This window comes from Rhipicephalus microplus, unplaced genomic scaffold (assembly GCF_043290135.1).
Source record: "Rhipicephalus microplus isolate Deutch F79 unplaced genomic scaffold, USDA_Rmic scaffold_120, whole genome shotgun sequence".
In the NCBI taxonomy this organism is placed as follows: domain Eukaryota; kingdom Metazoa; phylum Arthropoda; class Arachnida; order Ixodida; family Ixodidae; genus Rhipicephalus; species Rhipicephalus microplus.
In genome coordinates, this window is record NW_027464692.1 from 406,751 (window position 1) to 478,839 (window position 72,089).

The window sequence follows — 72,089 nt, forward strand, 5'->3', positions numbered from 1 at the left end:
GAAATTTGGTTATTTATTACTAATTTGTGCCTTGTAACACACAACGAAGCGATGATTACACACTATCAATTACATGGCATCAACATGCTCTGCTCTGCTTTAGCAACAAATTCTGCTTTCTCGGTATTTTTTCATCCCAACTTAAAAATGAGCGGTTAATAAATTTTTGATACTTGTAAAAAAATTAAACATTGTTCAAGTACCAATTCAGTTAAGTCTTGGCGTTATTAACCCTCTTTTTTTTTAAAGAAATAAGGTGCTTCCTTATTTTCCTGCCTCATTGGCTGCCGTGAAGACGATAAGACATTTCCCAAATGACCCAACTCATTGTGAAAGAGCTTTAAACGACCATTACGTCAGCAATGTCTTCTTCAAATTTAAAGGAAACGTCGCACGTTTTCGTGCCAGCCTTTTCCCCTTTCTGCCCACGACGTATGCTTCTGTACAGTCGACAGTAAATTAGTTCCTTGAAACGTTCAGATGCCGGTTTCATTTGATGTACAGCCCGTGTACTCGTGCGCCTCTGAAGTCTCATCTCTTGATGTTGCTCTTGTTGGTGTTGTCGTTGCTGTCGTATTTCCTATTGTTATACCATTGTGTATTTCGCTGTTCTTGCTGTTGTTGTCAAGTGGCCCGACGCAGCGCAAATTGCTACCGCTTCTCTCGCGCTGCCAACAGCTAAGAGTGACAGACGCGACGGCTTCCAGAGCGCCGTTTGTCAAAGCTGCCGCTGAGTACATGGCAAATATAGGAAGCGTCGAAAGGGGGATGGCTTGTGACTCGGTATTGTTTTCTCAGGAGCGGAAATGGCTGTCACGGGATCACCCAGCGTGGGCGCCAATTGATCTCGTGTACAGCACACCGAAAGCCGGAAGGAAGGAAGGAAGGAAGGAAGGCTGGGAAAACGGTGGCCGTTACAAAAACACAGCAGAACACCTCGTGTGAGTGAATCTTCGTTTCTTTTTTTTTTTTGTGTGACAAGAAACACTACATGAGAACAGTGCAAGGCAATTGAGAAAAGCTCAGAAGGGCCATATGAAGAAACAGAGTGTAAATTTGACTTTCACACGGTAGCTTATATGAAGTGCTGTGCAATCAACACTAAGTCCTAAAAATAAAAAGCAAAGTCAAAATGTTGTTCAAAAGGTTGTTGCGAGCTAGTAGCACCTGATATCCTAAACAATTATTTTGAATTTGTGGGACGTGTGCCACAAACTTTAATTATGTGCATGCTTTTTCCGCAAAATGTAGTATGCAAAACCTTGTCTTGAACATTTTCGTTTAGTGTGAAATATTTACTGGTTGACCAAACTTGGCTTTTTTTAGTTAATTATGGTCCTGTATTATTCAGTGTCATTTTTCAAGGGGTCGTTAAGCATCTTTCGTCTTTGGTGGTTCCACTTTGTAAAATCACTCATTTGTAATTATATTCGTATTGTAAGATTGGAAGTAAAAAGCTTGATGTAAATTTGTTTACGAAGTAGACATACGTATACACATTACATTCTGATCAGTCAGTAGTATTTGTGTACCCCAATTTTACATATGCATACTTTTGTAACGCGAATAAAAAGTTGGCTTTATATAAACGCAAGTGTGCCTTTGTGACTTTTAGTTGCAGGCTAAGAAAAACTCGTTTTATTTTATTAGTATTTATCAAACAAGTTCTTGCGCTCTCGGAATCTTGATATCAGTGAAGTAAATCGTTTACCATTGTTGCCATCGCTGCCACCGACGACGTTACGAAGGGCGCCTCGAAATCTCACCGCTGCAACCACTGTTTCGAAAGACGGCGACGCCAACACGGTCCCGAAGGCGCCACTGCTTCGAACTCCGCCGGGGAGGTCACCAGCCGTTTGGTAGCGTAGGTTTCTCAGCTCGCGACTGCTTCTGCGCAGAGCTGATAGACGAGCGGACGAGACGACGCTGAGTTAAACAAGGTTTATGTACAGCATATATACAGAGGCGTTACAAATTCGGCACTGGGGCCGACAGAGACGCGAAGAGCCGAGCCCTTCTCTCTAACACATAGCTCTACTCTCAAATGGGTCTCTGTCAAAGGGGTCTCTCTTGACGCGCCGCAGGGCTTCTTTTATAAGCCCCGGGTCCAACCAAAATGTCCAACCCGAAGCGCCGCTGGTCGCGAGGTCAGAATCCTCCATTGAGGTCGCCGCTGGGCCGCGTCCTTCTCTCTCATCGAATTCGGGGAGGCTGCGCTGCAGGTAGCTGCACCCAAGGACGAGTGACGTCGCAGGGCATTGCGTCAGCCACCAGACAGGAAGACGCCGGTTGTTTACTCGACTGGCTCACGGCTGAGATGACTCACTGCACGTGCGCGCCAGAAAGGCGCCGTGGCGTGATGACGCCGTTGAGTTGTTCGTGTCAGGCGGGCTGGCCTTGACACAGATTGCCTTTTTCAGAGAGGCACGGACGTTCGCTGTGGACTCGCAGGCATAACAACATGCAAAATTTTGATCATCTATAGAGTAGAGCCAGAAGTGTTCAGACGCGCTATTTAAAGCTTACTGATGCCATAATTTCTCTAATTGATTTTATTACTACCGTTAGTTTTACTTCTTAAAATTATACTTCATTACAGTAAAATAAAGGATACTTCGTATGGGTGCCATGTTATCTCACAATAAAACATTAGCCAGTTGGTCAATGAAACTCAAAGGATGTCTCTATTTTCGGTCGCCAAACGTGCCTGCTTCTACATTCTCAGTTGGTAGAGAAGCAAATATTTTTTTTCTATCGCGTGGTCAAGTTATGAAGAAGAAAAAATCCTGGATTCCGCACATTTCACGCACGTACGCGCTTATAAGGAATCCTTCTGCAATAACGGCGACTGGTCGATTGTGAAGCAGCATTTATTACGTTGACAGCCATCGCTCGAATAAGAGGATTGCAACAACGATTTGCCCGAATATACGACGTACACACTCGTTGCAGCCGCGCTTCATGACGTGCGGTCGACGTTGTCATGACAACGACTGAGATGAGGACGCTTAGATGCTTGCGTTTGCAATTTCAAGCAGGTTAAGAGAATGTGGCTTTGGAGCGAAGCTAAAATGAATACATTAATATTGCAGTGGGAAGACTTTACCGAGTGGCCGGAAAAACGGCAAGCTGTTATTATTGAGGGGGAAGGGGGGGGGCGTTTCGCCGGGAAGCCATAATGCTCGATATTGAAGGTTTCTTCTTCTAGTCCACTTATTTATGCCTATTTTGCTGTTCTCTTGCCTGTAAGTGTGTCGTGGAACCAAAATAGAATAAAGACTGTTTGGATAATTGAAGTTTCTTTTAAGACGATTCTTTTATTTTGAGATATTTGCGCAAAGCACGTGTTTTGCAACATGATCAAAGGAGTGCACTTAACACACGCAGCTAAACGTAGTGCGGTTTCAATAGCAATAAAATTGAAGATTTTTTGTTCATTATTAAACACGTCCAGTTATCCGCAGCCTTCTCCTTCAATGCGACTTCGCTAAAGGTCTGGTATAGTTTGAGAGCTTGACTAATCTCCCAAAGGTCGCGAGATCAAATCTCAGCTACTCCTGCAGCACTGTTTCGATGAAGTTTAAGTGCTAGAGGTCCGCGTACTTAAATTTACGTGCGCGATAGACAACGCCACGTGGTTGAAGTTTTCAGAGTTCTCTTTACAACGTTTCTCTCAACCGTATTGTGGTTTTGGGGCATCAATCTTGAAAAATTATTACACTATGGTGACTTGATTGAGTGCGTTGTGGCAATAGCAATGATATATATACTCCGATTTCGCCACCGGCGTCGGTGTCGTCGTCAACATTGGCGTCGCAAGCACTCACCTTGTATGAATACAAATCTATATATGTGTAAACGCTAGAAAGAAAAATAATTGAGAAAAAGACTCCGGCATGCGGAATGGATCGTGGAACCTCTGAATCGTGAATGCGAGGCGTTAACCACTGAGTCACCGAGAAGCACGTCATCTAACGTTCGAACGGCAAGCTATTTATATTTACCACTTACCGCTGTTGACGGACATCTCGGAAAGAAATATCATGTTTTTGGCATTACTAGAAAGATGACGCGTATGAGCACCCGCCGCCACATCATCTCGACACGGCGGCGGGCGCCCTCATCTCCCACGCTTACTTTACCCCACGGAGAGGAAAGGGTCGACGCTCACTCGCGCACCTTTATCTCGCGGTGGGGAGGATCTTACGTCTTAGCTGGCGTTCGGCTTTCACTGGAACGATTCTATTGTGGTTACCGCGCACACAAAGGTCACTGCAATCATTGCACCGTCTCCGTCTGTGAAAAGGGCGCACTTTTCAGACACACCGAAGTAACGACTGAGACACTTATTCGCGTTCATCAGTACCTGTGAGTACGTTTCGTGCGTCATTTGTGCGTGAGAAACGCGGGGCACGTTTCGATCTGCTTGCCATTCTGTGCGTGACCTTCCAATTTGTTGCTCTCGCATTCATTGCTTCGCCTTTGCGCCAAAGCTATGACTTTTTTTACCTAACACTCGGGTTACCAAGATGTAAATACAGGGGGTGACGAAATTCGGACAGGGAGCATGTGCCGGATACTTAACTCCCGTTGTACAGACCTATTCCTTGTATTTGTAAATAGAAGTAGGCGCCGTCAACATACTAAGTCGCTTGTAGTGACGTCGCTGCACGTAGGTTCCGCCCAGCCCAAAAGCTTACCGCCACCCTCTATGATCATGAGATAATTAACACAGCAGCTGGACAGCTGCCTCCAAGAACAACGCATCGGGAAGCCTCCCATGCGATGTCAGCTGTCACGTGATCGCATAAGGAGTGGGGGGAGAACTTTGGGCTGGGTGGAGCCTACGTGCCGTGAAGTCGCTACAAGTGCCTCAGTATTTCAATGGCACCTGGCGCTGTTTAGAAATATAGAATAAGTATCTGGAGGGTACATGTTTTAAAAAATGCTACGAAAATGTTCTAAAATAAGAAAAGTATATTGATTCGCTGCCTTAATAATTACATTTTGCTCAAGCGGCGGGCATCGTAAGATTAGTAGAGACACCTCTTATGGCGGTATTTGAAGAAATCAGATGATTAACTCTGCCTATTAGCGTAGTTAGATGGTCTGCTCAAAATGCGGGAATAGCGATTCCCTTGCTGCTTTGAGAATTGCGAAAAGCGGCTGATAGTAATTTTAGCAGAGGAATTGAATCTGCCAAATTTCGCAGGCGAAGTAGCGTTAGACATGGGCACACTGAGTAGCCCCCATAACTACTATAAAATGACGCAAAATTCTTGCATGATATATCTTAAAACACTTTGAGTAAGCTACGGAGGACTGCGCTGTATATTATAAGTGTTATTTATTAGCCACGCAGCTTATATTTGCCACTATAGCTGGCCTCTATAACAGGTACTCACGCCTAAATATACAGTACTATTGTACTGTATTGTAATAATACTGCACTAATTGTACAGTATTATTGGAATACTTTCATGCAGTTTTCATGACGTCCTTGACGAAAGTATGTGAATTTCATGTGTAAACCTGTGCGCATGCTTTAAATGTCTGCGCGCATGCGTTTATTTGGTGTTCAATGTTACGGAAAGCAGATGTACTGTATCACCACGCAGAACTATCCCATATAACTTACCGTAGTATGGACGTCCAAATTTCATTGATTTTATCCGTAATGATCTCAGTGATTCAGAGCTTGAGTTCCACTCCTTGACACATGCAAAGATAAACGACACAGAACCGCTTGCATGTCACGTCAATTATTTACTTCAGTTGAGAGGCTATGGCCTATGTTCTTGAAGCTGCAGTCCTTTTTGATAACCCGTGAGATGCTTCTCGTGTCAGAGAGGAATCACTGAGAGGAGGTGTTCACCCAAATCATAAAGGAGGCAAAAAAGAGTGCACTTTGCCAGCCAAATGTTGTACAAATGTATCACCTACTGAGCTATTGAAGCCACCACCCGAACAGCTGCGCTCTCTTCTCATAGCTGTGACTGTCAGTAGGCAACGCATAGTGCGATACGACTCGCCTTTTTCGGCAGTGAAGGTGACGCATGGCAGAAGAATCCGCCGGCAGAAAAGAGCAGCGTTTTCTGTGGTAGGAACTGCAATGCGCTCATTCACCAACTCACTCGCCTCCAAGCACGTTCCATAATAAAAAACTAGCGCACCTGCGTCAGTCTGCAGAGAAAATTCACAGGCAGGTGGTTTCTCTTTCGCAAGTTGTCTGGAAGTAATGAGGATGACCAACGTACAGAAGTATGCATAAGCTTCCAGGCCACGTCTGAAATGTTCATGGTTACCACGACCAAAGATACCGTGCGGAACATACGTGCAGAGTGTATTTCACAACTTTACCTGAGTACGTAAAGTAGACGAGCACAAGAGGGTTGGGCAACTTAAAAGCTGGCCATCGTATTCGTAAACCAAAGTTGTTTTCTCGATTGAAACAGCTGGTGATTTTGAGTTTAACGCTTGATGAGATAGTGTTGAAGCGCAATTTATTTAAAACAAAGTAGGAACTTATAGTTGCTACACAATACAGTGCAATCATAATGACTATAAGATAGAACAGATGTTTTACCAGATAATAAATTTACCTCTGTATCTTATCGCCCGTTCTTTAACCAAAAAGGTCGTTTATACTTAGCTTTACCAACTAGTAGCAAAAATAACCGACAACCAGACACGGATAATGGAGAAATCTTTGAAGAGCCTCGACAAGGTAATTACTTTCTCCCTATAGACTTGTGAAGCCTTCCATGCATTTTCCCCTTTTTTGTGCAAAACGATCCTAATAAAGCCCCAGGTAAGTGTCATGGGGATTCTTATTATGTATTGATTATAAGGGCATTGTGAGTCTTCTATGACCAGCGGTAACCTTTTGTAGCCAGCAATTGTCATAAAATTATTGTTTTCTTCCGCGCTTACAATATTTCATAGTTGTAGTTCAATACCACTTGCGGCAAACTGACAATTGCTCTCCATTTTGCAGTCTTTCAATTCAACTTCAAGATTTTTGTGACGCTTTTTAACAACAATATTCTGCGAGATAAAAAAATGTAAGCCCCAGGAATAGCGACTCAATATCATCATTTTGAAGTTCACTAGTCCTGTTATAAATTACGCTCCTGAATCAACGATGCCAAAACTGTTAAGTCCACCTATAACGACAAATTACTTTTTGTGTGCAATAATTTGTCTCAGGAACTACGTAACTGTCGTTTATGCCAATAAATAACAGTGAAGAAGTATAGGAGCGATTTTTTTATTGTCGCTCCAAAAGGTTATACATGTCGCTCCAAAAGGTTATAACGTGTCCAAAAATATCAGTTTGAGCTAAGGAGATCGCGATAAAAGCATACTGTGAGCTCCGCAGTGCATTATGCTGGCTAGATTTTATTTATATTTTATATCTGTTTCCGCACGAACTAATATATTCTCCACAGATAGTGTCCACAGACTACACAGACGTGATCCAGTTCATACGGTTCAAAGAGTGTTCAGCCATCGGCCAAGAGGAAGCTCTGCTATCTATGCACGAAAAATTCTAAACCAGTGGGAACAGTGCGCTTTTCGATTATTTTCCTTCAATATTCCTCTACGTATCGCATCTCAGTATTCATGCAACATAAAGTATCGTATTTGGCTATAAGATCAATCTTCATTGCACCTGCTTTGCATATTAGCGGAACGGTAATAAATTATTACTGCTCCTGAGAGCACTATTTATGTCTCTGTAGAGATTCTTGGAAGTAAGTTATCTCATTTTTGGGTCATCGACTTCACTTAAATATGTTATTTATTTTCACAACTGTCCTAGGGAGTCTACCGTATGGAATAAATTATGGGGCTGGGTGGCGAACAGCCGGCCGATAAGCTCCATTAGGCTGTGTTCACTATAGATGTAGCACCAAGCAGGGACTTGTAGGTTTGTATTTATATAGCCTAGCTTTTATGGCTGGCGCGCAGTAGGCTGATGCTCAGTAGAAGGAAGCGGAAGGCCCGCTTGAGATGTGCCTGATGAAGCATTTTCCTTATCAAGCCTGCCACGTACGGTGTTCAAAACAAGCAGCACCAAATATCAAGAGAAAAAGGCTGTTTTGATGATAAGTAGTTGTGTGATGTTCACGAACACAACATCAATGCGTCCAAAAAATTGCTAGTGCCACACCTCTTGTGAATCAGGTTCATGCGAAGCAGTCGGTGAGTAGTTGACTATGTTAGATCATCGTTACGAGGTCAATGCACATTTAACTATAAATGTAGTAGTTGCGTGCTCATCGTGGGCTTACTAGAAGGTCACCTTTACTGGCGTTATGATATTACCTGTTGAACGTTACACTTTGTATCCGAAAATTTTTTTATCAAGATATTGCAACCACATAATATAGAGCCTATATTTCAGAAAATGCATCACACTTGGTTGCTCTTTTTTTGTCTGTTGTTTCTTCAACATGCTGGCCAGAAATGTGGGCGTACGTCGACGCGTTTTCTGCGTTTTTTATCAGCACATTTTTGGGGCTTGTGCACTTTTTAGCGGTAACTAAAATGTCAAAATGAACAAAAATTGTCACATGAGTTAGATGGGGCGTTTACGTAACTGGAACTAGAATTAGTAGTTTAGGGGTTTTTTTTATTTTTAGCAGAAATAGCAAATTTATTACTGCAATATTTATGCATTGACAAACACACAACAAAACGTAGGAAAACGTAACAAATCTTGCTTTTGTTGCACAATCACAATTTTAGTTTCACTTCTGCAAAGCGTTGGTTGCTACATTTTGCATATTCGCAATGCTGCGCGATTTTTACTTCTTAAGGATAAAGTAAATATAAAAAATTGAGAAAGCAAAAGACAGAGACACTCTATACAATTTCAGACAAATTGTAAGCTGGAATGCAAGCTGAGTATTTCTTAAATTTATATGCACATTTATAACCACAGCATTTATTACTACTGCTGTACAGGCCAATCTCAATATCTATTTTTAAGCTCTCACCGCACCTTATATACACCACTTCTTTTTTATTCGCAATTGTTCAGGTAGTAACCTCTAAAGAGATTCATCAAATTGCTAGCAGTACGATCACTGAGGTGATGTTGAATCGGGGATAGAACTTGCACAAGGCAGGGCCGCAGAAGATGAACGATGCTGTCATTCGTGACAAAGTTCTTGTGATAACGCTATCTCGTCAAGTCAAGGCAGAGCCATTCAAGATAGCGGATATATAATTATTGAAACTAACCGGTCATTCACAAAACAGCTCTGAGGAACAAACAAAAACAAAAGGTGGGCCCTAAATGTTTTAGCACATTGAAACACCCTTTGTTTTGCTAGCCATGCATAGGTAATTTTTTTTGTGTGTAAGAAACATTTTGGTGGGTGAGTTGGTTCAAAGATTTTATACGGTATTGAACTGCGCGAAAAGACGAGTACACGAGAAACCATACGTGAAAACATGCAGATCACCGTGACATATGTTCGTGGTGTTCGGCATGGTTTTTTTTTTTTACTTGTACCGTCATCTTTTTGTGCAGTGTAATAACATCTATGGGCACTAAAAAAACTTTTCTCTATCCACTACACGCACATACAACCTAAAATATATTATCGTAAGTTTTACGTACCAATATTTTAAATCGTTATGAGACATGCCGTAGTGGAAGTCTCCGGAAATTCGGACCATTTGCGTTCTTTGACGTGCACTCACATCTCTGACATAACATAGTACACGGGGCCCATCGCCTCCATCAAAATGTGATCGCCGCAGCCGGGGTTGAACCCACGACTTTCAAGTCAGTGACCGAGCACAGTAACCGCCACACCACTGCAGCGGACGTTCACGGTATATGTTCACGGATGGTATATCCTGCCTATATATTTTTCGCTCTTTCTGGCCCGCCGAATAAAGCTTCAAATGTGCGTTCTTCTGATTAACGTGGCTTTCCTTTGTCTTTTTCTCTCTTGTGTATGAAAACAAAACGCACCAGACAAGGTACCAGAAACTAAAAGTATAAAAAAATTGGGGGACCCTAAAGCTTCTCTTTTAAGAGTTGAAACGAAATTCCATTCCTAGTGCACATTTCAAACACTTACTGTATAGAACGTTTTCAATCTTGCTCTGCACTCATTGCGTCGTCTTTAGGGTGCAGTAACGTGTGTGTCTTTTGTAGTGGGCGGTGGTTTTTCAAACTATGAAGTCATCAAGATAATTCTCTGTTCTGACTCTCGATGGCAATGTACGCGTGCACCACGCATTATTGCGGCAATATTTCATGTTGTATTGTGAAGCATGTATACAGGACACGTGTGTTTGTAAAGCGTGAAAGCTACTTTTACTGCATATCCGAACATAAGAAGGTATTTTCACTGTACTCACAGGCAGAGGCGTGGCTGTGTGATATAGCCCCCGCTTGCCATGCAGACGACCCAGTTTACATCCCCTCTCAGACCCAGATTTTTTATTATTAAGTTGATTTGCACCTGTATTATTTTCTGGTCTCGCAAAAATGATGATTTTTTTTTTGCTCACAACCGATGACGCCGACACCCACGCCGAAATTTCTATTAAACGAGCTCGTTAACGCTATTGCATTATTATAGAGGTTAAACTGCGCTCGCTCAACCAGGGCCATGGCTCCACTTTGCTTGCGCACCATTGAAACGGATCTCGCCTCGTTTTTTTTTTTTTTTATTCTCACAAGTGCGCCCATTTTGCGATATTTACTTCTCGACACTCATCTGTCTCAATTACCCTATATATTAGGACCTTGATGTTTATTATTAACCAATGCACCAAGAAAGTGCAAGGCGCTAGTTCGGTGCAGTCTACATTTCTGAAGTGGATCCTTACAATAACAAAACGAAACAAGAGCTATACCAAAAATTCACCCACGTTTGAAGCCAACAACATTACTAAGGAAAGGAGACGTGCTCAGAACAGTCAGCTTTAATGGCTTCGTGTCGCAGGTCATCTGTATAGAAGAGCTAAAGGATTGCTGCGTTGGTGCCTGTGATGATTTGGGAAGGCTCAACCAATGTTTTTACAAGACTGCAAACGAACAAAAAGAAGTTTCCACGCCTAGTCTTTGGAGATTGTTATATTTGTTGCAGGTTTCATATCCCGTCCACCTCCTATGTCCTGGGCAGTTGCGCAAAAGAGCGCGGTGCTTAGGCCTCCCCTTCTGTGTTGATCAAGTTCCCTTCTGCGCCTTGTGCGTTTATCAGGTCGATAGCATCGATCGGGACGTCGTTGAAGAATCATGAAGATACAGCTGAGAGCGTTGTCGTGAGAAATTTGTGAAAAAATCAAGTATCGAGTCAACACAATAACTCATGATATAAGAATGGCATCTACATCTCCACACGGGACAAGTATATGTTGGAAAAATACTGTGGCTGTTTAGCGGTCAGTGCGAAAAAAATGTTTAAGCAATACATTCACGTACCACCAATTATACGTTCATTCATTTCGGCTGCCCCCTCTTGCGTCATTAATACTAGTGAATGAATACAGTCAAACATTTCATTCCGCTGATTACGCTTGACTCTAACGTGTTCAAAACGATGGTTGTCACACATTTGAGAGTGACTGTAGAGTGAACCTGGCCCTCTTTTAATTTGTTTACCACTAGTAAGTATGCGGATAGTCTATAAAACTGATATTCTGCATTTTACTCAAGCAATATAATACAAATAATTGAAACAGTATACGCTAGAGCCGTAAAAACGTTCTATGGAGACGCTGTCACACTCCAGTTACTCGCTTCTCACTCGCACCATATAGGTTGGCAATGAAAATGCCATCGATCATGTTCAATAATTGGCGAGCACTATAGTCACAGTTACTATTTACCTTCGTGTATTCACTGTCTCCTTCTGTAACCGTTTGTTCACTCTTCCGTCACTTCCCCAGCAGAAAGACGAAAAATATTACAACAACCTTGTCAAGTAAATCCAAGGAAAGTGGCCTTTTATGAGCCACATTAACAAAGCGGTTCATTGGCACTGCCAGCGTAGCCCAGTGGTAGATCATCGTATGCACCATTCGAAGGTCGCAGATTCGGATCCTGCAAGTGGCAAGTCCATTTTTATTTGTTCACATTTACATTACAGGTACTTCGAATAACATCACCTATACTTTCCCTGGCATTATTGTCTGTTTGTTCTCATTATTATTCTGTCTAACAAAGAAAAACCAACACCTAAATTTACACTTTACTTCCTTCATAGCGCGGGTCACATTCCAGCAGACTTGATGCCTTGAAAGGGTATACGAAGAGTTATTGGTCAGCTGTCAGCGCGTAATAAGATCACGTAGTACGTGACGCCAAACAGGCAGAAAGGGTGTTCCACATTCGTCGTAATGACAACAGGTGGTGTTGACTGACGCTCCCACGTTTATATGCACATATGTACCCTATGACATACTCGCACAGCGCAAGACTACGAGCAGTTACGGCGTAACTACGGAGGAAGAGACGACAGAAAAACTGCGCACTTTTTTGTCCTTGTCTCTTCTTCCGTAGTTACGCCGCAACTACTCGTAGTCTTGCGCTGTGAAAATATGTTAATTCTCAATCATCAACTAGCCCAAGCATCTCTCTTATCAAGTTATATCCTTTAAATTTGAGCGGGAAATTACCGCCACCATAGCTCAGTGGTAGAGCATCGGGCGTGTTATTCAAAAGACACAGGTTCGGATCCTGCCAGTGACAAGTTATCTTTTCGTCCCCTTTTCATTGTTCACATTTATATTACAATTACTTCTGAGAACACGCGCTACACTTTCCGAGGCAATATTGTCTGCTCTCAATTATATTCTAGCAAAGATCCCTTATATTTACATTTTCCCTCATTAACAACGAAGTTGTAACATTAGGAAAACACGAAGAAGTATAGCTTACATTTTCTGGCCATCAACTAATCACACGCAGTTGAATGGCTAGACACGTGCCAGACGTGAAGCCACTTCCCAACGAATGCTGATTCTCGCGAACAACGTGTACTTGGTTATTATCATTAGTTCCCTGAGGCTGAACAAAAGTCGACGTGCAATGGTTGCTAGTCTAGCTCGCCTATTTCTTATGCGGTGCCCTTATGTGTTTCTTATGTGTTTTTTTTTGTTTCGTTCTTGTTGCACTTCGAGTAATTACTGGCAAAGCTGCAAGCCGGAAAATGATTGGCCAATGTCACCTTTTTTTTATCTTTTTGCATACATGCAATCACTGTGCGCCATCAGTTTACAGTGTTAAGTGAGGATGAGTAAATACAACAGAAGCAAAAGAGCATAAACCCTGAGGCGCGAAATCTCTGCCGCAGTGGCCGGAAATGAAATACGGTGGCACGCTCGATAAAGCGGCGTGTCTAAAATGAAAACGTGGGCCTTTGTATGTGGCTTTGCTGAAGCTTTGCGGGTTGGTTTTTTTTTTTACGACTGTCTTCAAAGAACACTGAAACTTTATTCCTTTCATTTTTGATTATTTTTTGTGCTTTCCCTTTTATTTAATTTTTTTCATCTAGCTCACGAACAGTAATCGCGCCTTTAGCTGTTCTCGCCTCTTCCGTTTAGCCCTATACATTTTTTACATTGTATATTTTCCCGCCATTTCTCGACTATCATTTTCAGCCTATCCCGTAGCTCTGCTTGAAGTAAAGCTTTTTTGTATTTATTTCTACATACCGACGCTCCTGGCACGACTTAAAGTATCACTGGTGTGCAGAAACTCCCTTCATGCTGCGCTTGCGCGTTTCTTTGTATCAAGCAGAATTTTTTTTGTGTGTGTATGTATCGCTAACTCTACGGCTGCTGCTGCCTCAAAAGAGAGCGATGTTTTCATCTATCCGGATAGTTGATGTCATTCGCTTCGCTCAAATCTCAGCGACTCTAGGAAGCTCGAAAGCTGTTTGTCACCAGAGGCACTTCCCGAAGACTCTTTGACTAAGCGTTAGAGGCACGTATATAGGACTGCATGTTCCTGATACAAAATTAACGAAGCTATATCTCTTTGAAAGAAAAAAAAGCAAGTAGTTAGGTTCACTTAAGATTTGGTTATTAGCTGAAACGGATGACTTTCTGTTCGACTTGAAATACAGTCTCCTCAATCTGGAACCATGGAATGAAAGGAGCACGTGTCAGCTCCAGTTCGAGCAAAAAAGTTTGTCGAGCATGCTTTGATTTATACTTGGACATTTTTTTTTAATTTTGAGAAGTGCTTATAATGGAAAGCTTAAGTACAGCCTTTTGATAATAGAATTGCTTTAAGGAAGTGATATGGACCATTTCTAAATAGCAGTTAAGAAAAAAATTAGAACCAGGCTTAGTGCATTACTCAGCATCGGTACATGGATGCCTGTCCCAGCCTTCTCGGGGTTAGTTACTAATTTTAGTGCACATGTAAAACACGATTCGAAAATAAGATCTTTTATTCAGTTACAATGGTTTCGACCCACCATTGTGTGATGAACTGTTTTACTGAACTATTTCGATTTAATTAACAAATATACAACCGCTATAGGGTTTGCTCATTTTGCGCATTCTTTCTTTTTAATAAACCCCTTTATTTTACACTACTGCTTGCACCTTGGAGGCGCAAAATAACTTATTAAGGCCTTGATTTAAGCCACTGTGTTTACTGGCTGGTGTTTCTAACCAAAATTTCAGTATTATTTCACTAGGACTTGTAGGACCTGGTGTCGTTCACCAATCTTACGTGATATATTGAAGTCCTGATAACGACATGCTTAAAGTAAGGTGTTACTTCGCCCTCCGATCATCGCACTCCCTTTAATTCCACTTCAACTTAATTTCCTACGAAAAGATTGGCGCCACAGTTCAAGGCTTTCTTCAACGGTACCTGTAGCAGGAACAGGTAAATGTGTAAAAGACTTTATGCATATCTGCTGTCACGCGTTTCGTAGTGGTATTGAAATTTCGCAAGTGCTATACAAGAAAAACTTTTTTTTAGGTTTTATTCTTACAAATAAACAGCATTTGATCGCGAAACTAAAGCAATAAACAGCTTGTTTTTTGTGTTTCACTAACTACGATTGGTGACTCTACTTCGAAGTTAGTAGCAACGCCTTGCACACCAAGTGAATAACGCCTTCACGTCTGTTAAATTTTTTTTCTGATAGAGTTCTGCATTGTAGCTAACCACAGAAGCGAGTTACCTTACGAAACAAGAATAATGGCCACGCATATAATTCAGTGATCTAACAATCATGAGACTCTTGTAGGTCACATATAACTACGTAACCAATCACGCCATTCACGCCATCGGACAACAACCTCAATCGGCACACAATCTCGCGACAGCTTGAGTCTTGGGCACCAAACGAAATCAGGGAGGTACGACTGAATCCTAGCAAGAATTTTTGATCCATCGACGTAATACACCAGCCATCTATTGTATCTCTGCCCTGCATCAAGGACTTGGATTGCATTCAGGTATAACAAACTCGTATTCCACTGAGCAAGGACATGGTAGTTGGTGTAGGTGTAATATAGTATGTTGTTATCACCGTTCCTTGTGCCGATATTCCGATGGTGATCAAGGACGTAAGTGACTACACCAACGTAGTCAAAGTATCACGCTTGGGCAAGTCGCATTGCGTGAAGATTGCATTCAGAGGCGACACTTTGCCATGCTACGTCAAGGTAAATAAGACACTTTTGACACGTGGTTCCTTCATTTACACCAAAATCACTTGGAGGCCGCTAATGTAAGAACATGGGTGATGTGTGCAGAGTTTGCAAGATCGTCGTACTTTGCCTCGATGTACGGATCCCCAGAGTACCGAATCGTGCCGAACAACTATCCTGAAATGTTCCAACTGCCACGCATCACATGAAGCTTCATTAAGAGAATTTACTGCATTGAATAAAGAATGGAGGGTAATAAAACGGATTGTAAGGTATGACTCAACACACAAAGAAGCCGCAGATATTATCAGAAAGCGAAAACGACGTTTACAGTAACGACGAAGGTCTAAGAATATTGCTGCCCAATCTGTATTATCAGGTAATACAGTGGACAACCTGACTTCTCTTTCCCGACAGCTACCACCACTACCTACACCACCACCACCACATATACGTATACCAACGCACTACATTCTGAGGAGTCCAAAAGACGCAGAGGGTAGAAAGGTGGCGGCTGATGTCGAGTGACCGTCTTTACCACCACGGCCCACCCACAGAGAGACGACACAAGATTCGACGAAAGATTTCTGCGACGAAGACCCGCGTGTCGCCGCTGTGTTCAGGTCATTGGTTAGCACAATGGGCACATTCCACGCCAGATTGACAACCCCATCAGCTCGAAGCGCAGTGCAAGTTCTGGACATTCTGGAGCCAGTCCTTGCAAGCCTTCTTTAACATGTGGTTTGATGTGTACGTCATCTAAGGCAGTAGATGACCCGTCCTTTGTGACAATTCACAGTATTATGACATTCTGGGCATGCGCAGCACACGCTGATATGTGTGCTAGTGTATTACTTTACCTCTCTTTCCTATACTCGATACCCTATGACTTTCCCTATGACTTTCGCATGTATGCGCAAGTCATAGTCAATATCCCCTTTATAGTCAAAGTCAATATACCCCATGACTTTCGTATGTACAATTGATTTAGTTGGCCCAACGAGAAAAACAAACCCCTTGCTCTTCTCCCTTTTTCATCTTCTAAATATTGGCATACGTCATGTACATTCGTAAGGCACCACTTCTATTTTATTGTTGCTTTATCCTTGTTATACTAATGCAGAAGGTTGCTACATGACAGAAACCATCCAATACAATTGTCTGATACGACTAACTTTAAAGAGGGCTACCACTCCCAATGACAGACAACAATCTATGAAAAAACTCAACGAAACGAAAATGAACGCCGCCAGAATTCTGAGGGAGCCGAGGCGGCGCACACACAAAGGCTCCCTACAGCATTCCGATCGGCTACCGCCATCTCGGAAAAACAGCCGGAACTTCAGCAGCTGGGGTCTTGCCTCCGGGAATTGTTGTCGCAAGAGCAGCCTCTCCGAAGCTTTGAGAACAACTTGAATTGCGCATATTTGACAAGAGGGGGCGCTTATGCTCACAACTGATTGGTGGCTACAATTAAGGTAATCAAGGTGCGAGTGAAATTCAATCCTTAAACACATAGTGATAGTACTTAACTTTATGGCTAGGTGGTGTGAGCCACCACCCGAGATAAAAGGCACAGCCGGATACATCCATGCATCCATCCTAGGTTGTACGAAAATAATGCTGATAAATACGAGTAAGGCTAATCATGCGGACTCGAACAACATTCGCATTTAACAGCAATCACGCTGGTCATTTTGTTTGAGCATATTGCGGAATGGTGACAATGTTACCTTTATGTAATGGAGAGCATGTTATTCATTACAGACATGTTGGACTCTGTATTACCACTTTTTCGAATGTCCAAGCAGTGCAATGTCTGTCATATTAGAGGTAAAATCGTTAACAGTGCAATCAATAAAAAATAATCAATTTAGAATACAAACTTGACCTAAAGACACTACCGTAAAGGGTAACTGTAAATGTCTCTTTTAATAGGTACTCATTTAGGCACAATAAAAATAATGTACTCAGAGGGTACGTGAAACTAAACAATGTTACGACTGTGTCTAGAAATAACAAAGTTTCGGGTGCCTAATTTATTTGTGCACAGCTCATTTATTGAGTCACAGCAGATTATGCTGTTAAGTAAAATACCACTTACCTAAATGATGTTGCTCCTCAGTGATGTCAGCGATAACCACGCCAAAGTCAACCTATATGCTTGAAATTATATTTCCACTTTCCATGCGATGGCGTTTTTATGGTCTTTCTATGGTATGTACGCTTTCAAAATAAATCTGTAAAATAGTGATAGATCTATCCCTATATATATGATTTTGTGTGCGCTATACGAATTTCCAGTTTCAGCGGGTCTCAAAGACGTGCTCACACATACGCAAGTTGCTTTCTTTTTGTTGTTGTTTTTTTGGCACAAAACATGTTTGGTGTGAAACTGAGTATGAACCTCTTCATTTTCATCCTTAATGATCATTGAGACCCCAAACAGTGCATGGGCCTTGTAAGTATCCGTAAACTTACATTCGATGAACCTAGCCATCTGTTACATTCTTGATTACCTCCATGCTCACGCTAATCAATAAAAAAGCTGTTCGGAGAAAGGCAGCCACTTTAGAGCAGCGGGAGAAAAATCTCTGAGCCATGTAAGACCGTTCGTGCTATGCTAGCCTTCAGAGCAGTTAACTTTAAACAGGACACGGTACTACAGCATGCTACGTAAATATTGTGGGGTGTGTTGTGGGGTTTAAAAAAAAGAAAACACGTTGTAGCAGGATGTTTCAACGTTGATGAATCTGGGGACCATTACCTGCAACCATTAGCCATATTGATGTGTCTGTTATGTCGTACCATTAGCAACAGGGTTGTATCATCTAGGGATCAGAGGACCCTATAAAAGCTGAGTGTGTTGGCTAAGTAAACATAGCTGCTTCGTCGAGCCTACAGACAAGGCTGTCACTGAAATTGGTCCATAGGTAACGGCTTCTGCAAAATTTAAGAATGAGGCTGATTAAAAGACGTTCTGCTATTTCTTGGCTACTACGTTCACTCACGATCGTGCTTTGCGCGGGAACATTTATGTACCAAGCTGGTTTACAAGTTGACATGTACCTAGACTATAGTCACCAGTCTGTACCTACCGAAGTGAAGAGACAGTCACTCGTCTTCCCATCAGTGACGACCTGCACCAACAGCTGGTGAGTGAAAGTTAATATATGAACCTAAACTGCCACACTAAGGTAATTGAAGCATATTCGTTACAGCTTTGAGTCTATGAATATGCAGATATTCGAAACTTTTTCATTCTTAGATTTGGAATAATTACCTGTGTTTTTTTTAAACACTATTATTGCTGAATAGTGTCTTCACAAGATCTTGACAGTGCAGTCTACTATCACAAGGACAAGGTAGCACTAACCGATAGTTATCTCATACTTAGACCACACTTCTTGAGTTTATTGTGTCAAACGACACTGGCTCAACTTTTAGAGTGACACAAGCTTTAACGCAATATTTTTCATTTGCGGTTTTGTATTGGAAGAACAAAAGCACTGTAGGTTGAGAACATAGATCAGCATAATACAATCACCGAGATAACTCTTGCACAATTTGCTTTTATTTCAGGATTAATAAGAAGTCAGAAGCATGCCTCAAGATTCCTCGATTGTGCACTAAGTTTGGCCAGGTACGTTTTAGAATTTTGTTTGTAAAACTTGTCATGGAATACTAATTGTACGAACAAAAAGAATACTTCATAATACATTAACCTCCCTCCCCGTTTTTGAGGTGATGTAATGTTTGCGTTGGGTGTGTTTCCGATGGCCTCGTATTTAATAAATTACGATGTTAGTAAAATTCCTTTTGATCTTGCGATATGGTGCGTGATCCAAGCGTTAGATAGAAACTATTAGGTGGATTTTTCTGTACTATTGAAGTGTGAAGGAGCTCTCATCATATGCAAGCGCAATGCCTTCTTTCGTTCTTTTATACAGGAGGTTCTTTGGGGCATTTTTAGGGCCCAGTACGAACCAGAGATGCGTACTCTTGTCGGATATGAGCCAAGAGAAATTTTTGATTGCCGTATGGAATCGACAAGCTCCGAGTGCAAGTCATTTAACTGCACCGACCAGTAAGTGTTCACTGAGCCATGTAAGACAGTTAGTGCTGTGCTAGCGTTCCAACATCTTCCGTAACGAAACAGATTGGCACGTCTTGATCAATGAATATACTTCAGGGCCATAAATTAATCTGGGATTGTTCGCTGGCAACATACACCAACAATACGTGCCCTTCTCTACTGAAACAACAGCAACGATGCAAATGTTGCTCGCATAAGTAACCTCCGCTAGATATTCATCTGAATGGCTCTGAACTCACATCAGCTTTAAACGCTATACAGCACTTCAGCGTGACACAACAAACATTTAGATGTTGTCTTAAGAAGCTTCGCCAGGCAAAGGTAACATTAAACAAGGCTGAAAAATAATAAATTGCCATTTCTAATTAAATGCCCTGCTTTTCTACCCCCCCGCGGTGGTCTAGTGGCTGAGGTACTCGGCTGCTGACCCGCAGGTCGCGGGATCAAATCCCAGCTGTGGCGGCTGCATTTCCAATGGAGGCGGAAATGTTGTAGGCCCGTGTGCTCAGATTTGGGTGCACGTTAAAGAACCCCAGGTGGTCAAATTTTCCAGAGCCCTCCACAACGGCGTCTCTCATAATGATATGGTGGTTTTGGGACGTTAAACCTCACATATCTATCTATCTATCTATCTATCTATCTATCTATCTATCTATCTATCTATCTATCTATCTATCTATCTATCTATCTATCTATCTATCTATCTATCTTATTTTCTATTTCAGCATCAGAATCACCTTTCTACGCTTACCCATACTGCTTTGCTACACCTTAGACAGTAAGCTATACGGAGGGCATGATAACACGCTTGATAAGTGCAGCACCCCTTGGTTATACGGTGAGTGTTCTTTTTTTTTTGTTCTCAGCATACGTAAGTTTTAATGAAATTACCTTACCGCACATGTGAAATCAACTGCCAAAATTCAATGGCCGAGGTTGAACGGGCTGCAGGATTTTTACACTCTTCTCATGGTGCATTGTGTCCGCAGTGAGAATGTTCCTGACCTGTTTCTTAGAGTAGAACGCCGTGTATAAATTTGCAATCTTAGTTATACACACAGTTCTTAAAAGTTATGGCAAACGATAACAGTTACTAATGTCACAAAGTTACGCCATACTTACGAGGTGCAGGTGCTTCGACGCGCTGTTCACCATGAGAACAATTTGTTGGAGTTCAAGATGTTGAAAAGTCAAGAAAAACACGAAGCCATAAAGGAGTGAACACAGCAGTACAAGCGCTGACTACCAATTTGATGGCTTCTTCGAAGAAAACTTTGCTATGTATAATCTTAGTTTCTGCGCTAGTTACATAAATGAAGAGAACGAGCAGTGGTTTCTCTACAATGTGTCGAGACTTCTACTAATGCGTCGAGGTGTATAATAACAATAATAACCTCCCATATAACATAGCATCGTGTATAGGTATAATCACCCCTTTTTCTTATAATACACCAGAAAAGGTGTGCTTTTTTATGTGTTTTTTTATTTTTTAAACTTGAGTTAACGGTGCTTATCTCAACTAGTACAGGTAAATGCGTAATTTATGCACTGTTATGCACTGCGCTTGCATTTGATATGTCTAATACACTATTGTGTTTTCTTTTTTTTTTCAAACTTGCTGATCAATACTATATTTTAATTCGACGCCAGATGTCACTTTGTTTGTACTTACATCTATTTTTCTGCACTTGCCGTTGTTCTTTTATACGCTACACTCTTATACTGTGACTGGCCCCCTTATACAATGCCTCTGCGAGAGCTGTAAGGTTTTCTAAATAAATAAAGAAATAAATAAATAAATAAATAAAAAGTTGTGTAGGCCTAGCTCAGCGTCCAATAGGTGCATTCACGAAGCTTCTCGCTTGTTGCTTTCTGCTTTTCAACGCTCCCTTTAACTAAGGATATCTCCGACTTCACAATTTATTGAAATCCGCTTCTGTGAAGAATTCCTAACGGTTTTTTTTTCTTTTTTTCTGTACTTCTCAATCTTTTAGAACTACATATTCGCCTTCACTTTTTCGAGAAGAACACTCTACGGCTGGTGGCCTCGCTTCCACTCCCGGTGTTTGTGCAACAGCCGCAGCTCTGCAGACCCGAGCGCAACGCCGCCATCGCGCTGGTCGAGGGGAAGAGCTACGACATCGCTATCAAGCAGGTTGCGCTCGAAAGCTACACCAAAAATATATAAGCAGTTCCTTTTTGTATTTCTTTTTTTTTTTGCCTTACTCATTATTAGACACATGCAGCAATATTATAAAATAAAGAAGAACGAAAATAACTCACAAGTCAGTTCGTCTACCCTGGTGCTTCTAGGTTTCAGTTATCTACATTTAGTTCAATTGAAATGCAGGCTGACTGCGTACTTCAGTGAATGTATGACAAAGATGCAAGAATCTACATCAGCGCGCGTCATGAACTTGAGCACGCATCATGAAACCCCAAAATATTTTTGGACACGCATTTTGTGATTCCATTGCACTCGGCTGCTACTGGGTAATTTTAGCCAGGTGCAGAACAGTTTAAACGTCCTGGGAAGAAGCTGCTCTTATCTAAACACCACTTTTGACCTGTGTCAGCTCAGTGGTCAATCTGCTAAATTGCAAAATCTAGCAGCTGCCGGCAAGTTGTGTGGATTGAAGAGGGCCCCTGCACGGACAGAGGGTGCTTGTTAACATAGGAACATTGCCTTGCGCTTGTAAAATCGACATATCATGCACGTCCCAACATATGGTGGAACTTCTCAGAGAAGTGTTTGCAGTTCGCAAAATGTGTTTTCTTTTTGTTGCAAAGTCTTTCAGGGTGCTCACAAAATGTTGCCGGTGAGAAGTTGAGGATCCCGAGAACAAGTGAATGAAACCTTCAAGCACGGGACGTGGCCTAGGGCTTATAAGTAATTCACTAAGTCAGCTAGAAATCGTTCCCTCTGCTCTCTAAAAATGATGCCATAAACTTCAGTAACCACGTCATAAAGTCTAACACAACGCTTATGGGCAGATTCAAACATCATGAGCTGCATATTTACGGAGACCGCCGCGGTATGGCGCTACAGATCCACGCACTCACTTGAGAACACACGACAGTAAGCCACGTGCTCTAATAAGAGGGAAAAAGTGCTGAAACTGCTGAATGGACTTATTTATTTTCGCCCCCTTGTTACCCCACCCTCGCGCTGTTTTTAGTGCTCTCGCTGGTACGAAAGTAAATAGAAAGCGCTTAAAGAGTGAAACGAATCCTTGTGATCTCGCTCGTACTTGACGAATGCTGAAAATGTTTGCGGTGGTCGATTCGTGAGGCAGTAAACTACTTCATGTATTCCATTTCATCATTGCTTCGAAGAGTGTTTCAGGGCCTCTATGAAACAAAAATTTGCAATCTAGAAAGAGTGATCTCATACTTATACTTATATTGAGCAAGATAGCTTGGTTTTGCCTTCCATGATTGTATAAATGCCTAATCAGTTCTATTTAACCTTATTAGCAATTTTTCACCAATTGCAGCAAACAAAACGACGCCTTCCATCACCTTTCTCTTCACGCTGTAAGGACTACAGCAGTGACGGAGTGAAACAAGAGTTCTACGGAATTGCATCGAAAGAGGTAATGTGCATGCGTTCCTCTTTCACAATCATTTCAGCGAGGCAGGAGTGACTAGAGTTAAATCACTTTCGCGTCTTGATATATATTTCATAACAACTCGAGCGTTTTCCAAGCACTTTACGATCAATAATTTTGTAACTATGCGCAAATGTTCATCGCTAAGTGAACCTTTCATTGTGCAGCTAGAAAAGCCTAGGATTTCATAAATTTGTTGTCCTTAAATGCTTACATGCCTCGATTACACGGTTAACAACGGCATATTTATGATTCTAAATATACACATTGTCGCTGTTAATAGCAAAAAAAGTGCTAAATAAAAAATATTTCGCTTCTGATATTCACATCAATAAACAAAAAAGGAAAAAAACCGGGAAAAGCTATAGGCTGGTTAACCAGACGCACGTTCGGTTAGCTATCCCACGCCTGATAAACGGCGAAAAGAGACACAGAGAAAAGAGTGAGATTGACAGAATCACGTGGTCATTTGTGGGAGTACATGAAGACTAGTCACACAAATCTTTAAAAATTAAGCAACTAGGTAACACTTTCGTTACCTACTGCGCGTTCGAGCCACATGTACATGGCCGTAGATCCATTATTGTAGATAACGATCTTTAGTCCAGTCAGTTCAGAAGCAGACGGAGTTGGTATTACTTTGTGTACTAGCAACCACAGCCATACTAGACGTCCTGTTTCTCCTGTCCCGCACAAGTCGCATGTAAAGGTGTTCGCCCTTTCAATTCAGAACTATTGCATACACTTTTATGAACGCAACTATCATCTAAATGCGTAATAACAGCATCGCATCCGGTCGGAAAAGAGACACTCGTATAGTTAGTGTTTCACTGCCCCGCCGCGGTGGTCTAGTGGCTAAGGTACTCGGCTGCTGACCCGCATGTCGTGGGATCGAATCCCAGCTGCGGCGGCTGCACTTCCGATGGAGGCAAAAATGTTGTAGGCCCGTGTGTTCAGATTTGGGTGCACGTTAAAGAACCCCAGATGCTCAAAACTTTTGGGACGTTAAACCAAGATATCAATTAGTTGGTGTTTCACCGAAGGATCAAGTTAAAACATATTACGCTTTTGGAAGGCCCAAAAACATGTATGAGATAAAAGAGTCAGCAAATCAAATCCCCCTTGCAGCATCAAACCTTCACAGGAGAATGACGAATTTGCCTCAACATAAAAAAATGTGGTACACCCCTATGATATACGAATTAGTATAACACACGAAAGTGTTTGTGAAACGAACACATGAAAGTGTCTTCACGGAAGTAGTTAGAAGCCTATTACAGATAGATATAGGATGTCTATTGGTGTTTAGTGGCTGCATATACCCTTAAATATTGATGCACCCATGTTACCACCTGGTGGCACATCTTTTCCACTGTGACAACCAATGACTCACGACCGGTATATATACATTTTCCAGAGACACTGCATTGCACGCATTGGAGCATCACGCAAATGACACTTGAACCGCGCTGCAGGTGTTCACGAACCGCAAAAGTAAGACGATTTGGGTTTCAATCGCTTTTCAATTAAAGGTCCGCCGCAGCGAAAGAGCATCATTTGCGGCTCGGTGGCCGTATCGCGGATGTGCTTTGCATGCGGCGTCGTGCTGGTGAGCATCGTCCTGCTGATAAGTCGGTTCGGCGATGATACCAGCATTTCGATACCCCATGCATCGGTGTCTGTATGGCAGCCATGCGATGCGCTTAACTTCACAAGTGCGACAGAGTGAGTTCTTAGCCTGAACCATGAATGTGCGAAGGCCTCCCGCTTCCCCCTGACTGTTGTTACGCCTGGGAGTCCACGCCGAACGTCATGGCCTCTGCAAAGGCAATCTGTGTCAAGGGCAGCGAGCGAGCCCATCTGACGCTATTAACTCAACCGCGCCATCAAGCGGCGGCGCCGGTATGTCTTACCCAAAGCAGGAGGGGCTCCCTCAGCCCACGGGCCCGATGAAGCAAGCGGCGCCATCCAGTCTGGCGAGTCTTACGCAGTGCGTAAGACTCGCCTAAGGTAATCACTCGTCTTTGGGTGCAACCCAGCGCAGCAGCTTCGGATTTGAGGATCATGACGCAGCCCAGCGGTGAGTCCCCATTTGGGGACTGTGACGCGACCAGGCGGCAGTTTTAATTGGACGTTGATGACGTAAAGGATCACCTGGGGCCTATAAAGAACCACGCGGCGCTTCGCCAAGCAGCCGACCTATGCCTCAGTGAGAAGACATCTCGGCTTTTAGAGTCCCTAAGCTGTCAGCCCCAGTGTCGAATATGTAACACCTCTATTTCTATCCTGTAGATAAATCTTGCCTTAATGCACCGTTGTCTTGTCCACTCGTCCAACAGCTCTGCGCAGAAGCAGTCGCGAGCTGAGAAACACACGCTACCAAACATCCAGTGACCTCGGCAGCGGCGCATTTCGGAGCAGTGGTGCCTTCGGGACCGTGTTGGCGTCGCACTTCGTAACACCGTGTCCATCGCTGCACCAAACTCACTTGCTTGAAAATCGCCCTTCGACGTCGTTGTCTTTCAACGGTGCTTAATGCAGCCGTTCCGTAGTTAGTACTATCGCACTGATATTCACTGATAACGGATATAGATCATTCTCGCATATGGAAGCTGCACTTCACTGCACAAGCTAGCACAACGCGGAAGACGAAGCACGTAAACTGCGTCGCCACAGAGCCGAATCAGTTAGTAGAGAGAATCGTAATCACATGATGCGGTGTTTGCGGCCGGTGAAATCAGCTCCAAAATCCTTGTCCGAGCAGATTGCAGAGGCAACGTTAGACTTTTTTTAACGTAGGACCAACGCCACCTAGGTGGCGTTAGTATATAGGATGCTCTGATGCCAGCATCCATTCGAATACTGGCATCGAGGCGCCGCACGGCTGAAAATACCGCAGCGTCCTCGGTCGGTGTTAGTGCCATAGTGTAGTACTTCTCCGATCTTAGGTGGCGGTATCGCCCTCATAAACTAAGAGCGCGGGTATAGAGCGAGAGACTGCGGCATATAGGACACGCCAGAAGTACTTTTTCACCTTGCGTTGATGGTTCACATGGCTAAGCACACGCTTGAAAAGTCGTGGTTTCGATTCCGGGGTGTCTAAAATGCGAATTTCTTTCTTCTGGTTCATTTCCTTGAATTTTCTTCATGCAGATTTCGACAACGTCATATCCGTGTTGGAAATACATCAGAGAAGTCTTGGTGAATCCCGGCATAAAACACTTACATGTTAAAAATTAGGACAGCCACGGACTAGTGGTGCAAATTCTATATACGGAAGCATCGGAGCTTGTAGTTTCCCTTTTCCTTCACATCACTTCTCTTAACAGACACTTCCTTTTTTCAACATATTACTGTACTGTCACTTAAATGACTAATTGATGGTTTACGCTATCATCTCCTACTTTCATCTTCCTCAATCTCACCTGCCCTTCTCAACCTTTAGTAATACTGCGCTATATATCGCTATGTTATGCTTCTTTCTCTCTTTGTATATTTCTCCTTCGTTATATCTTTGTAAGGCTTAAGAAAATTAGAGCTGGCTTGCCTCCTTGTTTCTCAACTTTTATTTCTCTCTTCTCTTTCTCTTCCGCCCTGTTTTCTGTATCTTTTTTGTAAGCGTCCCTTCCCGTTTCTTTATTTGTATTTATTTATCTATCTCTTTTTTTCTAATATTATATATTTGTCTGTATTCACTGCCTCTCTTTGCGATTTCCTCTCCTTAAATCTGTTTATACCTCTTTCTCTCGCGTTCTTTCTTTCTCTGTGTCTCTCTCTCTGTCTATTTACCTATCACTTCCTCTTTTTCTCTTTCTATCTCTTCATAACTACTTCCTTTTTTTTCTTTGTTTCTTTTTTTGTGATGTTCTCTTTTTTTGTCGATTTTTGCATCTATTTCTGTCTGTTTTGTTATCCTTTTATGGCCTGCAGTATCCATCTTCCACCTTTATTGCGTTTATTTCCCTGTAGCTTTCTGTTTTTATGTGAAATGTGTTCTTTCCTTCTCTATACTTTATCCTTCTCTTTCTTTCTCTCTCTCGATTTCTGTTTCGTGGATTTCACATGCTCCAATTGACCGAGCGGAGTTTTCGTTTAATGCATTGACCTGCTCCTGGTAGTACTGGGGCTTTTCCACTTGCTACGGCCCATATCCTTTGGGAACTTTTCACCGTGAAGCAACCGATATCTCAAATAGATTCGCTCAGCATGCTTGGTTTTACCATGGTTGTACAAGGAAAAGGCAGTCTGTGCACGAGCAGGCGGTTACATAGGCCAGCACACGAAGGTTCTTGACACCTCTTGGTGTCATTTTACTATTTGTTATTTCATTTTCTTCAGGCATGTACTCAGACATGCTTTATGAGAAGAGAGGCGGAACTGTGCAGCTGCCACTTGTCCGATCACGAGTACTCGGCCACGTTCAAAGGGCGCATCTGCAACCTTACGGAAGGAAGTAGGTGGCTTGAGTTTTACGAAGTTTTCTTTTCTCTACTGTAACCATAGCCATTCAAGACTCTGGTTTTTAAATGTATTGAAGGACTTTGCTATAATGAATTCCAGTGCTCTCGTACATATAAACTGGAACGAAGGAGTCACAGAGGTTCCTAGTTCTTGCATTTGATTAAGGTAAAAACTTTAGTTGCATCATCGATTCCGAAAAGTGACAGTCGACAATACCATCAATACGAATAGTACAAAAAAATATAACAGGATCACAAAAGAGATTTTAATGATGTCATTCATGACAGCATCATGATGCCACATATGTTCCCAAAATGTTTAGGCAGTCGTGAGGTCACTGTGACGTAATTTATTATGACCTTAAATTCTGACGTCTGGTTAGTTGAGTGGTTTATACTTTTGTATATGGCCACTACTTATGTTGTTTGCTTTGTTTTTATTCCAGTAGATTGCTGGAAGGCCGCATACGCAGCAAACATATTTGAATCCTGCATGAACCAATGTGAAGCATCGTGCGAGTAAGTCTTTTTTTTTTGTTATTGCAACGTTTAGGAAGCTTGTGAGGTTCCCTTGTGAAAAATGATATACCGCAAGGTCAGCTAACGATACTCGTCGCCAACCCTTCCAGTAAGCATCCAAAACTTCAGGTGAATGATAGCAGCCGATAAGTACCTACACGTTTTTTTAAGAAGTAAGGTACTATTTGACAACAAAAGTTGTTATGTGATCACAACAAGGTCGCCGTAATTGTCCACCACCTCCGTTCGTAACAGGTGTCGCACGCAGTAATAAAAAAAGAAAACAAGAACCTTTAGGACAGAATTCAAGATTCCAACCTAGCCCCTCTCCAGGAGTCCAGTGTTCTACTACAAAGCCACGCCGTTTTTTTTCTTTATAGCCTGTGTACATACAGAATTCACAAATATATATCAAACAAAGGACAAACATTAGGAAAAGAGAAAAGGTAAAAAGCGTCAAAGTTCACAGGCTTCTCAGAATTCCTTCTTCTGTAGAAGACTTTCTACTTGATGCGCTTTCTTAGCAGGCCTGATATTTCTTCAAAGAGTAGATACTCAAAAAATACGTCTGCATAAATTCAGTGATTCAGTGTCTTACTGGGCGTTTCGCAAGAGCTTGTGATTCTCATGAGGCCACTAACTGTTGATTAGTATGTAAATTTTATCACGTGACTCCAACTACCTTCTGTATAAAAAAGCAGCCTGCCTAATTTTTTTACTACAATTCTTTTTTTATTATTCAGGGATATAACTTACGACAGCCGCGTCGCAGGCATACGGACCATTCCGGTAATTATTTGCACCTAGGGTAAAGAGATTGTCTACTTTCCTCATTGTAAGATTGCAAATATTTTCTTTTATTGCAGAAGCCTAACGGGTCTGACGAGTAAGTACGAGACCGAGTAAAAGAAATCGGTTGGTATATTTATCTTTATCACGCCACTGTTTTCACATTTTCAGAGTGGTGTATGAGCTTACTGTTAGGTTCGCCACAGACATCTTAGAGCTGGTGACGGAGCAACCTACGTTGAGCGTAAGTTTCCTTTTACTGGTGTTGTAGAATGATGAAAGCAATCCTTTGTTGGGGCACATTGATAGCGTTATCTCGTCTAAATCTTCAAATAGTACTTCCTTGATTTTTGCGAGGAAGATACTACATGTCTGTTCTCGTTCATAATTACAACATTTCTTTAGCTGATTCGAGTCTTCGGCTACGTTGGTGGCTATTTGGGAATATGGCTTGGATTTTCACTGCTTCGAGTTCTCGAGTACTACAACGAACTTATCAGGCGGTAAGATATTCCCCTATATACGTTTGAGCTCACTATTATCCAAAGGATAAGGTGACCTGCGCAATGTTTAACGGAGGGAAACTTTCAGGGTTGTTACTAAAAAAAGCAAACATGTTTTTTTTTCCGTTGTTTTTCGCAGCAAATGTACGAACTGCCGCTGGCTTTCACGAAACGCACGTCGCAAGAATGTGGCGCCACTACGACGTCAAAACAGAGAAGACAGAGTAAAGGACATTTTTTCGATTTCAAGTGCAGAGATAAAGTGACTTGCTCGTGATTGGGATCGTTATTGATAGATATAGAATAGAAGACATTTCGTTCGAAAACACGCGCATTTTTAAAACCTCCAACGTGTATGTGTACGGCCGCGACAGCATCATCAGTTGATTGGGTCATCTTCCTCGTATAAGTGAACTTTTGGTTTTGAATACCTTCGCAACCGATTTCTCTTCATTCCTTTGTCCTAAGAGAGGGAGATGCGTACTTACGTATTGTTCTCCGTTAAATACGCTTAGACTTGTATTCCTCATGCAAACACCCAAGCATTGGATCCCGTAGCATGGCCTCTGTACAGGTTTTTGCGAACCGACCACCCAGTAAAGTAAAGAATACATCGTAGTTGTGAGCGATATAGCGAGAGTCATGCAAAAAAACAGTGACTAAGAAATGTATTATGCCCTCTTTACCACCTTCTGTGATTCAAAATAGTACAAGCTTCGCAATACTGCCTTCGCGAACAGGCTTTTTTTGGAACAGGTTATGTGCCGTACAGCAAGGCTTATGTGCGAAACGTGAACAAAAATTGAGTGTATGTTCTATACCAGCGCCTTGGTCATTCAGAAGCACCACCGTTTTGAAATCATGGTATTCTCGTAATCTTATGCGCCCTCCTTTGCCAGTTGCGGCAAAGCGCGTGCAAGAAAAGCGAGAACGCAGTACACTGTGATGCAACCTCTACGACTAACAATTTATGAACTGAATAAAAAAATGAGTGCTTGTAGCTGTTTATTCAAGAGAGAAGCTGAACGATTGGTGTAACTTTTCTTTCTTTCAATAAAGAAATAAGCTTCATAATTTATCCAGCTACGTGTAGGGAGGGCACTCTGCACACAGTGGATACGGTTCAGCTTCGGGATATCGTGATTATTGCGTGAGCAGCCAAAGTCAAGTCGAGGTCTTCTGAGGGTTACTCCCTAGCCCCGGCAGGTGTCCAGCTGTTTGCTTCAGTTGTAGCGTACATCGTAGCACGTCTTGAACAGCAATGTCGCCGCGTTAAGGTACTTTCCTGACGCGTCGAGCGTCTCGTACACAACGTGGTTGTTTTGACTGGGGATCGCTGCAAAAGAAAAATGTAAGAGTGGGCATCTACTGAAGATTGTAGAGGACATCCAAGGAACGGCATAAAACAAGGAGATCGAACGTTTTAGTTCGAACAATTTTCGGTGTATGTGTACCGTGCCTTCGAAAGTGTTTAGTATCTCTTTTTACTTTAGACCAACTGAAAATGAGCATTATAGCTATAACAAAGGAGGGACAATTACAAGTTGTCGGTTAGGATATCATCGACGGAAAAGGTGGCCCCTTGGCCCCGGCAGCAGCCCCGCTTTTTGCAGCACTCATTGCATAACCCGTGGCACCTTTATATTTTTAGTTTAGGTCATAATTGTTATGTTAAACCTCAAGAATCACAAATAATTTTCACTGTAACGTCCTTGGCTTCATTTCATGTTGGTTTCAATTAGTTTTACATAACAAAAAGAAACACGTTCATGACAGTTTGCGCTTTTTTGCTGCTCTGTATCTCATCAGCTTGTGGAAAACATAAGAAGGGGATCGAGTAATGGCAAAACGTTATCATAATTTTCCAGTTTTCTGTCCTTCACATGTGGTTGTGAGTGAAAACAAAAGAGTGAGAAGAAAGAAGTAGTCTTAAAAAATCACGAGCATGAGGCAATGTATGAGCAAGTCAGCCACTGTCCAATATTGTACGAGGGTCCGTCAAGTGTAAAGACACTAGGATCTGCCTAGTGTCCACCTAGTTTTCGTAGTTGTACATCGAGGTTATAGTTAAATACATTGCAGAAACACGCACTAACACCCAGTTCATCTCATGGCGGAGATCGCTGTCTGAAGAAGTCAGCCATGAATGAACGCGAAATGTCGAAATGATTTTTTAAAGAGGTTTCATGTTTGCGCACTACGTTCATCCTTATAGCTTTGGATGCACACAAACCTCAATAACAGAGTGAGATTTTGCTATTTGGTCTCGATTATTTCTATGAGATCGTAATTTAGCCGTTAAAGCAGGGGTTAATGTGAAAGTAACTAAACGATCCCAATATATGAAGTGACGTCTATTACAGAAGAAAACAGTCAACGTATTTGCCACGTAAAAATAGCTATGCACTGATTTTTCAGCAAGAAAAAAAGGAACATAAACAATGAGCCTAAGTATTTCGGATTTCAAAATTACATCTGTTAACCGAGAAAAGATTCTGTTGAAGTATGAACAGCGTATTCTTCAGCTAAAAGAGAAAGACGTCATCTGCTGTTGTAAATATAATAAGAAAATAAATACTTTAAAAATGCTGGAAATGTTTTACTTGATTCATGTACAGTATAAAGTGCAGCAGGCAGCGAATTATACTTATGATTTTGCTGAATAACTTACAATATACTATATGGCTCTAACTGCTAGTATACGCCAACCAACCTCGTTCGAGCTTCCAAAATGCGTGGTACTTACGCATCACCAACGCGCAGCACGTGTTCGTCCTCTATAACGTAGTACAAGGGCGTTTACCTCCATAAATTGCTCTTTTAATGAAAAATTTTATGTCTACTTTTCCTCTTTTTTTAATGCTTACGCATTAGTTGCACTAATTGAAGCGCCAGTTGTCATTTCGTTTATTAAGCTATTAGTTACGTAATTAAAGTGAGAGGTTTCATCTGAGAAGATTATGATATGATTACAATGCAAGTCGTAGTGGTGAACTGCATGTGTATTATTTTTATTACCTAGCTTTTTTTAAAGTACAACTGAGCACACATACACGGCCGTTGTACTACATTAAAGTTAACCCCACAACACCGGCGAAAAATTCAGCACCACTTGCAATAAGCCGCTCCAAGCTTGAGGCAATGAAATGGGATGATTCTGAAAAAAAAACAGGATTCTTCTAGCTTGTTTCTAGCTCTTAGCTAGGCGATGCAGCTTTTGAGTTACTAGTCGGTTGTTGCAAGGATTTAGATACGTAAAGCTAGATTGTTCCTACGTTAATTCAAAGGTTCTCAACCAATGAAAGTTCGAGCTGAGCCGCAGACAGTCACAGACTCTACATGGTTATCCAAACTCTTGGGGCAGAAACTCGAATCGAAACTAGGCGTTCGTGCCTTTCGTACATCTACGGGCAGGTCGTCATTGGCGTAGGGCCTTCTGTCAATCTTCGAGGTCTTCTCGTGGCATAGCCTTGACAGTGCCCTACTAATGTGTCTTTGTACGTACCCGAAGTCTCCAGCTCGCCACCATCTTCTCAAAGTCATTTGTAGGGCAAACTGTTCCCTTCTTCATTTCCGGTAGCTAGGAGTGGGATTTACCCATTTCTGTCCTCCTCGTATACGTACCCGTCTATGAGGGGGACAGTTTTCTGGTATGTTTTCTGCTGGCCTTCTGCGATCAACTCACAAGAACAATGTGGTGAATAGTTTCGACTTTAATAAATAAGTGTTGTGATCGAGCTCCACATCATGACCATCCAAATTTTAGTCTGCCCAACAAGAATAACGAAAAAAAAAAACGCGTACTTGTGAACCTCACCCGTATAGTACACAGGTTAATATAGGCTATTTATGTTCAACGGGGTGACTAAAGGATCATAAATTCTGGACGCACTTGGCTGGCCTCTGTTTCTCATATACTCTTAATAAACATAAATGCGTCGCAAGTTCTATGACATCTAGTGAATTCCTGCATTTTCGTAATTTCGAGCGTGGCACGTTTGATAATTATCACAGTTCGGCAATTTTATTCTCGTCTTCGTCCGCGCTGCGTCAAATCATGGATCGACTTGTGTACTTCATTTTTGGCTGGCTGTGACATAACGGCACAAAGCAGCCGAACCTGTAAAGTTCGACCGCTTAACAAGGCGCAAAAAGCGCCAACAGCCTGTGTCCCATGGAAGGCTTCGTCAAATGAGTGGGAAACGCGGAAGCAATCAAGTTTAATCAAGTGATAGGTCAGTGAAGCCCTTGGGGCATTCCGGGAGTTCACTTTTCGCCCCGCAAAACACCGCTCTCAAATTGCATTTTGCTGCGGTTACCTTGCGCGTGTTAGAACGCGAGTCTAGAACCCATATATTGGTTGGAAGTGCCGCTAGCCGGCTCACTTTGGTCAGTCTGTGGGCAGCGCGATGGACACTGCTCACTGGTACTGTTGCCTCCTATTGGGACTAGCCACCGCCGATGGTGTGCAGAACGTTTTGCAAGAGGCTGCAAAGCGTGTGGCCGAGTGTGGAAGGAACCCGGCGTACAGCTTTGTTCGAGTAGAAGGCCAAGGTAAGTTTATTTATATTTATATACAAATACTGCAGGCCCTACTTGGGCCCAAGTAGGAGTGGGAATATCATTATTTGTTATTGTTGTTTATGGCGCCTAGTCTTTATTACTCCACAAGAAACGTACCTTTCGCTTTCTTGAAGACTTACCAATATCAACACAATCTCAGTTTTCGGAGGATTTGATTCATAACTGTCATGATAACCATTCTTTACATTGCCTGAAGAGGAAATATTTCCCAGTATCTTCCGCTAATACCGCTTAAGTAGTATGTTCTAGGAGAAGAAAACGTCATATTACCCTGTTATGGAAGCCTTGACTTGCCATTGATATCACCATCTTTAAACTCTCTCTGGCGTAAAACATACTGTCTTCGGAGAATCGTGGAACACGAAAAATAATTCTAGGCCTGCGCGGAACGTGCAACACAGTCACAGCGAAAGCTAGAAAAGCGGCCTTTCGGAGCTTTTTTAAAACTCTTTTCAGGTAACTGCTACAAGCACACTTGATACCCACTTCGCCATAAAACATAATTTTTGTGTACTGTGCCAAGCATTTACTCTGCTATCCTTCGTCGTTCTTCAGAGAAGCATAATATCAGCTTGCTAGGAATTTTTTTTTTTTGCAATTCTTTGTGCAGCGGCTGACGACGACGAAGAATTATGCCTGAAGTGGGTACGCGTTACAGTTAATAGGTGATCAAGAACAAGTTTTCTAAAAACGTTGGAGCGTTGTACGACCCACTCGTTGCGCAATTCGCATTGTGCGACGCCTGGTTGTTCCTTTGTTGGTATAGAACGCTTTATTTCTCATCAACGCGATCCGTTTACCGACATCAAGCCTTCCTATAAGGTCAGAATAAAAGCTATTTCAAAGCACAGGCGTGGCTGAGTGGTAGAATAGTTGGCTAGCACGTAGTGTACACGGGTTCAAATCCTAATGTGTTCTTGGTGTGTTTAATCATTAGTGCTTGTTCATTTCTTGCGATACTGGTTACGGACATCGGCGGTGGCGGAAGGGGTGGCGGCGGGCAACTAAGAGGCCGCGTGCGACCCGTGTTCGGATCTCATAAAAAGCTGTCGCTGTAAAAGCGTTAATGTTTCTCAATGTTCGGAGTCACGCACATGCATGGTCAATCAGAACTCATCAAAAGAGTGGGACATATGAGAACTAGATTGCGTGTAGGTGAGCGAGTTTTTCGTGATGCTGTCAAGACTATCCTCATCGTTGACATAACGTTCTTATGCCATATACAACAGCAGTGAGCAATGTGGTTTGTCGACTATGAACTGGATGAACTATGAACATCTTCATCGTAGGTTGTCGCCTGCTCCACTAGATGAACGTTCTGACTGAGGCACGAACGCACTTTTTTTTGGGGGGGGGGGGGAATCTGTGGGCATCGTTTATGTGGCCTTGACAGATGTTAGGTCATGTTGTCTTAAGACTGAAAACGCAACAATAGCGCTTCTTTCTTTGAAAGCAGTTCAATAACACTGACACAGAATGTGAGAGGGACCTTATGAAGCGCCGACCTGCTTCACTACTGTATCGCAGGCTAGTTCAATGCTACGATAGCAATACTTGCTCAGATCATTTATAGATTTCGAGTACATCATGCTCACTATGGGAGAGCAGTGAGCCGTCCTATCTTCAGAAGGTCATGTTCATCAACCTGACTACTCCCACTGCAGGGCAAAGGCCTCTCCCATCATCCGCCAATGAACCTGGTCTTGTGCTTTCCGTTGCCATGTCATACCTGCCAACATTTTTATACTCATCGGACCACCTAACCTTCTACCTCCCCTTCGTGCATTTGCCTTCTCTGTGAGTTCAGTCAGTTACCCTTAATGACCAGCGGTTATCCTGCCTACGTGCTACGTGTCCGGCCCATGTCCATTTCTTCTTCTTGATTTCAACTACGAGATCCTTAACCCCTGTTTGTTCGAAAACATTGGAATGCACATAACAATCCAAGTTGAGTGTCGGAGTTATTTACGAAATTATGTCTGTGCATGTTCCTCAGAACGGCACAACTATTTTATTCCTTTATAACACTCTTTGGCTATAGTGAATATTAACTGGTCCGACGAGGACGGGGACTCGAAGCGTATAGTTCTTGGACATTATCAGGGTTTTTTTATACATGATAGAATGTTCATGGGGTATCAGCTAGTGTGAGTATTACATGACCAACCATAAGTCGTACATATTTGCATTTATATTTCAGAAAGGCACTCTCTGATGGACCTCCCGAGCCTTCTGAAGGCGTACGACGAGTGCGTTCGCCTTGCGGACGGCATGCGCTACCGAAGAGGCTACGTGGTCATGGAGTCGTCACGCAATGACGCCAAGTACCTCTTGCGAGAGCCATACTAAGCAAGTTGTCTGAAGCAAGCCCGTGGGGTCGTCATACTTGAGTGCAATAAATGGCACGTAGTCTCTGCGAAGTGTCGTTTGTACGTTTCGTCGTCGTCGTCGTCGTCGTTGTCTTTGTCAGTATCATCGTTTACTTTATCTAACTGTCACTGAGGCTGCTTTAATTCATTTGCACGGAAGCCTGTATTGCGAAAGCTAGTTAGATATGACTTCTGTTACATTTCTCGTTTCAATCACACCAAAAAACTGTGTTCTGCAAAGTTCACTTACCCATTTCCGGGCAGCCATTCTGTTAGTTCAGAATATGTTCATTTCTCATACACATCCAGTTATCTTCCAAAAGCATTACATATTCTGCTCTAGTCCATTTGTTCCTTTTATCCTGAACCTGAAAATCGGCAAAATTTTGCCGTCCCACCGAAAACGTTCCTTTGTTTCATAAAGCTACCCAGGAGTACCTTTTATTTTCCTTTGAGAGTCCTTAGCTTTAAGGAAATGTGCGGTACGCTGCGGCGCGATGATCCGCACATTATACGCGGTGATTTCTGCCACATTCTTTATAGCTGAGCAATGATTAACGATATAGTTGTGTGTAATCGGGCTTAATATGTGTTACAAACGCCGATAGGGAACACTGCAACCACTGAAGACGTTACCGCGATATGACAGCACAATTAGAATTGGTCCATTTTCGTGAGCAGTTTTAAGCACTGGCGTAGCTCTCTGGATTAATTACGTCACTGCCATGCAGAATTACAGTCCTTTATTGCGGTTTTAACTGGGCTTTTCAATATTTTTGTCCCTCTTATATTTCTCTGCCGACAACGTTGCGAACACCTGCCCCACATTTTCTGTGGCAAGCTCTATAACGCGATGGCGTGAACATTTCTAAAAGTGTGTTATTGCCGTTCCTAGATTGATACAAACTGTGAATAGCCTGTAGCTCATGCCCGCTTTCATCGGCTGTGGTATATGGCTACATTACACGCGTGACTGAAGAAAAGGGTTTCATGACTTAACTGACAAGTATGTCCCTCTATTGACAAGTTCATTGTTTTCACCATGCGCTAATGCCCTCCAATACAAATTTTGAGGCATCAAGATATGCGCTGTTGCGAAGCCACCTCCGAAATCCCACCGCTGACCTCCACTGTTGCGAAAGACGGCGACGCCAACACGGTCCCGAAGGCGCCACTGCTTTCAACTCCGCCGGGAAGGTCACCAGCCGTTTGGTAGCGTATGTTTCTCAGCTCGCGACTGCTTCTGCGCAGAGCTGATAAGACGAGCGGACGAGACGACGGTGAGTTAAACAAGGTTTATGTACAGCATATATACAGAGGCGTTACAATTTCGGCACTGGGGCCGACAGAGACTCGAAGAGCCGAGCTCTCCTCTCTAACACATAGGTCAGCTTTTCGCCTAAGACCGCCGACTCACACACATGTCGGCTCTCCGACATGGGGACTCCTCTCTCATAGGACCGCCGATCGCGATGCGCCGCAGGGCTTCTTTTATTTGCACCGGGTCCAACCAAAATGTCCAATCAGAAGCGCCGCTGGTCGTCAGGGCAGATTCCTCCAATGGGGTCGCCGCTGGGCCACGTCAGACCCCCCGACACGAAGACGCCGGCTCGCTGTCACGTGCGCTGCTGACTCACTGCACGTGGGCCAGAGAGGCGCCGCGCGTGTTTACGCCGTTGAGTTGTTCGCGTCAGGCGGACTGCGGGCTGGCCTTGACCCAGATTGCCTTTTTCAGAGGCACGGACGTTTGACGAGGACTCGCTGGCATAACAGCACCCCCGCCGCCAGACAATGCACCGGAAAGACGAGCTGCTTCCACGGGGCTCGGATGTCAGGTGCGCTCGTTCGCCAGGTCCCTCCAGGTTCGCCTCCAGGGCCATGGGGAGAATACAGCTCCAGACTGTTCCGGAAACACATCCCATTTTTGACGACGGATCCCAGCTCCAATGGCTTGTCGCCACAACTTGCTGGCCAACTTCGCTCGTCTCTTCTGACTATCTTCGGTTTCAGCACTTGACGATGGTTCTGCAACTTGCTAAGAACGGATCGACAACAGACAACACACGACACAAGCAAGTGCCCTCGGTCACCCGACAGAACACCAGACAAAGTATAGTACAACATATACCTATCTACGTGTCTATCGGAATTTTGTTCCCTCTACATCAAGAGGCACATGTGGGACACAAGACTCTTAAAGTAAGAACTTGAATTTTTCACACTTACAACAATGCAACGAATTAGAATACCACATAAAGTTGGCCCCTTGAGATCACTCTGAACGAGAGCGCTCAGCCCAGGTCGTGATGAGGTCAAAATTTTGCCCCGAATCGCCAGCGAGAAACCGAAAGGTTGAGAAGGTACTAGCCAGAACGCACTGCTCAAGGCACCTGCATTAGCGTTTAGCTTTCCTTTTTTTTTTTGATAGCGAACGTCAAAGTTGCGCTGTGGAGCAACATGCTCCACTTCAGTAACCGGCCACTTTTAGTCGACGATACCTATGCGGCACCAAGAGCGGCTCACACTTTCGACGTTGCACAGGGGACCAACGATACGGCTTGCTACGGATTGACTCCTCACCGCTTAGCTCGATATCGTGTTCGATCACCCTCGTGTTTCCGGGGCGGTCCGAAAACACGTCTTCAAACTCGGAAACAATCTTTCTCAGGTCCTCCTTCCGGACTTCATTTAACCTAGGCTCTAGGTTTAACGACTCCAAGATTACCTCCGATTTCCTTTCGATTACCTCACTAGAACTAAAATTTTCTGCTTCCTCTTCCTCTGAAGCACTTAAAAGTAAATTTACGACTGCTTTCAAGTTACGGTGATAAATTTTGTTCGACCGCCTTCCTAATTTCTCTTCACAATTGGCATCAGAAAGCTTCGATACTACTTTTGCGGGCCCTTCCCAATCAACCTCAAGCTCGTTCCTTTTGGACGGCTGCAGCAGCATTACCTGATTATCAACTTCAAAAGCACGCTTCTTCACCGATTTCTCGCAGTGCTCCTTCGACAGCACTTGTGCCGCGTTTTTGTGGCTTTCCACTAGCGCTTCAATCGAGAGGTCCTCACGCTGCTCTCGAATGAGCGTCTCTCGATCAACTCTCGGCAGCTCGCTCCAACTTTCCGCTACAGGCGAGAGCGTTGCAACCCTCTCGCTCTGACTCAATGGCGCCATGTCGTCTCCCCTTTCTACGGAAACCGCGCCGGTCGGTTCGGCGACGCGCCGCTCGCGTGACTGCTCCCATGACTCCCGCGGAAAATTTTCTTTCTGGGGTTCCGTCGTCCCGCCGACAAGGTCACTTGAGAGTTCACCGCATTGAACCAGATCAAGCTGCCGCGATAGCTTCCGCGCTTGCGATCGCGTGAGGGCCATGCACGCAAAGTTGGGGAAGAACGATTTGCCCTGCTCTTTGAGAAGCTGCTCTGAGTTGTTGGAGAATAGATAAGGAAAACGATCGTTTAGCGCAGCAGACACGGCCGCTTCGGTGCGAAGCTCACCGAACGGGCCTTCAATGACAACCGTGGCGATTGGTAAGCGAACACTCTGCTCCTCGGCGACTTGCCTGATCCCCGCGCATTCTCCTGTGAAGTCATCCGGAGACACCAATGAAGGATGGACAACGTCCATGGTTGCCGCTGAGTCTCTAAGTGCTCGGCACGTTTTCTCATTGACCCTAATTTCTTGGAGATACGGCTCCAACAACCGAATGTTTTTTTCTGATTCTCGGATCGTTGCAAAAGCAAACTTTTGCTTACAGTTTATCGCGATGTGCCCTTCCTTTTTGCAGTTGTAGCAGATTAGTGGCTTCCGTGATTCAAACGCCCGTGTGGTATCAGTGCGTTGTTTAAAAACCTCACTCGATTTTTCCGCTTCTGTTTTCCCTTCCTCTACAGTGTCCTTCGTAAGAGACGGGTCTTTTTTGAAATTACGGTGCGGAGCGGGTTTCCGTTGATCAGGTTTCTTTCAAAAGCCCTCTTTTCTTTCATCCTTTTCAACGCGCACTGCCCTGCTATGCAACTTTCGGCGAGTATAATACTCCTCAGCTAACTCTGCTGCCTTGTTTAGCTGTACTTCACCAAGTTTGTCCTGCAGCCAAAGTTTGACATCCTCCTCGATGCAGCGGTAGAATTGCTCCAATGCAACGCATTCCACCACTTTATCGCGGTCGTCATAAACACCTTCGCCCTTGAGCCATTCAATCAAATCGGCTTTAAGACGAAACGCGAAGTCAACGTGTGACTCATTCCCCTTTTTAGCATACCGGAACCTTTGCCTGAAAGCCTCGGGTGACAACTTATAACGTCTCAAGAGCACTTCCTTAACCTCGTCATAGCTCTCAAACGCTTCCCTCGACAAGCAAGTTATCGCGTCGGACACTTCGCCGGGAAGAAGAGCTAGCAGGTTCCGCGCCCAAAGAGACCGCTCCAAAGCGTTTCGCTCACAGACGTGCTCAAACTTGACGAGATACTTCGCCATGTCCTCGCCTACTACGAACGGTGGCAGTTGGTCCCGAATTCTAAAACCGCTGACCTGAGTCGTCGGAGAAGCTACGCTAGGCGCCTGCGAACACTGTAGGATTGCCAATTCTAGTCGTTTCAACTCTAGGCGCTCTTGTCTCTCGGCCTCCTCGCGCTCGCGACGTTCGCGCCTTTCAACTTCTTCACGTTCGCGAGCTTCTTCTTCTCGCCTTTCAGTCTCCTCACGGCGTGCTTTGATATCCACCCAGGCCTCATCGACTTCCTCCGCCGACACTCCCTCATCCTTCATGATCTCAAGGATCGCTTGCTTTCGTTTCGCACGGCCCAAAGTAATGCCGAGTTCCTCACAAATTTCGATGAGTTCCTTCACTTTAAGGTTCTCCATCGTTCACAGTAGCCTCTTGCTGTTTGCCCCTGTTAAGAATCTACTTGCCGTACCCACTATAAGCCTACTAGCAAGACGCGCAAGCAATTTTTCACACTCCCGTGTTTACCCCCTCTGCATTAACATTGGTTTCAAAGCGCTTCGACTTGGCTTGAAACGATCAAAGCTCACTTCAATGCTTCACACAGCCCTTCTCTAAACTACTACAACCTGAGCTAGAGTAGTCTGGTGAACTGAGGGGAAAACATCAGGCACTCACCGCATCGATGTCGCTGACGCCGGCCGATCCCGCAGCTGCCAACCACTGTTGCGAAGCCACCTCCGAAATCCCACCGCTGACCTCCACTGTTGCGAAAGACGGCGACGCCAACACGGTCCCGAAGGCGCCACTGCTTTCAACTCCGCCGGGAAGGTCACCAGCCGTTTGGTAGCGTATGTTTCTCAGCTCGCGACTGCTTCTGCGCAGAGCTGATAAGACGAGCGGACGAGACGACGGTGAGTTAAACAAGGTTTATGTACAGCATATATACAGAGGCGTTACAATTTCGGCACTGGGGCCGACAGAGACTCGAAGAGCCGAGCTCTCCTCTCTAACACATAGGTCAGCTTTTCGCCTAAGACCGCCGACTCACACACATGTCGGCTCTCCGACATGGGGACTCCTCTCTCATAGGACCGCCGATCGCGACGCGCCGCAGGGCTTCTTTTATTTGCACCGGGTCCAACCAAAATGTCCAATCAGAAGCGCCGCTGGTCGTCAGGGCAGATTCCTCCAATGGGGTCGCCGCTGGGCCACGTCAGACCCCCAGACACGAAGACGCCGGCTCGCTGTCACGTGCGCTGCTGACTCACTGCACGTGGGCCAGAGAGGCGCCGCGCGTGTTTACGCCGTTGAGTAGTTCGCGTCAGGCGGACTGCGGGCTGGCCTTGACCCAGATTGCCTTTTTCAGAGGCACGGACGTTTGACGAGGACTCGCTGGCATAACAGCGCACAACTTTGAGAGCAACAGCACCAAGACAAAACGAGAATAACAAGACATAGATAGATAGATAGATAGATAGATAGATAGATAGATAGATAGATAGATAGATAGATAGATAGATAGATAGATAGATAGATAGATAGATAGATAGATAGATAGATAGATAGATAGATAGATAGATAGATAGATAGATACCGTTAGCTGGTGTCTCAAATTTGCAAGACGACCACAATTGCTTAAAACTGTCAAATGCTTGCATAAACAGCAGCAGTCTCATCACATTTTACATTTAAAGTGCAATGCTTATAAAACACATAATTCGCGAGGAGCAGGACCTTAAAGCCATTTCCATTTGAGAGAACGTCTTCAAGTAGAGCTATTACCTCTGACAGTTGTGAAGTTCACTTATTATTATTATTATTATTATTATTATTATTATTATTATTATTATTATTATTATTATTATTATTATTATTATTATTATTATTAAGAGTGTTGGACAAATGAAGTAGTCTTCAGAATGTCACCATGAAATACATATGGAGCTTAAATAGTGCGTTGTATAAGCGAAGAAAATATGCAAAGTACCCGAATACACGGATTCACCCAACATATGATCAAAAGAGAAAAGTAGAGAGATTGAGAGGCGAGGAAGAGCAATGAGGTTGACAAGGCACACTTTAGGTTTGCTGCCATGCACTATAGGAAAGGAACGTGAGTATGGGAAAAACAAAGTAGTTTCACAAAATAAAACATTACTAGTCAGAAAAACAAGAAAGGAACACATTTAGTGATCACAAAAAAAAAACTTGAGGAAAATACAAACTATTACATCCGGCATAGCACTGCTTTATTTTTTCGCACCATTATACTGCACTGATCCACTAAAACTGAAAGCATACTTAAATCAATCGTGTGCTTAGTTTGTTTCGGTGCATTTAGTTTGAGACAAGGCTTTTATGCGAGAGTATCTTTAAGCAGTCGGGCGAAAAGTTCGCGCACCAGGAGCCCTCAAGCAGTGGCGTACCAACTCTTTCGCAAGTGGGGGGCAAGCATACCGTCAGCTGGGATATATATATATATATATATATATATATATATATATATATATATATATATATATATATATATATATATATATATATATATATATATATATATATATATATATATATATATATATATATATATATATATATGGAAACTCCTCAAAGCTGCAATGTCGGCAAAATTTCACTATGTTGTAACATAGCCTCTTAACAATTTCACAATTTCATTCTGCCATAGGAATATAATTGAGTATTTACTGTTGTAATGGAAAACTACACCTTCCTTGTTCGTTTCCACAGCGTGCAGCCAAGAGTGACCACTGTCAAAAGTGGGGGGCGGCTCAGCCCCCGCCCTATCTTTTCTCAGTGGGGGGGGGGGGGGGTCCTGCGCCCCCCTTGCCCCCCTCCCGGCTGGTACGCCTACGCCCTCACGTGCGCGCCCCCTCCGTTTAGGCGCGAAGGCTCCCGGCCGCGCAATAAGGCCCCTGTATTTTTGAAAAATACAGGGGCCTTACCGCGCAAGCACTTCATGCGCCACGTTCTGTGCAAACTCAGAGTGACTGCAGTTCAAGCTGGTAATATGGTCGACAGATGGCAGGAAGAGTATGCGTGCAACCTTTCTCCGAGGTAGCGCGCAAATTCAAGTCAGTTGAAGGTGTGTACTCAAGCATCACCGCTAGACGAGACTTTTCATTGAGTAGCCGTTTTCATGGTAGAGGCATACCGCGCAGAGGAAGTCCGAAGAAAAAAAATCCAGGAAATCGTGACGTCACGCAATTGGCATTCGCAATCTCGTCATCATCATCGCTACTACTGACTTAAGAAAGAGACGGGATCATACGTGTGCGCTCAGTTGTCCAAGTGAGCGGGGGTCAACATTCCAAAAGCCCCAGCTACATTGCATTGATTTTGTCCGAAAGGAACTAAGCTTCACGATGGCTGAAAATTTACACAAATATACGGCCACTCAACAGGCTCTGAAACGCGCAGGAAAAGCTCGTGCATTTTTCCTGCGCGTGACTAACCTCCTTCAACGCGCAGTGACGTCAACTCGGCGATCGACGACGTGACGCAGCACGCAGCTCGTCGATTGGTCTAAACCAGGTCTCAACAAAGAGTAATGAAGTCAGTGTGACCGATCGCCGAGTTGACATCACTGCGTTGAGGAAGAAGGTTGGTCAGGCGTTCGAAAGATGCGCAAGCTTTCCTTGCGAGTTTCGGAGCCTGTTGACTGGCCCTTTGAGCGATGATGTGCCGCTCAGACACGATGCCCGGCCCGCGGTTTCGGACTTCCCAGGGGTAAAGGTTGGGAAAAGCACAGAGTTCTTGACATACATTATCAGGATTTCTCGTCAGTCACAACTGCCAAAGAACCTGCATGGCAGGAACAACGCACTTTGAACCATGAAGGGGGCACGTCCGACTGAGTACGGGTATGGGGCAGACATGGCGCTAGGGGGTAGGGGGAGGGGCTGGTCTCCCCTCCGCTTCCCTTTTACGTACGCCGCAATGAAATCAGATGAATGTGCTTGTATCCCAGTGCGTCTATCTTACCATAACTTGTCGGTGTGCTCTGCTCACTGCTTTGTGTATTCTTACTCTTCCTGCGAAATGTCTGTGCAATATTTCTCGCCTTCTGTAACATCTACTTATACCGCCTACATACCGAAAAAAATGGTGCATTTGATGTCGGACAGTCGCACATGGCATAGCCACCTAGTGAGCTATTTGGCAAGAGTCCGCTAAATAGATTATATATTCCAGCACACACTGATTAGATGGAGCTTCAGAACGACTGGACCGGCAGCAATAGTGACCGTTCTTATCAAGCCTTATCCAGAAATGGTGAGATGCTAGAACGGGCCGTCCACTTAGAGGAATCGTAATGGAAGTTCACGCACTGTGATGGTCGAGATAACCAGTCACAAAACCTTCCTCGTTACCTTTTCCAGGCTTGAATCAGATCTCGTCACGCTTCATCTTGATGTTCTTTCTTCCATGGCCTAAGAGCCCTCATACTAATTGTTGGACCCTCCGAACAGAAAATAGGGCGTGTGAGAAAGGCATGAATGAGACTGTGCACAACAAATCAGGGCCTTTATTAGGTATGGTACTTCTTAAAACATAGTTCGCACCAGAACGCAAGACACCTTAGCTGCTTTGTGGTTTATTTCAAGAGTGAATAAACCTAACCGATTGAGGGCAGCATTTATTTCCACGAAATGAGCAGGTATTCGGTGGTTCGCCATTACACTGCTAGTATGAGTCATCGCCGCCATACGAAGGAGCGTAGTGGCTTCCATGCGATGAGCTGCCATAGCTTCTGTAGCTGGGTGTCTCGTACGAACTGTGCCCCATACTATACATAGAATTGTGCTCGCAATGATGTCCATAGCCGCTGTCGTGCTCGTGGCCACCACCATGGCTTCCACCATAGCCACTACTGTAGCCACTGCCGTAGCCACTGCCATAGGCACTACCATAGCCACTGCCATAGCCACTGCCGTAACCACTGCCGTAACCACTGCCGTAGCCGCTGCTATGGCCACTGCCACCATAGCTACCGTACCCACCGCCATAATCGCTACCGTAGCTCCCACCATACGGTGAACAGAGGGCTGCGGTAGTCAGGGCGGACGCCACCAAGAGTAGTAGAGTCTGCGATACAAGCCATTTGAAATTTCGACACACTCATTGCTTGATGTATTATCTTTTCAATACTGAACAGAAAAGATGCCGGTGCAAATTTTAGAAACCATTATGACACCATTGCAATATTCGGGACCGACATGTTTAAGATAGCCTAAGGAATTAAATAGGTGTTGCAGTCTGCTACGTAAAATTAAGCCATTACAAAGTAACTATTCTTTTTCTGTATTTCGCGAGAATATCTGAAATAACACATATATTATTAACGTGACCTCATGATCAAATGAAAATCGAATTCAACTCAAACTACCCATATGAAGAGAAAAACGAATGATGAAAAAAAGTTATAGATAATTCATCATCACAGTTACAAGTAATAAGTATGGTGCACACGACGCAGCATACTTATTGCACCTTAGAAAACTATTTGTCCTCCTTACTGTCAGCATAGCCCCAATATATTACTATCGCGTAGTACCTGCACATCGAGAAAGCTGGTAAAGATTTCTTCAAGTAAGGGCACACTTCAAGTGTGGTTTTCACTTCTGGAAATTTTGATAGTTATGCTTTTAGATATGAACTCAAGCCAACTTTTCGGTCAGCCAAAGCGTGCCATAGCTCAGAGTATGATTTAAAACTCACCGTCTCTATCATCTTGAAAATAAAAATTGTTCGCGGCCAAATCGTCTCGCTGTCCCGTATGCTTTGACTAGAAGTCGATATTAAGATAGGGCTTATATAGATATTGCGAATACTTGTTTGGAAGCTAGAACCGATTTCACAACAAGTAGCAATTTCCGCGGTGTTTACGTCGTCTCTGTTAACCGCGTTCCGTCACGAACATTGGACGTTGCATCTCTGGCATGCTTGAAGGGCCGTGTAGCAGTGTTCGTTGATGTAGAAAGGATGTTCAGCACTCCTGTCAGCTAGTATTTACTGTTCGCAGCTGGTGTGCAGTGGCGGCTTTTGTTAAAAGGGGAAAGGGAAGTACACAACATTCCCGCGGCAACGCCGCTCGACTTGCATCTTCAGTCTGTAGTAGTATAACTGGCTTTAATGTATGCTGCCTTCTCATATGCACGGAGCTTTAGTAAATGGTAACAAATCGTCTTTAGTTTGCAGATTGAGAACGTACATATGCCCATTACCGCTATTTGTGTGTAGGGTCACTTGAAAGTGCCTTATCAACCCTTTTTTGCCTATATGGGTACGCAGCATTTCTAACTGGAACTAAGTAGTGGAGATAAAAGAAATTATTTCTGGTACCACTTGAAGACAAGTAATTTTTTAAACAATGTTTTTGTTGTTTTCTGGGGCAAACTAAACACCCGTATTACTAAGAAGATTATGACAATACGGGGCATGCCTTATGTTAAGCATCGAACATAACTAAATTCTGATGACATAGCAAATGAATGAAGGGAAGAAGGAGAGTCTTGTGATGATTAGTGTCTACAGTGAGTTATTTTTGTTTCTTTCTTTTAAGTGCCCTCCGAGCTTTGGGCAATATGGTTTTTGTATTTTGTCTCCGTAAGGATACAGAGGAATTGACGAGCACTATAGCGTACTCAGTAAAACAAAACAGCAAAAAATAAGCCATCATCCCGGCCGGTCAAATTTTAGACTGCCACCATATACGAAGGTGTAGTTGTGACTGAATCGCTGGCTCAGCGTAACACGTGAGCGAAGGTTAGCTTTGATACTAGTGAGTTAACGTAGATATTACGTCCTGTGTACGCTTTCTAACTGCACTTTTTTGATTGATTGATTTTTGGAGTTTAACGTCCCAAAACCACCATATGATTATGAGAGACGCCGTAGTGGAGGGCTCCGGAAATTTAGACCACCTGGGGTTCTTTAACGTGCACCCAAATCTGAGTACACGGGCCTACAACATTTCCGCCTCCTAACTGCACTTCTCCTTTGGTTCGCACTTCTATCCATCCTTAACATCCCGCTGCAGTTATGCTGAGCGAAATATCACGACATAGCTCTAAACACACGTGATGTGACTGCTTGCAAGCTGAATTTTATTTGTCATGCGCGCTTGACTCTCCATTGCACATGTCAAGCGGAGGCGCGCGGACGATGCGCTGCGTGTCTGCTTAGTATGCGTATGGCACGTAGTGCTGTGCTCCATGGTGGCCATGTCCTCCATGGTGGCCATGTCCTCCATGATGGCCGTGTTTCTTGAGAAAGCCACCGTGTTGTGCGCCATGGCCGTAATGATCATAGCAAGGCGCCTGCTGGTAAACGGGACGGCGAACCAGCACCACATGGCTAGCTTTCTTGCCATGATGACCGTGGCCGAGCGCCAAGCCAAGAATAAGAGTGATCACAATCATAGCCACCTGCAAAAATGAAAGCGTGAGTCCAATTTCGACTGCTACATATAAGCACTCGCAGACAAGAAAGCGGTAGAGAAAGCCAACGGGAAGTCCTCTGCAGCAACAAGATCTTGATTTGGGTGAGTACGAACATAAATTACAATATTCTCCAGATACCATTTTCGACATTAGCAAAGCCTTTCGTATGCCAGCAGATACAATTCCTTGTAATAATCTCAGCTGGTAGCATTCTTCCTTTCACTGGTATGTTTCCATTCTCTCGTGCCACACTTCCAATAATTGAATAGATCGTTTGTCTGTTTGTTTACAACAAAATCATCAACTTCTAGCTATAAAACTGTAGTTCTATTTTCCTATTGCTGTTTCAACATGAAACCCATATTAATTTCTCTATTATCAGTGACGGGTTGCTTCCCGCATTAAAGGCTGTGTAGTCACCTGACCTTCTAGGTTTGCTTCTCAGGTCATTTAACTTAGGTCGCTTATATGAGTACACAAAAATATAGCCATTACACTTTTGTGATATTCTCAGCTGGCACTCATAATTTAGAAATGCCGGTCGTTCGCACTTCAGTGTATTTTTCTTTTGGGAACATTGCTTCCTAAGTATATAGATTCCTTTTGGGTTTTTGCTTGCATAAATGTACTCCTTTACTACACTGCGAGATGCGGGCTACCCGTTTGTTTACGGAACCAAAGGTACACATTGACGAGCTTATGCCTGCGTGATGTATAGATATAAAACTGGCTGCACACAACATAGAAAGTAAGCACGCAAATGAAACTATGTAGCCCATTGCGTATTTATTATACTCGCTATCTGCCGCATAATGCATAAATGTGTAGTATTTCACATGTAGCATGTTCTCTTTCCTTAAAGAACTGTTGTTCAGATGCAGCTCCCAGCACTGAACGTTACATAGCAATTAAAGACAACAAATACAGAATAATTGATCTGTCACTGAGAGGAGACGGCTTCGCATCTCTGTTATATCCAGTAGCAACTAAAATATGTGAAAAGAATCCTACACTTGTATGCACTCTTCTGAGTCGTCGGCAGAAATATCCGTAAAATTCTGATCGCTAGAACGTCATTTTGTCTTAAGCTAAATAGGAAAGCTTTGGTTTGGAGCTCAGCGGTACGCTCAATATAACTACAGTTGAAATGAATGCAAACAAAAGCACCAAACCTATTCATTAAGCTCTATCCTCTAAACTTGGAGGTTATATTTTCTATTTAGTACACCGAGAATATGACGGATAACTATACATCTGTCCCCATGGTTCGCAAAAGTGTCGCTTGGGCGAAACAAATTCAGCTTGATCTGTATGAGCTTAAATCTCGCAAAAGACCCCGCATAACATTTTGTTTCAAAAACGTCTATCCCCACATTTACACATGTATTTCACAAAGATGTCTCACTTACCGCACGCTTCATTCTGAGCACGAAAAGTCAGCAGCTCGCAAGACTTGTTCCACAGAGGACTTGTTAACACAGCCGCAGCAGATCGCATATAAGTACGATGTTGCTGCTGCAAAAATGCAAGGGCGTAAACGTTGTGTTCGCAATCGTGCTTTACATGTGCAATGCAACGCAAATTCCAAGTTGATGCTTGGTATCTCGCGGTAAATCACCATGACCGTTGGTCATACCGTACGAAACTTGCTAGCTTCTCTCAACAGAGCTGTCAAGTAGATGCTCATATGTCTTTGTCTCGCTACACACCTCGAACAGTTTTTTTTTTTACATGGCAGCTGACTGCCGCTTTGTGTACGTGGAAAAATGTGCGAATATATAAAAACATGCCATGGAAAGTTATTCATTTTCAAGTAACATTTCTCCTCTAGATCGACAACTTTACTTTTGTATTTCAGTTATATAAGAAAATATGTTTAGCAGATCGGCCATTAGTTCAGTGTTTACGTAAATAATTGCTGCACTTTTTCGTCCATTAAAAACGAATTGAGATTCAGTAATCAAGGACAATCGTTGTTTACTGAGATTCTGGATGCTGCCGAAGAAAATATTGGCGGTTGTTTCTAAACTTTCCGCTCCCGTTGATGAGCTTCAAGTTTTAGGTTGGCGCTGTTTGAGCATTTATGCCTCATTGTTTTCACGTCTGCCGTCAATGTTCACTATATGTAAAAAACTGGAAGGGATATTACGTTGCATCATCGGATAGATCAGAACAACTGTCTTCCAGTCGTGCCATTCAAGCACAATCACTCTTTTACATGAACATGTTAACAAATGTACACGCCAGCATGCTTGCTGTCAGTTGGCCGGGTATTATAATTATCATGAGAGGGGGCACAGACATTTATGAACATTTATTCGCGTATTTTAAATTTTGATACGAAGTTTGTGTTGGCCTGATCTTCTGGCAGTGAATGGCTGAAAACTTTGCTGGATGAAACAGTCTGTCGCACGTCATTTATTGCTGTTTGGAAACAATACATCTTCGATATTGCTTAAGTACGTTTTCGCATTTCTGCTCAATATAGATCAGTGTACTAGGGAACATCTTCACCAAGAAAACCCCGTAACACCTTGAATTGACACACATCTGTTTACAAAAACATCTTTTCATTGCCTGCGGTGATTACGTGAAGTGAATTTCAGATGGTTCAGTGGCATGACGGTATTTACACCGAAAAGAACTACGAATAACTTTTCAGAAGTTAAAGGAGGTGCAGGTTGCTCAATAAGACGACTGTTTCAGTTTCAGTTTCAGTTTCAGTTTTATTGAGCATTTTCTTCACAGAGTTGCGAAAAAGAAAACGCAAGGATAGGAGCAAAAAGCTGCTATATTAGCAGCTTGACGAGGCTCCTACCCCTTTTCACTTGGCATTACAGAATCAGCAGAGCACAAAACATGAAAAAACAATTTGACGTCGATTTTCAAAACTTCAATAAATAAAAAGAAAATGCATCAAAATTACATCAGTTTCAGGTTTACATAAAATAAGCAAACCACATAGAGAGAAAAACAACAAAAAACAAAAGAAAACAGCGTGCGGCCAATCATGAAACAATGCACACGTTGCTAAACGGCTACCAAAGTATTACAACATGATTATACAACGTTTACAACACTGGGTATGCGAAAAGCACGAGTTTTAGTGCACAAGGGAAACACTGACGAGTGAAATGTTGTATGTTTTACTCGTAAAAAAAAAGCAACGAAAAAAATGTCAAAGAAAGCAAACATTATACGATGCCATGTTACACAAGCACTATTATAGGGTGTTTCTTTTACATATAGTACTGTAGCCGGACAACTAGAAGATGCTAAACTACACGGCGCCATTTTGGATGAGAAGGTTCTTAAGTTGTTTTTTATGTATATTAAAGATGTCGATGTTTTTATTTTCAAACAAGTTAAAACAAGCTGGAATACAGTGTTCAAGTCTTCTCAAACCGTGATTAGTTCGCGAATAAGGAACAAACCAGGAAGGCCTTTTCCGAATGTCATAATAGGATTGTGTATTTTTCCTGAGGTTACACAGTTTAAGAAAACAAGCATTGTTTGATAGCAAGCTTTGTTTGTATTTCATAATAAGGTTGAAACTGTGTATGTGATCGATCGGTAAAATCTTATATTCTCTGAATAAATGACTTGTATGTGCGTCGTATGGTACGTTTGCAATATGACGAATCGCTTTTTTCTGCAGTAAAAATATTTTGTTCCGATTTGCTTTAGATGTATCTGCCCACACTAGACTACAATAGTTTATGTGAGATGAAAACAACGTATTATAGAGTAAAAGTTTAATGTTTGCTGGAAGTATCTGTCGAAGTTTAGAGAGAGCACCACACGTCCTAGCTATATTTCTAGTTACTTTATTAACGTGTTCATCCCAATTAAGATTTTCATTAAAAATTACTCCTAAGGATGAAACTTCTTTGACAACCTCAATTTTTTCGGGCCCGAGATATATATCCAAACCACGACAGACAGCCTTCTGAACCGGTGCGAATACCACAGCTTTGGATTTTGTTGTGTTGATCGTTAAATAATTTGCAGTACTCCAAATGAAGATGTCGTTAAGAATGTTGTTGGCTGAGTCTGCAAGCTTACCTAAATCATTACCATGAAAAAATATACTAGTGTCATCTGCATAAATTATAAAGTCCACATATTTGCTGACACTTGTTATGTCATTTATATAAATATTAAACAGTAGGGGCCCTAATATGCTGCCCTGAGGTACACCTGACGTTATGGTTAGTAGGGAGGATTGGCTGTCATTTATAACTACAGATTGCTTTCTTTGTGATAAATAAGATTTCAGAAAGTCAAGTGGGGTTCCCCGAAAACCATAATGACGCAATTTTGCATAGAGTACTTCGTGGTTCATTCTATCGAACGCTTTGGAATAGTCAATAAAAACACCCAATGTTAACAGTTTCTTTTCAAATGAGTTAAGTATGAGTTCTTTTTGTGTGAGGAGAGCCAGTTCCGTGGACATGCCCCGTCGGAAGCCAAATTGATGCGGTGATAATATAGAGTACTTTTCACAAAAAGACATGACACGTTGATATATTATTTTCTCTAGCCCTTTAGATGTAACAGGAAGTATCGAGATCGGACGATAATTAGAAAAAATATTTCGGTCACCAGATTTGTATAAGACACTAACTCTCGCATGCTTCATTTTTTCTGGGAAAACTCCCGTGGATAAGCAGATATTAAACAGATGGGTAAGAACAGGTAACAAAAGATCAAGTGCTGCTTTAATAGGTCTAATTTGTAGGTCATCTATGTCCCGAGCAGTAGTGTTCTTTAGTGACATAAATACAGACAGTACTTCTTCAGGAGTTGTGTTTAAAAAATATGCAGTGCTCATGTTTGGCACACCTAGAAAGTCCCTGTAATCACTATTACAGGCACGAGAAGGGTTTGATAAATCAGAGGACACCAGCGTTGTGAAGTACACGTTAAATTTATTAGCAAGTTCTTGACCCTTTACTATCTTGTTATCTATGTTTAACTCAAGTGCGTTGTCTCGAGAGCAACTTCTATTTAGAAGCTTATTTATTTCTCGCCAAAGCACGTCGCCACGAGTGCTAACCCTCTTGAAGAGAGCTTCATAGTACGCATCCTTAGTTTTTCTCAGTTGCTTCGTTACAAAATTTCTATACCGCTTGAATTCCGAAAGATCGTTGTGGTGTCTTGTTTTCACGAATTTCGCGTACAGAAGATTTTTCTTCTTAATCATTTCCAGACATTCTCGCGTCATCCATTGTTTCCGACCTTTCTTCAGGGTTTCGACAGTTTTATATTTAAAACACTTATGGTAAGTTTTTCTTAACAGGCACATGAATATTTCATACGCCTCGTTAGCGTTAACTGATTTATAGACAGGATCCCAACAAATCTGCGCAATTTCACGCCTAAAAGTGTCTAATGTTTTGTCACTAATTTCCTGTATTTTGTATGATTCTGGAGTTGATACTTTTGCACGATTAAGATACTCGTTGCGATTTTGAAACATGTATATAGGGTAGTGATCACTAATATCGGCAATAACAGTTCCAGATACGGTTGAATCACTTATGTCATTTGTAATAAGTAAGTCGATAAGGCTTTCAGTATCTAAAGTGACACGTGTAGGTTCAGTAATAATATTAGCACACGCAAAGGAATCAAGTAGTAGTTGGAAGTTACGAGTGGTTTCAGTTTGCTGTAAAAGGTTTATATTGCAGTCGCCCCCTATGATAATGTGCAACTTGTTAGTGCACGCATACGTAAGCAGATTTTCAAGAAATTGAAAAAATGCTTCTGTTTTTCCGTCAGGTGGACGATAAACTACCACATATACATACTTGTGACATGCTAGTGATAATGCCTCATAGTCTGGTGTAATCGCTGAAAATTCTGAGAGAAGGCTGCAAACTAAGTGGTCAGCAATTAGTTGCAAAACACCTCCCCCTCGACGAGAGGGCCTGTTTAAAAAGAACGATTTATACGTTGGCAAGCATAGTACCTCATCATTGCACGTGTACCAAGTTTCAGAAATCAAGATGATGTCGAATTTAAACGAGAATTCGTCGAGAAACGTAGTTATATCATCGTGCTTGTTGCGAGCTGAGCGAGCATTTAAGTGCATGATACTGCAATATCCACTAGTGTAAGGTATATTGACATCACGTGGTAATATCGCCATTTTAACAAAAGGAAAAAAAGAAAAAAAAAGGTCACGCCGAAAAAACGAAAAGTGCTAATCAGATAAGCCTACGGCATGCTAGATGCCCCGCGGCTGCTTGAATTGGCCGCTTGCATCTTGTGCAAGTCAGCTTCACATGTGATTTGAACTGCACGAGATGTTTCCGTTTCACGCGCAAATATTTTGCCACCACTTGCCCACGCGAAGCGCCAGTTCATTTCCCGTTTCCGAGCAATCGTCATACCCAGCAATTTTTTCAGTTGGGGACAAAGGTGCTCATTTACGAAAACAGACTGTTTAGTTGTGAAACCCAGTTCCTCAGCTGTGAATCGAGTTCTCCTTGCTTTCTTAACGATGGCATCCCTTTTAGCTCGGCGATTGAAAACAACCACGATGTTTTCGTTCAGGGGGGCATCACTGTAAAATCATTTAGCTAACAACAGATAGCCCATGACAATTCGCTGTGATGTGCGGTGTGCACACCATGTTAATGAATGTTAAAAATCAAAGTGAAGAAAGAACTTGGGGATGGACGAAGCGTGCAGTGCGCACCAGTGTTTCGCACAGCAAAATCGCTGCTAATGGGCAATCTTAGAACGAATAAAAAGGATCTGGCCGAGGTAATTTGCCACATTGCTCTGTAGAAAATTGTGTTTGAGCTTCGCTGAAGTTGCAAAATCGCGTTGGAATGCTGCTTACCCTAAGCTGCTTCTTTTTGCCTATAATCCTGATTTCAGTTGTCTATGACATGTAGGCAAGGGGGTGTTTCGAATCTAGTAACGGTATCGGCTATTTCTTGGGCTAGCGGTTGCCTTCTTCATCTTTAGTGGATCAGTAACAAGTAAAGCACCATCACTTTGCAGATATATTTCAAAAAGGTGTCTTTCCAATAGGGGACTTTAGTGTACATATTCACGCTTTTGTCTCGAATTTCGGAGAGGTTGAGTGCATTGGTAAACTTGGTGCATGTTTTTGACACTGCTGCTAAGACAAAAATGATGTTTTAGCCTGTAATGACCAACTCATAACATGCATAGTGTGAATCAATGACTAGCAATACGATTTACTCAATTTATTGATATTACCTATTTATGACGAGCTTTGAGTGCAAAAAGACGCGCTGGCATGACAATGACATGACAGGACGACATGCCGAGACCCCAATGTGCTTGAGCTCTGATAATCTACTTAAAGTTTACATGATACATATGCATATTCACGTTAGCGGAGACGGACGTATGCAATAGACACTTATTTTGAAACTATGGTCCACATGTTGTTTGTTTGTTGTTGTTCTTTTTCTGCACACCCAAGCAGTACACGTTGTTGGACTGTCAACGAAGACTGATCGACGCCCGCATGCCGTCGTAAACTTTAAAATTCAGCGCAAGCGTCTCCGAACAAAGTTATGCGTGCGCTACGTGTTCTTGATGCACCACTCAGACACTACATAAACCAGCAGCACCGGTGTTGTTTAGTCGCCGTGCCGTTTGGGCTGAAAGTGTTTTTAGGCGTGCTTGGGAAGAAACATAAGATGACCATGAAGATCACTGTAAGCGGCAGTATTTTACTCTTCTGTCATTACTTGATTACTCACGAAGCTCTTTAAACGCCGAGTGCTTTTCTGTTGTTGCTAACTCTTTTACCGATCATTTCAGGCCATATTGACCAATGTTTTACGCAAAATGTTTATCATTTAGTCGACGAAAACAGGAGGAATTCGTTGTTTAAGACTAAGCGTGTAGCACAGAAGGAGTATATTTGCACTGAAGATGAGTAATTCTTGAATGAGGTGTGTGGAGGTGCAGTATTCAAGTGCAACTTGAAAATTTCCTGAACGTAACAGCTCTAACTCCCCTCATATTGAGCAAATAGTCAGATTTCATGATTCTTCTGCATTTTTATTAATTCATACAAGTGTGCGCTCAAGAGAAATCGTAATGACTCTTACATCGCAGTCTATATGATATGGAAAAAAAAGGAGGCGGAGAAAGCCTCTCTTATGCGCTTATGGTGTTGCTCTCATTTAGGTCTTAGAGTTGCATGCAGTATGAAACTACACAATTTATGGATACGGCGTCTTGCAATGCAGGGCTCGTCAAGTTTGGACTGACTACAATACAGTCTTCTCTCATTTTTTGTTAGCTCTTATCGAAGCTCGTGTTTATTTTCATCACACCTTTGAACAGGTGACCCTGCTGTTGTTGGCCGTTGCAGTTGCCCTGGCCACGGATGATAAGACTGACAAAGGTCTCGGCGAAAACGTTGATGCTTACGGTACCGTGCTCGGCGGCAAAAAGGAACACGGGCTGAAAAAAGATCACAGCCATGGGAGCTACGACAACGTATGCCTTGAGTGCCTTCACAGATACGGTCTTGGCGGCTACAACCGTGACAGACCCTATGGCCACCCAAGCTATGTGCCGAGGCACCACGGACCATACGTTCGCTACTGAAATAGTGTGAGATTTGTCTGGCATGCACATCATAGAACAGCTCCACTTGACCTGTTTAAAGGGATGTAATCCGTTTGCTAGTTTTTGAAAAGAAGGAATATTGTACAATCAATGACAGTCAAATATTATTGTTTATGCGTGATGCTTTTTTGAATACTTATTTGGCTAACTATTGCGATAGTGAATGCATCAACACTCTCGACGGGGTTTCGCCGCCACCCTCAAGCTCTGTATAAAGGCCAGTTTGGTAATGCCCCCCACCCCTCGTATGCTCTACTCGCGCGTAAATGAGCACGAGCGGGGGCGAAGAAGGCAGCTGAAGCAGGGATGAAATCATCTTCAAAACAACTTCAATTGTCGCTGTCTGGCACATTCTATTTTATGCACGCACGAACCTCAAAATTTTTACAGCGCTTACAAAAAATGGAATACGAAACGTGCTAATGACTATTTCTATATTTAACTCCAGCACCGCAAAAACAGACGTGAGGCAGATAATTAAACGTAGCTCAGCGCTTACTATACGGCGTTACTCAACTGAATTATATTAAATTAACCACACAAAATAAATAATTTACCCTTTTTTGTTTTTTTAGTTTTCCAGTTTTTTACAATGATTGGTTTCAAAATTTATTCGCCATACTAGCTGCGCAGCTTATTTTTTTAAAATTTATTTACGATAAACGGCAACGTACACCGGAATAAGACACAAGCGCTGAACTTCAACCGCATTCACTAAAAACATTTTACTTTATCAAATGTTTGTTATTAGGTTGTGTGCTCTTGAGGCTGTGTTTGGTCACATTGGTGCACATTATGATATTATGGCTCATCCCATCCACTCCACTTGATATTCTTCGCCATCCTGGTCCCACGTGTAAGGTAGCAAATCATTTTTCCTCGACTATAGTTCACCTCTCTACCTTTTATTCTCTACCATTCTCTCTCGGCATCGTGTCGAGGTGCTACTCATCATGCATATGCTACTGCTGAAGTCTTTGGAACACAGCCTAAGGGGTGGTTGGTACGATTATCTATATATACAGAGGAAAGGTTCGTTGCTTTCCCGCCATTTTGTGGACCACGTGGGGAACGAAACTGATACCCGCTTCAGCTCGGCAAGAGTGGTGCGCGTTCTTCACTGTGTGCGCACAACAGGGTGCGGTATTACGTCAAACGGCGTCGAATACAAACTCAATAGCTTTGGTGGCCGCGTCTCTTCTTCTTCACTGATACTTTCAGATAAGAGACGCTGTCTTCCCCTGTGAGGCATGCGAATGATTCGCGTATCTTTAGGAACTTCATTTACTCTGTGTTTTCGTAACGACGGCGCAAACCCACCCAGCACACCACTTTATGCACAACAGCAACATTCCATAGTAATAGCGCGAGAACAGAACGACGACGAAGAGACAAGAAGGACACGGGCGGTAGTGTCTAGCACTCGTGTCCTTGTCTCTTTGTCGTCGTTCTGTTCTCGCTCTATTACTATCATCATGTCATACCAACTAGCCCAAACTGCCACACTTCTAAACAACATTCGGTTGCATGAAAGACGAAATTCTAAAACCAGAGGTCAAATGTCTTAGTCGAATATGAGTTGACCCTAATGAGCGGTTTGGTAATGTCTGATTGGCAACAACACATATCTACGAATAGACGTACCCCGTATGTGGCACGGATATGCATCTGCTGCATAATGCGGTGTTTGTTCACTCAATACACGTAAGTAGTTATTTTCAATAGGCTTTTCTGTAGTCAGCTTAATTATCGTTTCTTTTGGCCTTATTTTTACGTGCATATAATAGATGCTTATGTTGTTAGTAAAAAGTACTTGTTTTTGATCTTTATCGTTTGGGCTCATCACGCAGGCAGTAGATTTTTTCACTACAGGAAAGAGTTTGTGTTCCTGTCTTGACTATTTGCACTTTGTTTCATTACATAAATTATATTTGCTAATTCTGTTCCAGGCAACTTTCAAGAGATTCCTGACTACCGTAGGCAAGCCTTCAATATAGTGCCTCATTGGCGGTGGCGATACGGGTGATAGTCGCCATAGGAGGCGACATCAACACGGAGTCTTCATGAAGGAAGCACGTGTGTCACTAAAAAACCCATTTGCTGAATGTATTTCTAAATGAAGTTGTAAATGTACAATTGTATCCACCTGACTTTTCATTGGTCGATGCACCTGATTGACGATCAGAACATTTCTAGGAGCACATGAGATGATATTTGAGGGTGCTTTTAATGTCCCAAAACAATGGAATGACTATGAGAGACGCTGTGATCGAGGGTTTTTGATAGTGTGCTTATATAAAGCTATTGGTTCCAAAAATATATTTTAATTATTTTACGTCAATATATGCCCATAATTCTTATCGTTTGTTTCAAGTGTTGTGTGATGAAAAAGGCAAGGTATATTGAATATTAGTCTATCTAAAGAGCTGGCCTTTACCTCACTCAAATGATATATATCTTCATCAATAAAATGCAGAATATTTAGCGGTGAGTAAGCGTAAGAGCATTGGCCGTTTTTTTTGCCATTGTGGACAAGGGCTTGGTTCTTGTGTAGCCTGAGGCTTGTCGTTACAGGTAAGCTGAGCATTACGATCATGGCTTGTAAGCCGTTTGCTCACCTGTATTGTGAATGGTCGGCAAACAGCCCGGACAGTTGCAAAAAGTCGGAATCTTAGCGCTATGGTGAAGGCGAGTACAAGCGAGAAAAACTGGACACGTGAGCGCTCGTCATCGACTTCATCTTCACACATTCCCTCGTCTTCACCAGCTCTAAGATACTGCCTTTTCAAGATGTGCCAACAAGTTCACATCAATACACTTCCAAAAAACGACAACGGTCCGTGCTAACTTGCCTGCGCTAGACCAAACAATTTCTGAAAGGCCAGTGACATCAAGCCTACCTTCTTCTGAACCTGTTTGGTCGACTGTAGCTGGGTCGCTTTCCGTCATAACCTTGGCTGTAGTCACCAGCGTAGTCTCCACTGTCTGGTGGTATATAGACTACTCTGTCTTCACGGGAGGTTGTACCATAGTTTCCACCATATTGTCCGCCGTAGCCCTTTTCGTTACCCCTGAGGTAACTTCCCCCTCTTCGATAACCAAAATGGCCACTCCCATAGCCTCCATTTAGTCCATATAGTCTCGTAGCCACGGCAACGGCGATCATAGTGGCGAATATTATGAACGACAGCTGCGCAGAAGTAATAAAACTATGAGCAAGAAAAGGTTAGTAGATGTAACAAAAACTAAATGTTAACAAAGTTTCTGTTTCGTAATTTTTACGAGAAACAAATACTCAGTGTTACTGCACTGCTACATGAACACCCATGTACCTAATTGAGACTTAAATACACGTTAAGAATACCCGGTTGGTCAAAATTAATCTAAATGCCTTGAAGATATTCTGTTTATTATTCATATCGTGATTCGGCCTCTTGATGTCGGAGAATTTAATTTTTTTAATTCTAGGCGTGAACTTGCGGCCAATATATGAAAATATTATCAATGTCAGTACCAGGACATTGTCTATTTAACCATACAGACGGAGATAATTTCATTGGCATCTAGCCAGTGTTTACAAGAAATCCATTGTTTTGTTCGTTTTTCTGAGAATTCAGTCAGCTTGAAAACTCAATCTGAACGACAAAAGTAGGTCTGGGTTTCTCAACCTCTCAGGTAAGTATAGTTGGTGGCATACTGATGTAATATGCTCAAGTAATCTGCGATTTCCCGGGTGCTGAATGACGGAAGATTCAATCAAGGCACCAGTTACGCTTCCAAAATTGATATGTTTGCTGCTTTACAGTACAGTGGAAGCAGGCTGAGTGGACTTGAACACAAAAATAATCAACAATGCGCAGTTTTACAGCGTCTAATGTTAAAATAGATTCACGTGCTGGCAAAAAGCGTGCTCTGCAGGCAGTCCGCCTTAGTCTTCTTAATCTGTTCGTAAATCCACATCAGTCTGCCAGTACCTCATAAACAGATGCAGGAGTGTACAGCCTGTTCCTCTCTAATGCAAAATGTTTTTATTCCGAATGAATTGTTCAGATGTAATCATATATAACTATGCATTCTCGGGCTATAAATGCTATGAGAACTGATTGATTCACTCAACACAAGCAAAATCATCATCCAATATAATAGCTGCTTATTGTTTTATTAGCTTGTAAAGTGGAACGAACTCTTCCTCCTTTCAGTCTTCTTCCCAAAAACTTCGCGAATATTTCCGAATGAGAGACACAGTAAAAACTATATAATAATTTTAGGGGTTTAACGTCCCAAAACCAAGATACGATCATGAGGGAGACTGTATTGAAGGGATGCAGAAGTTTTGACCTCCTGGCGTTCTTTAACGTGTACCTGAATCTAAGAGCGCGAGCCTCATTTTCATGTTCATCTAAAATGCGGCCGCCTCAGCCGGGAATAGATCCTGCAACCTTTGGGTCAGCAGTCAAGTACATTAACCACAAGACAACCCTTGGCGGCTGGACGAAAGCCACATACGGGACCCAACACGCCGTCCCACAACAATATTGTAGGGTCCGTTCTCCCTGGCCACAAAATTTTTTAGGAACCTAAAGCTATGGAAATCGTTCATGGATGTGATGGTAGAACACGGGTTCTCTTTGCTGTCTTGACAGAATAACTTTCCAACTTATAAGATGGATAAGAACATATTACACAAACTCAATCATCATACTTTATATCATATCAGCGTATATTCATGAACGCGTGCCTGGTTATAAAACATCGTACAACTATCGCCAAATGACGCTCTCATAAACAAAAGCAATATACAATTTTATCTTAAACAAGAACACGAGAAGCGATCATAGAAATGCGTCTTACTGTGTTCCTCATGACGGCAGCGTTGACAGTTGCAGGTGTGCTTTATAGGAGGAGTGCACGGGACGCCTAGGCGTTCTTATATATGCCGCATTGTATCATGGCTGAACGCGTGAATGGCATTATGCGCGCAAAACATTGTGCAAATAATTCTTGATCTCTGTAAACAGTCGGTGAGAAAGTCCGACTCGGCGGCCAGACTACGCAGCTTAGTTTAATGAATCTTGCGCCTATATTGCGCTGTCTTTGTAACCAACTTACATATATACAGCATGATATTTCTGGTTTGTCAGCGAACGATAATGGATGCATCAAGCAGGCAAAGTGCTTGGGTTGTGTCTCTAGTACCTCGTCTGACGCTTCGTTTTTTTTTCTGTTGTCGGCGAGCATGTCACGTCATTGGTGAGATGAGGTTAACGTGAAGGCGAAGAAACAATCAAAATTGCTTCGTGAGGTAAAATGATGAAAGGAAAACAGGAAGGACGTATTGTATACCCCGACGTGCTCGAATACGCGCCTGACTGTAGCACGTCCTGAGGCTATAGTAAAGAGGTATACTCAATGCCGTGCTATCATCAGAGACGATGCTGATGAAGCACCTCAGTTTGCACTGACGATGCGTCTTTATAGTATGTTGTAGATTCGATTGCCTACATCACGACAACATGTGTTTGCATGCGTGCGTTCGTATATATATATATGAGATCTAACAGACAATACTACCATGAAAACTATAGGGGAAGATAATAGACCAAATTATAAATTAAATATGAAGAAAAGTGGGTGAAAAGATAACTTGCCGTGGGCAGGATCCAAACCTGCGACCTTCGAATGACGCGTTCAATGCTCTACCACTGAGGTACCACGACAGATATCCCCCCAGCCACTTTATAAGGTTTATATGTGAATTAAACGTGGGAGTGTCAGTCAGCGCCACTAGTAGCCATGGCGGCGAGTGTGGCACACTCTTTTGAGCCTGTTTGGCGTCACGTAGCACGTGAACTTATTACGAGTGGGCAGCTGACCAATAGTCCCTCGTATAAAACCTAAAGGCACTAAGTCTGCCAGTACGAGACCTTGTTAATGAATAAGGAAAGAAGTGTATACCTAAGGGCTCGTTTTTCCGTGTTTTTACACAATATTAATGAGATCTAACAGACAATGATGCCAAGGAAAGTATAGGGGAAGACATTATACCAAATTGTAATGTAAATATGAAGAAAAGTGGGTGAAAAGATAACTTGCCGTGGGCAGGATCCGAACCTGCGACCTTCAACGACGCGACTTTCGAATCCTGCGACCTTCGGATCCTGCCCACGGCAAGTTATCTTTTCACCCACCTTTCTTCATATGTACATTACAATTTGGTCTAATATCTTCCCCTATACTTTCCTTGGCATTATTGTCTGTTAGATCTCATTAATATTGTGTAAAAACATGGAAAAACGAGCCCTTAGGTGTACACTTCTTTCCTTATATATATATATATATATATATATATATATATATGGTCAAGTAGATCCTCGGTGAGTGCTCACGACGTGGTTTATTTCGACGTTTCGGCCTAGAGGCTGGCCTTCATCAGGGTTGAGGGTACAGTTTGTTGGTGCTCAGCTTTACACAATTTTGAATCATAGGGCGAGAGAGAAAAAGAGGAAAAAAAGCAAGAAAAGAAGAGAAAAGAAAGAAAGAAAGAAAAAAAAGAAACAGAAAAAAAGAAAAAATGGCAGCATATCCACGGAGTGAATGATGGAGAGTGGGGCGAAGAATTCGTCCTTCCATTCATTCTTGTTTCCGTCCGTCCATGCGTCCGTCAGTGTGACCATCCATGCGTCCATCAGCCCGTCCGTGCGTGCGTCTGTTCGTGCGTCCGTCCCTGCGTTCGTCCATGCAGCCGCCTCTGCGTCCGTTCATGCGTCCATCCATGCATCTGTCTATGTGTCCGTTCGTCCATCTATTCAACACTCCAAGTACCACCATCTCGCATCTTTTCATCATATATTCGCCATATAGAAGCACCGCCATCCAGCGGACATTCCAAGGACTAAACGAGAGGTGGCACACGCACACTTTCTTACGGCTTGCGCTTCGGGTCCACTTCCCACCTTTAACCACCTCGAGTTCATGGTATATACTACTGTATTCATGGCACTGCGGCCGAACGCTTGCTAAACCTTTCGAAAACCAAGGAGGTTACGCCCAGCGAGTATGACGTAGCAAACTTTTTCAGTCAGATAGTGCTCAATGTGCATGCCAATGGCTGCTAATGGTGAAAGAGAGGCGGAGAATTCGGCTTTTACTTTCTTACGGCTTGCGCTTCGTATCTACTTCCCATTTTTAACCACCTCGAGTTCATTCATGGTATATACAACTTCATTGTGTTCATGGCACTGCGGCTCAACGCTAAACCTTTCTAAAGCTAAGGAGGTTACACCCAGCGAGTATAACGTAGCAAGCCTTTCTTGTCAGATAGTGCTCAATGTACATGCCAATGGCTGCTAATGGTGATCGCAGCCTGCGCGTTAACTAAAAGCCGAATGCTCCTGTCTCTCATTCCCCATTAGCAGCCATTGACATGTACATTGAGCACTATTTTTTATTGCTCAACAACGCACAGAAGTCTCTCACCTACACCACCTTGGAGGTCAAAATGTTATACTTGTTACATACTACGGGGGACGAACGGGTGCCGCTTTAAGGAGTTTCGCCCCCAAAAAGGAGAATATAAGGTGGACTCCCCCAGGCGCCCCCTTTCTCTCTTCCTTCCCCTTTCTCCATCTCTCTCTCTCTTTCTTCTTTTCACCTTTAGGTTGTTTGCGGTCTGTGTATCCACTTTTACTAACGCATTATTCCCGACCAGACGGCGCGTCCTGACTCTGGCGGTTCGGTGTGGGGGAAAAAGAGCTTTTTTAAGAAGTTTAAGACTTTAACTACTCAGCGCCCCGTCGACACCACGTCATAGAAATAGGGGCGCCGCGTATGGCCGCAGAGGCTGGCAAGCGGGTGCAATGGCAATTCTTGTCGCTTCTGCATTACGCGTGCACTATGGGCCTCCCGACTGTGCACAGGGGTGCTGTTGGGCATGTCATGTTTGGCACAATTGATTGTATAGTGAGTTAAAAACAGAAACAGATGACAGCTGTACTTAGGAAGAGTAGTTACACTTGGAATTACTTTGAGTTGTCCAGTGCCCTTCGCAGCTGCACTGCCGTGCACTCAGTTATTTTTTCATTATTGCCGTAATGTTTTCTAATGTTTTAATTGCTGCAAGTGTACCTGGATTCTCATTTATTCCTCTATCGAGGGTGTTAAATCAGGGGATAAGGTATGACTCTCGTTGTCCACGTTCTCGATTTGATTTAAATCCCGTCTCTAAGAGCGTTACTGATAGTTTGTCGAATGTATGGTCGGGAAGATTGAGATGTTTTGATAGGGGTAGATTTGGGGCTGATTTCGCATGGGCTCAGTGATTATGGAAGCGAATCCTGAATGGTGTTTCTGTTTGTCCGATGTACTGCATACTGCACACGTTGCATTCGAGTAGGCATACTACATTAGAGGAATCGCATGTTAGGTTCCCTAGTATGTTATTCGAAAACTTGGATTGTGTGCTGGTTGCCCTGAGTGTTTCTCGCACCGTTTTACATACAAGACATCGTGACTTTAAACAAAGTCGGCATGAATTATTAGGGGTTGAAGTATTGATTCGAGAGTGGACAAGTGTGTCTTTGAGGTTGCGTGGTCGTCGGTAAACGACGCCAGGAGCAATGGGAATGTGCGTTTCAGACGTTCACTTTGTTCCAGAATGTTGTAATGTCGTTTAAGGATTTTGTTTGCATTGGGGAAATTTGTGCTGTAAGTTAAGCAGAGGTTTGTTCGTTGTGGGTCTTCTTGTGGTGGTCGCTTCATAAGTAAGTCATCACGCTTCAGTTTTCACGATTTTTGAACGACGTCATCAATTATATGTGAGGGGTATTTTTGTTTATCGAGCATAACTTTTAGCTTCTGTGAGCTCGTGTCAAAATCAGTGTCTCTTGAGCACATTCGCTTAAACCAGTGGGCCTGGCTGTATGGAATACTGTTATAACAGTGGCGTGGGTGATCGCTTTGGTAATGGAGGTATTGTTGTCGATCCGTTGGTTTGCGATATGTGGTTGTAGAAAGCTTGTCTTCTTCTATCGTTATGGTAACATCAAGAAAATGTACGGTTGTTTGCGAGTAGGTGTGTGTGAAGTGTATGTTCGGATGTACAGCATTGTACGTGTCGATAAAGCTGAGAAGTTCATCCTCGCTGTGGGTCCAAATAAGAAAAATGTCGTCTATGTATCTTCTGTAAAACAGTGGTTTCAAGGATCTTTGTGCAAGAAACTCCGATTCTAGCTTTTCCATAAATATGTTCGCATAATTGGGTGCCATTTTGGTGCCCATAGCGATACCGCTGATTTGTTGAAAATACCCTTGGTTAAATTCGAATGAATTTAATTTGAGGACCATCCTCGTCAAAGTTGCGATGGCAGAGAAATGTGGGGTGTTAGATTGTCTATGGTCTGTGTACATCTTTTGTAATGCAGTCATGCCGTCACCGTGAAGAATACTTGTATACAATGAAGAGACATCAGGAGTAACCAAGTACGAGTTTTTCGGCACACACAGAACTGCAATATCTCGAAGAAAATGTGTGGTGTCTTTTATGTACGACGCAAGGGAGCATGGAATGTGGCTTATTAGTTTTGCCACGTACCCTGATATGGGTTCAGTTATTGTACCGATGCCTGATATGATTGGTCGACCTGCGTTACCGGGTTTATGAATTTTCGGGAGGATGTAGAAGCGACCTGGACGAGGGTATGCTGTTCACATCAGTTTGTGGTCAGTGTTGGTTATCTTTTCTGCATTCAACAGTTTCTTTAGTTCTGTTGATAAGATACGTTTGTATTCGTCTGTCGGATCACCTGGGAGGCGTTCGTAAAATTTTGAGTCTAGTTGGCGGTATGCTTTCATTAAGTAGTTGGTTGTATTAAGGACTACAATTGCTCCTCCTTTGTCAGCGGGTTTTATTGTTATGTCTGTCCTAGATGCCGTATATATATATATATATATATATATATATATATATATATATATATATATATATATATATATATATATATATTTGCCATACTGGCTCCTGCCAGTATTGCCGAAACAAGAAATCGACGAGACATGGTTAAACCACTCTACTCGGAGCCACAGTGACCGTTTGCGAAAGCGGTCAAAAAGCGACTCAAAGCGACCCATGTTCACACTTGCGTGCTAATAACGAAGTACTCAATGCACTGCCAACTTCAGCGTCAAGAGAGAGAGAGAGATAAAGATGCAAGGAAAGACAGGGAGGTTAACCAGACACACATCCGGTTTGCTACCCTGCACTGGGGAAGGGATAAAGGGGAGAAAAGAGGTTGCAGAAAGATGAGAAGGTACACACAATCACGAGCACACTCGGGGAGCACACACAGTCTACAGGCGGTCGCTCAGGTTCGTTGACTTAAGATAAAGTAGCAGTGCTTTAGTTGCTTTCTGCGCAACTGAGGCAGATGCCCAAGGTCCTAGTATCTTCTGCACACAAAATGGTCCGGGGTCAAGTCGATTCAAAACCATCCGGAGCTGGCATCGCTGTGTGTCGTAGCAAGCGCAGCTGCACAGGACGTGTTCGATGGTCTCTTCAGCTCCGCAGTAGTCGCATGTAGGAGTGTCTGCCATACCAATGCGAAAGGAGTACACCTTTGTAAATGCAACACCCAACCAAAGGCGGCATAACAGTGTCGCATCGGAGCGGGAAAGTTGTGATGGTAGCTTTAGCTTGAGCGAAGGATCCAGTTCGTAAAATTGACACCTTTGGAAGCTGGTAGATGACCAGAACGTGCGTGTGAGATCTCGAGCCAGCAGGTAAGTTCAGCGTCAATGTTCATTATGCACCTCAGTATGCACTGGGAATGCGCTTTAGTAGGCTGATAGAATTGCCTACCTCATGTCATCATGCATGACATGATGTACGTGTGTGTGTGTGTGTGTGTGTGTGTGTTGATTGATTGATTTGTGGGGTTTAACGTCCCAAAACCACAATATGATTATGAGAGACGCCGTAGTGGAGGGCTCCGGAAACTTCGACCACCTGGGGTTCTTTAACGTGCACCCAAATCTGAGTACACGGGCCTACAACATTTCCGCCTCCATCGGAAATGCAGCCGCCACAGCCGGGATTTGATCCCGCGGCCTGCGTGCGGGTCAGCAGCCGAGTACCTTAGCCACTAGACCACCGTGGCGGGGCGTGTGTGTGTGTGTGTGTGTGTGTGTGTGTGTGTGTGTGTGTGTGTGTGTGTGTGTGTGTGTGTGTGTGTGTGTGTGTGTGTGTGTGTGTGTGTGTGTGTGTGTGTGTGTGTGTGTGTGTGTGTGTGTGTGTGTGTGTGTGTGTGTGTGTGTGTGTGTGTGTGTGTGTGTGTGTGTGTGTGTGTGTGTGTGTGTGTGTGTGTGTGTGTGTGTGTGTGTGTGTGTGTGTGTGTGTGTGTGTGTGTGTGTGTGTGTGTGTGTGTGTGTGTGTGTGTGTGTGTGTGTGTGTGTGTGTGTGTGTGTGTGTGTGTGTGTGTGTGTGTGTGTGTGTGTGTGTGTGTGTGTGTGTGTGTGTGTGTGTGTGTGTGTGTGTGTGTGTGTGTGTGTGTGTGTGTGTGTGTGTGTGTGTGTGTGTGTGTGTGTGTGTTTTTTCCTCTTCCAAGAGAGTGCGGACAAGACAAACCCTGCACCATGCTTCGACCTGGAATGCATTACGATCACACCACAGAGATACAAACAGCCTGAGCCAGGCTCACAGGTGATTCTCGTCACTTGTATCTTCTCGTACACTGGCGCTGTAACCATCATGCATTTTGCAATTGTTATGCACACAATATGTATGATATGGTTTGCAGAGGTGCATGTTGTGGCTATTAGTCATACTTTGCTCTACAGAACACGCTTCTAAGCCGATGCTAAATATTTATACCACTCATGTGCTTCGTTAACCGATGCAGGTAATGAGATTAGTGGCTGGAAAACTATGCTCGTAGAAATTATGCAGCGATGCTATGTAATGTAAAGCATTGTGTCTGCTCACGCGTTTTCTCTCAGTAATGTCGTCATGGTTAAACACATCTCGATACGCCTTATTTTTGAAGCAAGGAATAAAAAATGATAACAAGGGTAAAATATCCTAAACAAAGTTATATTACCTTAATATTTGAAGCAAACACATAGTGATTCTCTCGACATATCGATTATAAAAACTTTTTATACCTAAATTATAAATTATTGCGGGTATTCGATGAACCAGGCCCGTATACCAAAAACATACTTTTAACCTTCATACTGGTCCCACCTCTGCAAGCAACTATAAAATTTGTGTATATCAAATCTCCAGTAGTAGATCCTCCGTGAGCGGTCACAACGTGGTTTATTTCGACGTTTCGGCCTAGAGTCTGGCCTTCATCAGGAATAAAGATACAGTTTGTTGGTGCTCAGCTTCATACAATCTCAAATCAGAGGGCAAGGAAAGAGGAAAGAAGACAGAAAAGAAAAAAAGAAAAAAAAGGAAAAAAAGAAAAAGAAAAGAAAAGAAGAAAAAAAGAGAACAAGAAGAGAAAAATAATATACGGTGGACTCCCCTCGGGCGCCCCCCTTCCACTCTTCCCTCCACTTCCCTCCATTCTTCCCTCCACTTCCCCCTTCATCTCTCTCCCCCTTCTCCCCTTCACCTTTCTGATGTCAGCGGTCTGTGTATGTTTCCTTTCACTAACGCATTCCTCCCTGCCAGACGGCGCTTCCTGGCACTGGCGGTTCGGTGTGGGGCAAAAAAGAGCTTTTTTAGGAAGTTCTAAAGTTCTAAGCCTTTAACTACTCGGAGTCCCGTAAACAATTCGTCGCAGAAGGAGGGGTGCCGCGTATTGTGGCAGAGGCTGGTAAGCGGGCATTTTAGGAAGTTCTAAGCCTTTAACTACTCGGCGCCCTGTCAACATTTGATCGTAAAAAGAGGGGTGCCGCGTATTGCGGTAAGGGCTGGTAAGCGTGCGCAATGCGAATTCCTTGCCCGCTTCTGGATTACGCGTGTAGTGGGGGCCTCCCGGCTGTGCACAGGGTTGCTGTTGGGCATGTCGTGCATGGCACAATTAATTGGGTAGTAAAAGAAAACAGAAAACAGACGACAGCTGCACTTAGGAAGAGTAGTTACACTTGGAATTGTTTTGGGTTGTCCAGTGCCCTTCGCAGCTGCAGTGCCGTGAACTCAGTTACTATTTTCATTGTTGCCGTTATTGTTTTCTAATGCTTTAATTGCAGCAAGTGTACCAGGATTGTCATTTATTCCTCTATCGAGGGCGAGGGTGTTAAATCGGTGGATAAGGTATGACTCTCGTTGTTCACGTTCTCGATTTGCTTTAAATCCCGTCGCTAAGAGCGTTACTGATAGTTTGTCGAATGCATGGTCGGGAAGATTGAGATGTTTTGATAGAGGTAGACTTGGGGCTGATTCCGCATGGGCTCTGTGATTATTGAAGCGAATCCTAAATGGTGTTTCTGTTTGTCCGATGTACTGCATACCACACACGTTGCATTCGAGTAGGTATACCACATTAGAGGAATCGCGTGTTAGGTTTCCTCGTATGTTAATCGAAAACTTGGATTGCGTGCTGGTTGCTTTGTCTGTTTCTCGCATCGCCTTACATACAAGACATCGTGGCTTTAAACAAGAGCGGCATGAATTATTGGGTGTGATGTGTTAATTTGGGAGTGGACAAAGAGGGTGTCTTTGAGGTTACGTGGTCGTCGGTAAACGACGCCTCGAGCGGATGGGAATGCGCGTTTCAGACGTTTACTTTGTTTGAGAATGTTGTAATGTCGTTAAAGGATTTTGTTTACATTGGGGAAGTTTGTGCTGTAAGTCAAGCAGAGGTTTGTTTGTTGCGCGTTTTCTGGCGGTGGTCGCTTCATAAGTCTTCGCGCTTTATATATATATATATATATATATATATATATATATATATATATATATATATATATATATATATTGTTTGTGGTGTGTGACATTATTGTATGTGCTTACAAAACCTTTTGTGTATTTGTCACAACTTTTCAATTAAACTTTCAGTTCGCAATAAGCGCTTGCCCGTGTCTTGGCTGTCCTTGTCTGCGTTAGGCGCTCCAAGCAACAAAGAGGAACCAAGCAACAAAGAGGCACCAGACGAAGTCCGCGCAAATTTCAACCAATAACTGTGCGCTACTGGATGTTATGGAATGGGCAAGATTAAAATAATTTTTCGCTGTAACGACCGTAGTGTACTCTTTTTTTTTTTGATGATATGCGTCTTAGAAGTAAGACGAAACAAGAAGACAACAGGTATAAAAGTGCTGACCCTTGTACTCATTGGCTTGCACTTTCTTCTCGGTTGTCAGTACTTTCACGGGTTCCCTGAGCGAAACTTTGTCAAATGAGCAGTATGAGATAATACCAATATATGGGGTTTAACGTTCCAGAACGAAGAAGTTATTGTGAGAGATGTTGGGAGGGGGAGGGCTTCGGAAATCCCGACTATCAGGGGTTCCCTGACAGACTCCTAAATCAATATACAGATTTCTCCTACTGATTCCATTAGCCTCTTTATGTTGGCCGCTATATATATTTTAGAAGGGGTTTTCATGTTACTGCAACACTAAAGCTTTATTCAAGCACGTAGCACGAAATCACACAAATACAGGTTCCCATTGTGTACCATAGCATTTTCATTCATGATGCTTGCCACCGTATCCCATTCCACCGTAGCGCTTGCCAACTCCGTATCATCCGTATCTGTGTCCGTAGCCGTGAGACTTTCCGCTATATCCACGATGGCTCATGTGATAGCCTTCCTTGAGACCACCACCACCGTATCCTTTGTGACCACTACCGTGGCCGCCATGGTAGGTGTCAGCCAAGGCAACACGAATTGACAAAACAAAGACAACCAGAAAAATCTGCACGCAAAGATTAACATTTTTTTGTGTTTATCATTTTCGAAGGAATGGTTTCTAATTTAGCTTGTGCCACATATTTCCACGTCAGGAGTGGTGTAAT

The 72,089-nt window shown here is 43.1% G+C and overlaps 4 protein-coding genes across 7 annotated transcripts in view; 2 read left to right on the top strand and 2 right to left on the bottom strand.

Moving 5' to 3' along the window:
* The first annotated feature begins 18,714 nt into the window (after positions 1 to 18,714).
* LOC119172624 (uncharacterized) lies at positions 18,715 to 21,935 on the top strand. Its single transcript, XM_075885321.1, has 5 exons — positions 18,715 to 18,806; positions 19,234 to 19,294; positions 19,602 to 19,738; positions 20,473 to 20,585; positions 21,742 to 21,935. Exons 1-5 carry the CDS (start codon positions 18,715 to 18,717, stop codon positions 21,933 to 21,935), a joined length of 597 nt encoding a protein of 198 aa, XP_075741436.1.
* Positions 21,936 to 45,561: 23,626 nt separating this feature from the next.
* On the bottom strand, positions 45,562 to 46,824 carry LOC119172622 (uncharacterized). Its single transcript, XM_037423776.2, has 2 exons — positions 46,773 to 46,824; positions 45,562 to 46,139 (listed from the first exon to the last, which is right to left on the bottom strand). The coding sequence occupies exons 1-2, from the start codon at positions 46,782 to 46,784 to the stop codon at positions 45,738 to 45,740; spliced, it is 414 nt and encodes a 137-aa protein (XP_037279673.2). The 5' UTR covers positions 46,785 to 46,824; the 3' UTR covers positions 45,562 to 45,737.
* A 1,315-nt stretch (positions 46,825 to 48,139) lies between these two features.
* On the bottom strand, positions 48,140 to 62,107 carry LOC119171923 (uncharacterized). Of its 3 annotated transcripts, none has more exons than XR_012889719.1 (4): positions 61,979 to 62,107; positions 60,028 to 60,317; positions 49,906 to 50,008; positions 48,140 to 48,481 (listed from the first exon to the last, which is right to left on the bottom strand). XR_012889719.1 is itself a non-coding variant. In XM_075885323.1 (3 exons), the coding sequence occupies exons 1-3, from the start codon at positions 61,988 to 61,990 to the stop codon at positions 48,411 to 48,413; spliced, it is 189 nt and encodes a 62-aa protein (XP_075741438.1). In that variant the 5' UTR covers positions 61,991 to 62,076; the 3' UTR covers positions 48,140 to 48,410. The 3 variants fall into 3 exon arrangements, 1 of the variants encoding a protein (XP_075741438.1); XR_005109900.2 differs by having other exon boundaries at positions 49,906 to 50,011; positions 61,979 to 62,093; XM_075885323.1 differs by lacking the exon at positions 60,028 to 60,317 and having other exon boundaries at positions 49,906 to 50,011; positions 61,979 to 62,076.
* The window catches only part of LOC119171922 (uncharacterized), a 26,564-nt gene continuing 10,585 nt past the window's right edge, over positions 56,111 to 72,089 (top strand). Inside the window, exons 1-3 of one of the 2 annotated variants that reach the window (XM_075885324.1) lie at positions 56,111 to 56,202; positions 56,840 to 57,112; positions 59,077 to 59,462. In XM_075885324.1, coding sequence (XP_075741439.1) covers positions 56,185 to 56,202; positions 56,840 to 57,106 — 285 coding nt within the window. In that variant the 5' untranslated portion in view covers positions 56,111 to 56,184 and the 3' untranslated portion in view covers positions 57,107 to 57,112; positions 59,077 to 59,462. Of the gene's footprint in view, positions 56,203 to 56,839; positions 57,113 to 59,076; positions 59,463 to 72,089 lie in introns of those variants that run through there. The other variant, XM_075885325.1, reaches the window with a different exon arrangement.

What these genes read in the sequence shown, in the direction of transcription:
- LOC119171923 (XM_075885323.1), bottom strand. An exon ending in TGCTCAGAATGAAGCGTGCG is followed by an intron (nt 48,482 to 49,905) that starts GTAAGTGAGACA and finishes TCATTTTTGCAG; the next exon opens with GTGGCTATGATTGTGATCAC.
- LOC119172624 (XM_075885321.1), top strand. Translation starts at nt 18,715, where the DNA reads ATGTACCTAGACTATAGTCACCAGTCTGTACCTACCGAAGTGAAGAGA. An exon ending in ACGACCTGCACCAACAGCTG is followed by an intron (nt 18,807 to 19,233) that starts GTGAGTGAAAGT and finishes CTTTTATTTCAG; the next exon opens with GATTAATAAGAAGTCAGAAG. An exon ending in CAGCACCCCTTGGTTATACG is followed by an intron (nt 20,586 to 21,741) that starts GTGAGTGTTCTT and finishes TCAATCTTTTAG; the next exon opens with AACTACATATTCGCCTTCAC.